Source organism: Odontesthes bonariensis, chromosome 8 (assembly GCF_027942865.1).
Source record: "Odontesthes bonariensis isolate fOdoBon6 chromosome 8, fOdoBon6.hap1, whole genome shotgun sequence".
Lineage (NCBI taxonomy): Eukaryota > Metazoa > Chordata > Actinopteri > Atheriniformes > Atherinopsidae > Odontesthes > Odontesthes bonariensis.
In genome coordinates this window covers 35623912-35687344 of record NC_134513.1, presented here as the reverse complement: position 1 = coordinate 35687344, position 63433 = coordinate 35623912, and the positions used below count along the sequence as shown (strand labels likewise).

Genomic DNA, 63433 nt, shown 5'->3' with positions numbered 1-63433 from the left:
ACAGTCTGGTGGTGTCTTTGATTAACAACAGAAATAGTAACTATTTGTAATGGGAAATCAATGCTAATATAAAGTCAAGAACTGTAAATAAATGCTAATTGCAGATACTGGTTTTCAGCTTGTATCTAGTCCCTGTCTTAATTAATGGTGAAGCAGATATCTCTCTCCATGTTCAAAGGTACTTGAAGGTAAACTGATTACCTACAAGTATGTGGCAAATGTGGCTAAAGGGAAAATCTTTATTTTATAATCTATTATAACCCTTATATGCAGTGTTGGTGATGTGAGTTGACCATAAAAAATACAAGTTGTTACATCTGACTTGTTACTTATTAATTTACCCATTTAACGGGTCATCGCTACTATTGGCCCCCCTGAGAAATTTGTCAGGAGCCGCCACTGCTTACAGGGCCCCCCCATTTTCCTCATTTCCAACTCTACATTTTTATTCTGGGAATAGAAGAAAGCAGGTAGTGACCAATTATTTATCTTAATATGGCCTTTTATACGGCCCTCGGTTCATCCTTCCTCAAACTGGAAAAAGACAGGTCAACTTTAACACAGAATTAGAGGATACAAAGTGAACTAAATGTGAAAAATGGATCAAGATTCACTGCTGCTGAAAAGTCCTATTTAAAAAGAAATTCCAGCAATTTATAATTACACCCTCATTCAGTCAAGAGCCAGTTCTTTGAGACTCTTTGAGAGGAGAACTGTTTACTGGTCTGAAGCAGTGGTTCTCAAACTTTTAATACAATGTACCAGTTCAAAAAAGGGTTTAGCTCTTCAGGTATCACCTTTATGACTGCCGTTTAAAAACAGTTTTATAGCAAAGTGCCACACGCAAACACACAGCTAGTTAGAGCATAAAGAGCAGCAACTTTGTGCCAACAGCATCCTGGAAATGTTTTGACCTACTATAAATGACATATTTTACTATTCCTCTTAAACAGTTGTCGTTAGTTGAACGTGTAAAATGGAGGATTTGGAAGTGTATTCTGTGTACCACAAAAGCAAAACAGCTGCTTATATCCAGGGCTTAACCAAGGTTATGGTGACAAACCAGATCTACTAACCTACTGACCTGTCTACTAAAACTCAGCGACCACTATTTAAAAAGAATGAAAACAAATGATACAGAACCAGTTAAGCATCTAAACCGCTTAAATCATGAAGATCACAACAAAAAGCCAAAGCAGCAACATGAGCTCCTCTGATTTCCCTCAGGTTTAAGGTTGTAATACCAGCAGATTTGTGAATGTTGCCCAGAGCAGAAGCCCCAATTACTGTTCCAAAGCATTTCCAGAGACCTTCTAACCTCTGTTTTAAACACCACCAGCTGTTTACAACTGCTGGTCACTGTTCAGAAAGCAGTTTGGAAATGACATTGATGTTGCAGAGAAAAAAGACAAAGACAAACAAGCTGGGTTTCCATCTTTCTTTAACTGCACTTCAAAATGTTTTCCAGACATTCCCAGAGACTGAAAGCAATTGTTGAAAAGCTCTCTCCATTTTCTTCTTGTGGATGTCCACCACAGTTTTTTTTGTTGTTTTCCTGCTCGAGTTTGTTCGGACAACAACTACTTCGAAACTTAAAAATCACTTGTCCACCAGAATGAATTGAATTTGAAGTTTTTTTGCATAATGGAGTTTTTGTACTTGTTTATGATCATCCCCCCCCCCCACATTTCTTTAAGTTGTTTTTAGGATGCTTTTTGTTATGGAGAGTAAAATTGTGTATTAAATAGGGTTTTCCTCTACAAAATACTTAAATAGTTTTGAAGAGTGCCATAGAAATGGTTCGTGCAAACACTGATTAATTGGCAGTGAACAAAATCCAGCTGGGGCGGATGTTTCAGGCTCCTGCAGACTCCTCAGTAATCCCGGCACAGCAGGAGGGGACTTTTAATACAAACAGAGCCAAATCCCTCTGTGTGAATATTTTGCCAGCTGAAAGTAGCCAAGGTCTCCAGAGGTGACAGGATGCTTTGTTTGCAGATTCCTTTGCCCCGACTTGTCATTGAGCTGCTTATTTCACTTAAACAATATAATCAGGATCAACTGAGAGGCGAACTAAGGTGAAGAGTTCACCAAAGGCTCAGCTCGATGTTAAAAGAGAGTCTGTCTGACGACTAATCTTCACACACAGCCATCACTGGGCTTTGTGATGCCCACAAAGTTCCCTCATCTTCCAAATCTCAGCCAGGATAAGCCAGTAATCCAACGTCATTCCCGTCCATTTGAAGAAGGCCAGTAGCTGCTGGTCATTAATCTAGGCCAGGCCGGCGTCATCACATTACCCTGAGATCACCAGGCATCGTCTGCATCTGGAATCACAGGGAGATTTTCTCGGCTCACTGTGGAGGCAGCAACGCTCCACACAGCCACCGATAACTGCAGCCACAGCACCACTCTGCTGTAGTTTTACCTGTGATCCACACACCTCACAGGTTCCTAATAAGAGTCGATACGTTTCCTCGTGTTAGTCATGGCTAAAACAAAAGTATGCTGGATTATCCTCAAAGTTTAGCAAAAAATGATGGCTACTAGAAGCTAATTCATTGGAGGCTTCACTGATCTGTTCAAGGAACTCAGCCCCCCATTAAAAATGAATTTAAATCGAAATATTTATTGGAATAATTAGCATTATTATAGCAGCTGGTCTGGTGTGTTGATCCACACCTAAAGGCAAATTGATTCCTCTTAAACAGGAATTATTGATTTAAAAAAATATTTTTTTTCATAGTATCTAGGGTTGTACCATTATTAAAAAGCACAGGGGAAGAGACAAGTGAGTGTATAGTAGACTTCAGTGACGTTAGATTCCGTGCACACATGCATCGATTTACATCCCTCACTGCCTTAATTTCTTAATCTGTCACGCAGTGAAGGCTCAACCACTGCATTTTCTCCTTTAGCATGCCAAACTAAGCCCCCCCCTCCCACCTTTGGATGTTAAATGGTGCAGACTATCACGACCTGGAGCGAAAATAGAGCTCAGAATCCCTTAAAGAAAGACAAGCTTTCTAAAAATAGCTCACACAGGAAGAGAGAAACTGGCTGAAGCATGCAGGAATTCCCGGAAGGTTGTTCCACATCTACAGCTTTGTGGTCGGATGAAATGCACAAACATGAGCTGCATTAAAGGAGGACAAATAAACTACTTGTTCTTCGTGTGCTTAAATTCATTAATATTCTGAGCATCATGATGATGATGGTAACACTTTCCCCTGTTTAGCATTAATCAGCACAACATAAACATTTAGCACACGATTTCTAATTATTTAGATATATCCTCACAATCAATCTACACTGAAAAGACGGTGACGATTTAAAGATCTTACGCTGAGATTTTGGCAGCAGTTTCGGGTCTACTTTGATAAATCTTTAAGGTTTTAATGGAGAGTTTATCTCATCCTTTCTGCAAAGCCTTTCACGCACCATCAGATTAAACAGAAGCATCTGAACTCCATCCTTTAGTCTCACAGATTTCTGAGTAGTCAGACTTTTTCTGCAGCCTCTTTAGTTTTGTGTTGGCCGTTCATTCAGCTCAGTTTGCTGTTGAAAGGTAAACCATCATGCCAGTCTCAGGTTACTGGGTTCTGGAACTGAGTTTTTTAATGACCTTTCTGTACTTAGTTGCACTCATCTTCCCCCCACTTTGTCTACCAGTCGATGCCGTCACCACTGTGCCTCATGTAAATAGTTGATTTTCAGAAGGTTATTGAATAAAAGTGACTTGAGTTTTGCTGAGAAAGTTCAGTTTCTATTTTAAAGAGAATTTTATTTCAATAAGACCTGTAAAAGCTCATTTTTCTAACTTTTCTTACATGGGGTCTGGTCAAATAATCTCTTTTGCTTTGGAACCCTGACAGAGTAAAATGACCCGGAAGTTTGTGTAGCAGTCAGAAATACTAAGGAAAAGAGCTCCAATCCTTCCTTAATTCTCTCCTTTAGCATACGATACACCGGACCATCCTTTATGAGAGAAAGGAGATAGTTCTCAGACGCTCAGTTATTTTCATCCTGTCGCACTAACTGGGATTTATGTGAATGAATAAGAGAACAGGAGGATAATCAACACAGGCTGCATTTTTTCTTTCTTTTTTTCAGTAAAAATGGACGAAGAGGTTTGAAGAATAGATGAATGGTTAGAGGATGGATTATTCCTGATAAGACCCTTGTTTCTTAGAGACCCAGTGTTACAAACTTTTTATTCTATTTAACAGTTAGAGGCCACTGTACTGATGGGAGCACTTTAGAAATGGGTTCATACTCTTCTTCTTATATATGCCTCACAGTTTTATTATATAGGTCTACAAAGACTTCTTCGACTTAATCAGCTCCTAAATGCAGTATATGTCTTTTCTAAACTCAGTTAATTTTGCCATAGATGGACTTTTACTTTACGATTTCATTTAAAAGCAAAATGCAAAGCATAACTTATTTCATAGAAAAACTAAGTGAATTAAATTCTACTACAAGTAATTATGGTGTCAGGTTTCAAGTATCACTCTCCATCTCCCCCCAGTTGTCCAAATAATGACACTTCTGGCTCCCAAACCTAAGAGATAGATGACCAAATGGTGAACTTGAAGGATGGCATCACTGCAGTAACGTTCACTTATGGTCAATGCTCAAAATGACTTTAAATCTATTAAATAACGTTTGATTTTGAATCACATAAACATTTCTAAACAATCTTTTCACTTTGCCATTTTGGAAAACAAACTGCGGATAATGTTAATGTGGAAAAATATTGTGAGGCTACTTTAGTTAAATATACAACCCATTAAACCAATAGATCAAATTGAAGGAGAACTTATGCTAATAGGCTAATAGTCCTCCTGCCCCACTTGCAGTCTTTTTGTTAAGCTAGGCTACTCTGGACCAGTAATTACAGGTTTGACTTATTTTGTGACTCAAAAATTTAAGGGCTGCTCATGCCAAGCTAATATTTTCCCGATGCTTCCAACATATTTGCTAAGCTAAAGCTAATATGCTAACCCTTTGGACATCTTGCAGGTCCAACCGATCCCGACTGCACTTGCGTGCATGAAGCAGCATGTCTACTGAGGGGAGGGGGGCTGTGAACTGAGCAGCCATGTCTTGAGGAGGAGTGCTGCTAGGGCCTCATTAAGTGCTGCTGTGCACTTGCTTCACTACACTCAAATATGACGAGCACTTTGGGAGACAGTTAAAGTAAAAAGTGGTGAGTTTGAAACATTGACAGCTTATGATGCAATGTTTTCTGATGTATTTCCTGTGGAAAAAATATCTACACTGGACTTTCAGTGGACTCCAGGTGGTTCAATAATCAAACTAATGAACGAAGTTGGAACCAAAAGCTGCAGTTCCCTCTCCGAGGGTCAGGACCCTCTTCAGGGGTTTTAGTGATAAATCTTAGTGGTCACAAGAAAATTACTAGGTCAGAAACTCAGAAAGCACCAAACTATACTTTTTACACACAAATTTCAAAAGACAAAAGAAAAATTTTTTTATAGTCAGCCTTGTAAAGCAGGCACATGGGCCACTTTTGGTTTAAAAAGCTGATTTGGGAAGATAGGGGGGTTAACTTGTAAATTGTGCAAAATAAGAATATCATTTAGATTGACCAACGATCATAATTATTATATCATATATTTAGATGGAATCCTCAACTCTAAATAGCACTCATACTTAGGTTTTTATTTACACTGAAAGTAGGCATAACTGTACCCAGGCATCACTGTGCCCAGACATAACTGTACCCAGGCATAACTGTACCCAGGGATCACTGTACCCAGGCATCACTGTGCCCAGACATAACTGTGCCCAGGCATCACTGTACCCAGGCATCACTGTGCCCAGACATAACTGTACCCATGCATAACTGTACCCAGGGATCACTGTACCCAGGCATAACTGTGACCAGGCATCACTGTGCCCAGACATAACTGTGCCCAGGCATCACTGTACCCAGGGATCACTGCGCCCAGACATAACTGCACCCAGGCATAACTGTACCCAGGGATCACTGTACCCAGGCATCACTGTGCCCAGACATAACTGTACCCAGGCATAACTGTACCCAGGCATAACTGTACCCAGGGATCACTGTACCCAGGCATCACTGTGACCAGGCATCACTGTGCCCAGACATAACTGTGCCCAGGCATCACTGTACCCAGGCATCACTGTGCCCAGACATAACTGTACCCAGGCATAACTGTACCCAGGCATAACTGTACCCAGGGATCACTGTGCCCAGGCATAACTGTACCCAGGCATCACTGTGCCCAGACATAACTGGGCCCAGGCATCACTGTACCCAGGCATCACTGTGCCCAGAAATAACTGTACCCAGGCATAACTGTACCCAGGGATCACTGTGCCCAGACATAACTGTACCCAGGCATAACTGTACCCAGGGATCACTGCGCCCAGACATAACTGTACCCAGGCATAACTGTACCCAGGGATCACTGTACCCAGGCATCACTGTGCCCAGACATAACTGTGCCCAGGCATCACTGTACCCAGGCATAACTGTGCCCAGACATAACTGTACCCAGGCATAACTGTGCCCAGACATAACTGTACCCATGCATAACTGTACCCAGGGATCACTGTACCCAGGCATCACTGTGACCAGGCATCACTGTGCCCAGACATAACTGTGCCCATGCATCACTGTACCCAGGCATCACTGTGCCCAGACATAACTGTACCCAGGCATAACTGTACCCAGGCATAACTGTACCCAGGCATCACTGTACCCAGGGATCACTGCGCCCAGACATAACTGCACCTAGGGATCACTGTACCCAGGCATCACTGTGACCAGGCATCACTGTACCCAGGCATAACTGTACCCAGGGATCACTGTGCCCAGACATAACTGTACCCAGGCATAACTGTACCCAGGCATAACTGTACCCAGGGATCACTGTACCCAGGCATCACTGTGACCAGGCATCACTGTGCCCAGACATAACTGTGCCCAGGCATCACTGTACCCAGGCATCACTGTGCCCAGACATAACTGTACCGAGGCATAACTGTACCCAGGCATAACTGTACCCAGGGATCACTGTGCCCAGGCATAACTGTACCCAGGCATCACTGTGCCCAGACATAACTGGGCCCAGGCATCACTGTACCCAGGCATCACTGTGCCCAGAAATAACTGTACCCAGGCATAACTGTACCCAGGGATCACTGTGCCCAGACATAACTGTACCCAGGCATAACTGTACCCAGGGATCACTGCGCCCAGACATAACTGTACCCAGGCATAACTGTACCCAGGGATCACTGTACCCAGGCATCACTGTGCCCAGACATAACTGTACCCAGGCATAACTGTGCCCAGACATAACTGTACCCATGCATAACTGTACCCAGGGATCACTGTACCCAGGCATCACTGTGACCAGGCATCACTGTGCCCAGACATAACTTAGCCCAGGCATCACTGTACCCAGGCATCACTGTGCCCAGACATAACTGTACCCAGGCATAACTGTACCCAGGCATAACTGTACCCAGGCATCACTGTGCCCAGACATAACTGTACCCAGGCATAACTGTACCCAGGGATCACTACGCGCAGACATAACTGTACCCAGGGATCACTGTACCCAGGCATCACTGTGCTCAGACATAACTGTGCCCAGGCATCACTGTACCCAGGCATCACTGTGCCCAGACATAACTGTACCCAGGCATAACTGTACCCAGGCATCATTGTGCCCAGACATAACTGTACCCAGGCATAACTGTACCCAGGGATCACTGTGCCCAGACATCACTGTACCCATGCATAACTGTACCCAGGGATCACTGTGCCCAGACATAAATGTACCCATGCATCACTGTGCCCAGACATAACTGTGCCCAGGCATCACTGTACCCAGGCATAACTGTACCCAGGGATCACTGCACCCAGACATAACTGCACTCAGGCATAACTGTACCCAGGGATCACTGTACCCAGGCATCACTGTACCCAGGCATCACTGTGCCCAGGCATCACTGTGCCCAGACATAACTGTACCCAGGGATCACTGCGCCCAGACATAACTGTACCCAGGCATAACTGTACCCAGGGATCACTGTACCCAGGCATCACTGTGCCCAGACATAACTGTGCCCAGGCATCACTGTACCCAGGCATCACTGTGCCCAGACATAACTGTACCCAGGCATAACTGTACCCAGGGATCACTGTGCCCAGACATCACTGTACCCATGCATAACTGTACCCAGGGATCACTGTGCTCAGACATAAATGTCCCCATGCATCACTGTGCCCAGACATAACTGTACCCAGGGATCACTGTACCCAGGCATCACTGTGCCCAGGCATCACTGTGCCCAGACATAACTGTACCCAGGGATCACTGCGCCCAGACATAACTGTACCCAGGCATAACTGTACCCAGGGATCACTGTACCCAGGCATCACTGTGCCCAGACATAACTGTGCCCAGGCATCACTGTACCCAGGCATCACTGTGCCCAGACATAACTGTACCCAGGCATCACTGTGACCAGGCATCACTGTGCCCAGACATAACTGTGCCCAGGCATCACTGTACCCAGGCATCACTGTGCCCAGGCATAACTGTACCCAGGCATAACTGTACCCAGGGATCACTGCGCCCAGACATAACTGCACCCAGGCATAACTGTACCCAGGGATCACTGTACCCAGGCATCACTGTGCCCAGGCATAACTGTACCCAGGGATCACTGCACCCAGACATAACTGCACCCAGGCATAACTGTACCCAGGGATCACTGTACCCAGGCATCACTGTGCCCAGGCATCACTGTGCCCAGACATAACTGTACCCAGGGATTACTGCGCCCAGACATAACTGTACCCAGGCATAACTGTACCCAGGGATCACTGTACCCAGGCATCACTGTGCCCAGACATAACTGTGCCCAGGCATCACTGTACCCAGGCATCACTGTGCCCAGACATCACTGTACCCAGGCATAACTGTACCCAGGGATCACTGTGCCCAGACATCACTGTACCCATGCATAACTGTACCCAGGGATCACTGTGCCCAGACATAAATGTACCCAGGCATAACTGTACCCAGGGATCACTGTACCCAGGCATCACTGTGCCCAGACATAACTGTGCCCAGGCATCACTGTACCCAGGCATCACTGTGCCCAGACATAACTGTACCCAGGCATAACTGTACCCAGGGATCACTGTGCCCAGACATAACTGTACCCATGCATAACTGTACCCAGGGATCACTGTACCCAGGCATCACTGTGACCAGGCATCACTGTGCCCAGACATAACTGTACCCAGGGATCACTGTACCCAGGCATCACTGTGCCCAGGCATCACTGTGCCCAGACATAACTGTACCCAGGGATCACTGCGCCCAGACATAACTGTACCCAGGCATAACTGTACCCAGGGATCACTGTACCCAGGCATCACTGTGCCCAGACATAACTGTGCCCAGGCATCACTGTACCCAGGCATCACTGTGCCCAGACATAACTGTACCCAGGCATCACTGTGACCAGGCATCACTGTGCCCAGACATAACTGTGCCCAGGCATCACTGTACCCAGGCATCACTGTGCCCAGGCATAACTGTACCCAGGCATAACTGTACCCAGGGATCACTGCGCCCAGACATAACTGCACCCAGGCATAACTGTACCCAGGGATCACTGTACCCAGGCATCACTGTGCCCAGGCATCACTGTGCCCAGGCATAACTGTACCCAGGGATCACTGTACCCAGGCATCACTGTGCCCAGGCATAACTGTACCCAGGGATCACTGCACCCAGACATAACTGCACCCAGGCATAACTGTACCCAGGGATCACTGTACCCAGGCATCACTGTGCCCAGGCATCACTGTGCCCAGGCATAACTGTACCCAGGGATCACTGTACCCAGGCATCACTGTGCCCAGGCATCACTGTACCCAGGCATCACTGTGCCCAGACATAACTGTACCCAGGCATAACTGTACCCAGACATCACTGTGCCCAGACATCACTGTACCCATGCATAACTGTACCCAGGGATCACTCCGCCCAGACATAACTGTACCCAGGCATAACTGTGCCCAGACATAACTGTACCCATGCATAACTGTACCCAGGGATCACTGTACCCAGGCATCACTGTGACCAGGCATCACTGTGCCCAGACATAACTGTGCCCAGGCATCACTGTACCCAGGCATCACTGTGCCCAGACATAACTGTACCCAGGCATAACTGTACCCAGGCATAACTGTACCCAGGCATCACTGTACCCAGGGATCACTGCGCCCAGACATAACTGCACCTAGGGATCACTGTACCCAGGCATCACTGTGACCAGGCATCACTGTACCCAGGCATAACTGTACCCAGGGATCACTGTGCCCAGACATAACTGTACCCAGGCATAACTGTACCCAGGCATAACTGTACCCAGGGATCACTGTACCCAGGCATCACTGTGACCAGGCATCACTGTGCCCAGACATAACTGTGCCCAGGCATCACTGTACCCAGGCATCACTGTGCCCAGACATAACTGTACCGAGGCATAACTGTACCCAGGCATAACTGTACCCAGGGATCACTGTGCCCAGGCATAACTGTACCCAGGCATCACTGTGCCCAGACATAACTGGGCCCAGGCATCACTGTACCCAGGCTTCACTGTGCCCAGAAATAACTGTACCCAGGCATAACTGTACCCAGGGATCACTGTGCCCAGACATAACTGTACCCAGGCATAACTGTACCCAGGCATCACTGTGCCCAGACATAACTGTACCCAGGCATAACTGTGCCCAGACATAACTGTACCCATGCATAACTGTACCCAGGGATCACTGTACCCAGGCATCACTGTGACCAGGCATCACTGTGCCCAGACATAACTTAGCCCAGGCATCACTGTACCCAGGCATCACTGTGCCCAGACATAACTGTACCCAGGCATAACTGTACCCAGGCATAACTGTACCCAGGCATCACTGTGCCCAGACATAACTGTACCCAGACATAACTGTACCCAGGGATCACTGTACCCAGGCATCACTGTGCTCAGACATAACTGTGCCCAGGCATCACTGTACCCAGGCATCACTGTGCCCAGACATAACTGTACCCAGGCATAACTGTACCCAGGCATCATTGTGCCCAGACATAACTGTACCCAGGCATAACTGTACCCAGGGATCACTGTGCCCAGACATCACTGTACCCATGCATAACTGTACCCAGGGATCACTGTGCCCAGACATAAATGTACCCATGCATCACTGTGCCCAGACATAACTGTGCCCAGGCATCACTGTACCCAGGCATAACTGTACCCAGGCATAACTGTACCCAGGGATCACTGCACCCAGACATAACTGCACTCAGGCATAACTGTACCCAGGGATCACTGTACCCAGGCATCACTGTACCCAGGCATCACTGTGCCCAGGCATCACTGTGCCCAGACATAACTGTACCCAGGGATCACTGCGCCCAGACATAACTGTACCCAGGCATAACTGTACCCAGGGATCACTGTACCCAGGCATCACTGTGCCCAGACATAACTGTGCCCAGGCATCACTGTACCCAGGCATCACTGTGCCCAGACATAACTGTACCCAGGCATAACTGTACCCAGGGATCACTGTGCCCAGACATCACTGTACCCATGCATAACTGTACCCAGGGATCACTGTGCTCAGACATAAATGTCCCCATGCATCACTGTGCCCAGACATAACTGTACCCAGGGATCACTGTACCCAGGCATCACTGTGCCCAGGCATCACTGTGCCCAGACATAACTGTACCCAGGGATCACTGCGCCCAGACATAACTGTACCCAGGCATAACTGTACCCAGGGATCACTGTACCCAGGCATCACTGTGCCCAGACATAACTGTGCCCAGGCATCACTGTACCCAGGCATCACTGTGCCCAGACATAACTGTACCCAGGCATCACTGTGACCAGGCATCACTGTGCCCAGACATAACTGTGCCCAGGCATCACTGTACCCAGGCATCACTGTGCCCAGGCATAACTGTACCCAGGCATAACTGTACCCAGGGATCACTGCGCCCAGACATAACTGCACCCAGGCATAACTGTACCCAGGGATCACTGTACCCAGGCATCACTGTGCCCAGGCATCACTGCACCCAGACATAACTGCACCCAGGCATAACTGTACCCAGGGATCACTGTACCCAGGCATCACTGTGCCCAGGCATCACTGTGCCCAGACATAACTGTACCCAGGGATTGCTGCGCCCAGACATAACTGTACCCAGGCATAACTGTACCCAGGGATCACTGTACCCAGGCATCACTGTGCCCAGACATAACTGTGCCCAGGCATCACTGTACCCAGGCATCACTGTGCCCAGACATCACTGTACCCAGGCATAACTGTACCCAGGGATCACTGTGCCCAGACATCACTGTACCCATGCATAACTGTACCCAGGGATCACTGTGCCCAGACATAAATGTACCCAGGCATAACTGTACCCAGGGATCACTGTACCCAGGCATCACTGTGCCCAGACATAACTGTGCCCAGGCATCACTGTACCCAGGCATCACTGTGCCCAGACATAACTGTACCCAGGCATAACTGTACCCAGGGATCACTGTGCCCAGACATAACTGTACCCATGCATAACTGTACCCAGGGATCACTGTACCCAGGCATCACTGTGACCAGGCATCACTGTGCCCAGACATAACTGTACCCAGGGATCACTGTACCCAGGCATCACTGTGCCCAGGCATCACTGTGCCCAGACATAACTGTACCCAGGGATCACTGCGCCCAGACATAACTGTACCCAGGTATAACTGTACCCAGGGATCACTGTACCCAGGCATCACTGTGCCCAGACATAACTGTGCCCAGGCATCACTGTACCCAGGCATCACTGTGCCCAGACATAACTGTACCCAGGCATCACTGTGACCAGGCATCACTGTGCCCAGACATAACTGTGGCCAGGCATCACTGTACCCAGGCATCACTGTGCCCAGGCATAACTGTACCCAGGCATAACTGTACCCAGGGATCACTGCGCCCAGACATAACTGCACCCAGGCATAACTGTACCCAGGGATCACTGTACCCAGGCATCACTGTGCCCAGGCATCACTGTGCCCAGGCATAACTGTACCCAGGGATCACTGTACCCAGGCATCACTGTGCCCAGGCATAACTGTACCCAGGGATCACTGCACCCAGACATAACTGCACCCAGGCATAACTGTACCCAGGGATCACTGTACCCAGGCATCACTGTGCCCAGGCATCACTGTGCCCAGGCATAACTGTACCCAGGGATCACTGTACCCAGGCATCACTGTGCCCAGACATAACTGTGCCCAGGCATCACTGTACCCAGGCATCACTGTGCCCAGACATAACTGTACCCAGGCATAACTGTACCCAGGGATCACTGTGCCCAGACATCACTGTACCCATGCATAACTGTACCCAGGGATCACTCCGCCCAGACATAACTGTACCCAGGCATAACTGTACCCAGGGATCACTGTACCCAGGCATCACTGTGCCCAGACATAACTGTGCCCAGGCATCACTGTACCCAGGCATCACTGTGCCCAGGCATAACTGTACCCAGGCATAACTGTACCCAGGGATCACTGCGCCCAGACATAACTGCACCAAGGCATAACTGTACCCAGGGATCACTGTACCCAGGCATCACTGTGCCCAGGCATCACTGTGCCCAGACATAACTGTACCCAGGGATCACTGCGCCCAGACATAACTGTACCCAGGCATAACTGTACCCAGGGATCACTGTACCCAGGCATCACTGTGCCCAGACATAACTGTGCCCAGGCATCACTGTACCCAGGCATCACTGTGCCCAGACATAACTGTACCCAGGCATCACTGTGCCCAGACATAACTGTGCCCAGGCATCACTCTACCCAGGCATCACTGTGCCCAGGCATAACTGTACCCAGGCATAACTGTACCCAGGGATCACTGCGCCCAGACATAACTGCACCCAGGCATAACTGTACCCAGGGATCACTGTACCCAGGCATCACTGTGCCCAGGCATCACTGTGCCCAGACATAACTGTACCCAGGCATAACTGTACCCAGGCATAACTGTACCCAGGGATCACTGTACCCAGGCATCACTGTGACCAGGCATCACTGTGCCCAGACATAACTGTGCCCAGGCATCACTGTACCCAGGCATCACTGTGCCCAGACATAACTGTACCCAGGCATAACTGTACCCAGAAATAACTGTACCCAGGGATCACTGTGCCCAGGCATAACTGTACCCAGGCATCACTGTGCCCAGACATAACTGGGCCCAGGCATCACTGTACCCAGGCATCACTGTGCCCAGACATAACTGTACCCAGGCATAACTGTACCCAGGGATCACTGTGCCCAGACATAACTGTACCCAGGCATAACTGTGCCCAGACATAACTGTACCCAGGCATAACTGTACCCAGGGATCACTGTACCCAGGCATCACTGTGCCCAGACATAACTGTGCCCAGGCATCACTGTACCCAGGCATCACTGTGCCCAGACATAACTGTACCCAGGCATAACTGTGCCCAGACATAACTGTACCCATGCATAACTGTACCCAGGGATCACTGTACCCAGGCATCACTGTGACCAGGCATCACTGTGCCCAGACATAACTGTGCCCAGGCATCACTGTACCCAGGCATCACTGTGCCCAGACATAACTGTACCCAGGCATAACTGTACCCAGGGATCACTGCGCCCAGACATAACTGCACCCAGGCATAACTGTACCCAGGGATCACTGTACCCAGGCATCACTGTGCCCAGACATAACTGTACCCAGGCATAACTGTACCCAGGGATCACTGCGCGCAGACATAACTGTACCCAGGGATCACTGTACCCAGGCATCACTGTGCTCAGACATAACTGTGCCCAGGCATCACTGTACCCAGGCATCACTGTGCCCAGACATAACTGTACCCAGGCATAACTGTACCCAGGGATCACTTTGCCCAGACATAACTGTACCCATGCATAACTGTACCCAGGGATCACTGTGACCAGGCATCACTGTGCCCAGACATAACTGTACCCAGGCATCACTGTGCCCAGACATAAATGTACCCATGCATAACTGTACCCAGGGATCACTGTACCCAGGCATCACTGTGACCAGGCATCACTGTACCCAGGCATAACTGTGCCCAGGGATCACTGTACCCAGACATAACTGTACCCAGGCATCACTGTACCCAGGCATAACTGTGCCCAAGGATCACTGTACCCAGACATAACTGTACCTAGGGATCACTGTACCCAGGCATCACTGTACCCAGGCATAACTGTACCCAGGGATCACTGTGCCCAGGCATAACTGTACCCAGGCATAACTGTACCCAGGGATCACTGTACCCAGGCATCACTGTGACCAGGCATCACTGTACCCAGGCATAACTGTACCCAGGGATCACTGTACCCAGGCATCACTGTGACCAGACATAACTGTACCCAGGCATAACTGTACCCAGGCATCACTGTGCCCAGACATAACTGTACCCAGGCATAACTGTACCCAGGCATCACTGTACCCATCTATCACTGTGACCAGGCATCACTGTGCCCAGGCATCACTGTACCCAGGGATCACTGTACCCAGGCATCACTGTGACCAGGCATCACTGTGCCCAGACATCACTGTACCCAGGCATAAATGTGCCCAGGCATAACTGTACACAGGGATCACTGTACCCAGGGATCACTGTACCCAGGCATCACTGTGCCCTGGGATCACCGTGCCCAGGCATAAATGTGCCCAGGCATAACTGTACCCAGGCATAACTGTACCCAGGCATCACTGTGACCAGGCATCACTGTGCCCAGGCATCACTGTGCCCTGGGATCACTGTGCCCAGGCATAAATGTGCCCAGGCATAACTGTACCCAGGCATCACTGTACCCAGGCATAACTGTGCCCTGGTATAACTGTGCCCTTGGATAACTGTACCCAGGCATAACTGTGCCCTGGTATAACTGTGCCCAGGCATAAATGTGCCCAGGCATAACTGTCCCCAGGCATAAATGTGCCCAGGCATAACTGTACCCAGGCATAACTGTACCCAGGCATAACTGTGCCCTTGGATAACTGTGCCCAGGGATAACTGTACCCAGGCATAACTGTTCCCTGGTATAACTGTGCCCAGGCATCACTGTGCCCAGGCATCACTGTGCCCAGGGATAACTGTGCCCAGGCATAACTGTGCCCAGATATCACTGTTGCCTGGTATAACTGTGCCCAGGCATAACTGTGCCCAGGCATCACTGTGCCCAGGGATAACTGTGCCCAGGCATCACTGTGTACAGGCATCACTGTTCCCTGGTATAACTGTGCCCTGGCATCACTGTGCCCAGGGATAACTGTGCCCAGGCATAACTGTGCCCTGGGATAACTGTACCCTGGGATAACTGTGCCCAGGCATAACTGTGCCCAGGCAGAACTGTGCCCAGGCATCACTGTGCCCAGGGATAACTGTGCCCTGGAATAACTGTGCCCTGGGATAACTGTGCCCAGGCATAACTGTGCCCAGGGATAACTGGAGAATAAAAAAGTTCTGTTTATTTCACTTAAAGGGGAACTGCGGTATTTTCAACATTAACTCTCTTTTCTGAGTCGTCTGCAATGTTTTAGAACCCCCCTCACCGCTTTTTTTGATGTTTACTGCTGTCTCCGGTATTTGCCTAATTTTGATTCTTCTCAATCTGCTTCAGAATGGCAAGTAATGCGCATGTCTAGAAAGGTCCGTAAAAGCACCATAAACGTCCGTTTTCAAAATCATCAACTCACCGGAGTGGTTACTGGTGTGCACTGGTAATCCATTTCAAATTTTGTTGCGAAAAGTTGCTTCTGACGTGTTTTATTTGACAGCTCGTTTATGCTCGCACTATTTTCTTAGCGGTGGCGGAGTAATATCAACGAACATCCAGTCTGAGACAGCAATAAACATCAAAAAAGCGGTTAGCGGGGTTCTAAAACATTGCAGACGACTCAGAAAAGAGGCTTAATGTTGAAAATACCGCAGTTCCCCTTTAAACAGAATATGGGCAACAAATGGCTGTTATTTTACATGATTAAATAAAATACAAGTTTACAATTATTTTTTGGAACCAGGTGGGTGGGGGCATACCATTTCCTGTCAAGCTGTGGAAGTCCCAAACCGCCTTGTTCCTCGACTATTCAACAGCCCTCTGAAGGATTCTTACTATTGGTTGTGTTGGGAGACTAAAGGAGCTTGGGTCTGGCCAGAGATGGGCAGCAATCCCACTGCGAGCTCTGGAGAAATGTCAGGGTGAAGTTTTTTAATTTCTCCTGTACTAGCTAGAAAAAAAGACAGGGATATTTAAAAAACAAAACTGTATGCCACCGAATTCATATGATCAGAATCATGGGGTCAGTTCTCCACTTGAATAATCTCACATCACTTTATACACGTCTGAGTGCTTCTCTGTACCTGTATTTATTTGTGTATGTGCATTTGTATAAGGGACTAGATGCCAAAAACTTCCCTCAGGATGAATAAAGTATCCATCCATAGCTAATATTGGTATTTCATGAGAATGAATCACATAGCTTTGAATTAGATGATATTATTTTGCACTGCTTTGTATAATGCTTTTTTTTTTTGTTGAGAGGGATGAATCTTCACTTTCAGTTTCAAGGTTTGCAGAGTGTTTATTTGTTAATTTCCCATAGAAATAAAACCCTGCTCCGCCCAAAAGTCCAGAGATCTGCCAAAAATGAAAAGATGAAGGAAATGTTTCCCTGAATGCAAAGCGAGCACCTGCTCCAGAGTAGCTACCGGAGTAGAAAACAGTTAGCGTATATTGTCATCAACAATTTCTATAAAACAACATTTTCATTATTACCTATACTTTTGTGTCAGAGATGCATGACATTACTCATAAAATCAAAGGTCAAATTTAATTTGTAGAATCACTGGCCCTGCATCAGATACACAATATTCTGATATTACCCAAGAGCTTCCTCTCAAGAGAACTCTGCCATGTAAACACACTATTTAACTGGAATAATGTCTTAGCAATGATCCAAATAATCTATGTGGAGCCTTATTAGCTGAATGTAAACTTATTCCAACGCTGCATTAGGCTGCAGACCTATCAAGTGTGCTTAGTATGGGCGACATTAGGCATTAGTTTTTCAGACTTATTTACGTCACAAGATCTGGCAGAACCAGCTCATCAAGGATGCAGTACAAAGATGATGATTTTAGGGGAGAAATCAGAGAGATAAAACTCTTTGGATGGGTGCAAACATGGGAACTGCATAGCTGTACGCTCTGGAACATGGAAACGAGAATATGAAGGGAATTTGTGAGCTGCAACTCATGCAAACATAAATGGAATGTTTTTAGTCTTTAGATTACTGTCAATAGTCACAATATCGCCGTCCATGTACACAGAGCCAGTGATGGAGATCAACATCCTGAATACATGAGGTTCAGCTTGGATTCTGACTAACTTCAGATGAGTGAACAACAGTAAGTAAACACATCAGCAGCCAGACATACTCCAGTGCCCAGCAGGAAGCTAATGCAGCACCATTCATTAACTTGTGCTGAACTCACTGATAAAACTGCAGAACAAAGCTCTGCACTTTGAGTTAAATGTTACATTTTTTTTCCAGGTCATTAATACTTCATGTAGAATTTTGAATAATCAAAATGTTGCTCTGGAAAAGCCTTGATCAAAGTGCTGGAGGAGGTTTTATGCCTTTCACGCCACGCTCTCTTGTTTAATTCATAGTTTTCTTTCCTTTAGTCTGTTTGAAATGTCCTCTCTGCAGCCACGATCCGACCCAGCTGTTATTCATCCTGCACTCAGGGAGACAGAGGCCGGCCATGTTAAACAGGAAGACTCTCCATCCTCCTGCTGCACGACTTCATGTACCTCCCATCTTTTATTCATGCAGCCAAACTGAGAACCTGCACACTGCACAACCTTCACAACCTTCACAAGAGACATCCCTAAATCAGTGTCAAAGAGAATGCTGAGGGACTTTAGCCTTTTCGCTAACTCAGTTACATTTAACTTATATATACTGTATGTTGATTAATATACATGGTCCCTTTATTTAAACAAATAATTTAATATTCAAGTATGCTCATTCTCCAGCCTTACATCACTCACTGGGGTTACATGGCTGTAAAGTACAGATTAATGGCTACAATCAGACTGAGTTATTAAGTGCATGTAGACACCTTTGTTTGACTAAAAATTGGATCGGATCGGGTTAAGACCCCCACATAACTGGGTTGAAAGTCAAATTAAACCTGCTCGTAGACGGTGAAGCAAGTGGTGAATTAAACTTTGCGTTCTGCGCATGCTCGAGATTTTTTCCCGTGACCCGGAAGTCAAAAGAGACGATATTCCTGTTGTTGTCGCCGTCGGAAAGAAATAAACAACGCGATGGAGAATGCTCCGTTGGGCATCGCGTTGGTGCAACAAGCAGCTCATCACAGACCAAATGTAGAGGGACGTAGCTTCATCTTGCTCTGCGTTCTCCATCTTTCTCAAATGCCTGAGTTTGTTGTTGTTGTTGTTGTTGGTCAGGGTCTATGCAGGTTTCAACAAGTCAAATTTAAAACTTTTTAGGACTTTTTTAAGACCATAATTAATACAATTCGGAATTACTTGCAAAATATATGAATTTATTCGTCATACATCAGCACGAAAGGGGCCCTTAACTTTGGAGATACGGACTCTCTTGATGAAATCGGCTAATCCAAATCGTGCGATCTACGCCATCTTGTCTTTTCCACACTTAAACGTTTTCGCTGTCTCAGAATCCGGGAACATGGTCTGTAACGGCTCATCAATGTTGTCACTGCCAGTACATGACTGGTGCTTAGCTACCGTGTGAAGAGTCCAGAGCACCTCCGCTCAGTGTGGGCGGAGACCCAACCGCTGTCTGGAGGTCAGCTGGTGCTGTAGCAGACTGGGTCGCCCTGGACTTCGATGCTCCTGATCCTGATGTGGAATAATACTGGCTGATGGAAAGCATTTGCTGCTGGTATTTTAAGACTGCTTTATGCTTCTGCGATTTGGCATGGGACTCCAATGCCTCGATGCCCAATGTGCCAAGTTTCAAACTTTTCTTGCACAAGGTGCAGTGTGCTTCATAAATATTTCCATCAACCGGCTTCAACCACGAGGTAAATTGTTCGTTCTGAAGCCACAAATTGTCAAATTTGCATTTACCCATCTTAAACAAAGCGTTAACTGAGAAGCCACTCCTCAGTTGCTGCGCTGGTAGCAACCACGAACAGCAAACTATAGCTCGATAAATCCTGACACAGGTATTTTAGTACTTTAGTTCCGTTATAGCATCCTCAAAAATCCGAACATTTAAAAGCGAGACTGAAGTCTATACAGTTGTTTCAAATAAAAGTCAATACATTTTTAAGACCTTTCAAAATTGTATTTAAGACCTTTTATGAGATTTCAAGATAATTTTAGACATTTTAAGGCCTTAAATTCCAGTTATTGGATTTTAGACTTTTTAAGACTTTTTAAGACCCTGTTGGTGGTGAAGAGGTCAACCGGAAGTGGCTGGATTAGAAATAGTTGAAATGGGTACAGCGCCACCTGTCATACCGGGGGGGTATGACATGCTTTGTGCCAATAGCCGCTTTCGAACAGAGTAGTTATAAGAACGCAGTTATCAGAACTGTCCTACTCGAATTTCGTTCTGATAACTGTCCTTCTGTTTCAGTCTGCATTCGCACATGAGTCGGGACCTGATAGGGACTGATGCGCCGTGCGCAGCCGTCTGCGTCAGTGACGTGTTACGTTAGCCGTTTAGCGCCACATTCAAAAACAAAACAAAACAAAACCCGGTAAAAGTAAGGAGAGAAGAAAAAACACCACAAAGAAGCTAACATGAGAGCAGGGAGGCCACCGTGTTCATGGTCTGCATGACGGTGATATTAATCATGGACGATCACATCAGGCGTCTAACATGGAGGCTGGAAAAGCTCACAGAGAGAGTCAGGAGACGATACTTTTTCATTTCATGAAGGAATAAAGGAGAGCAGAGTGCCGCAGACAAAGGAGACAAGTGTAAGTTTAACTTATTAAACACCCGCCGGTTCTGTCTGTGTGGTATGATGAAACATTTCAGCCGTGGCAACATGACATGGGGCGTAGCTACCGACCACCAAACACCTCCGTCAGATGCGTTCTATAGAACCATGAAAAGACCCGACCTCGGAGAAGGAGCTGAAATAGTTATAGGAACTGAGGGAGAAAGCCCCGAGTTCCTGTATGTCCGAACACGGGAGAAAACGGCCCCGCGGATTAAAAGGTTATTAGAACTGCCAAAGGTTCCTACAGTCCGAAAGCGGCTAATGATTCCATTCATTCACCGCCATATATCCAAGGAGAATTACCCTTATAGCTATAATCAAATAAATCTCATCATGTAGACCCACTGAGTGTTTGCTTTTGAAAGCTTTCACAAAAATTTCAGACACCACTGAAAGTCAGGCAGAACAAAGTAACCCAAGTGAACGTTGTTCATCTTACGGTTGAAGAAGATCAGGCCTGCAGGGGCAAAAGGTAACCAGGGAATCCAGGTGAGAATAAAACCAAAAACCAAAAAAGATTTACCATGATAGCAAATTCTCAATAGAAAGATTTAGAGAAAGCCTCAGGACACACAATCATAAATCACAAACTGACAAAGACACTGTGTTGTTTAAGGAAATTCTGAAGAGGTGGAAATCAGGAATGTTCTTCTTCTTTTGGTGGTTGGGAAAACAACCTAAAGGTGCACTACCACCACCAAGTGGACTGGAGTGTGGCACGGAGATAGCTCAGGAAAACTATAGTCTTTCAACAAATCAGTTTCATTTAAAAGCTTAATGACAGAGATGATCTTGTCTGACCTAAAAGACCAGATAATGAATGTTTTGTCATCTTAACTGGTTGAAGAAGGTGATTCCTCTCTGTATTATGTTTCCTACATTGAGAGAGAATATTGACCTCCACTGTTTCTGGCTCAAAAAAATCAAGGAATGTCAAAGGTGAAAAAGAAAAATACTGAAAGTAAAACACGCCAAGACAGGAATGTTTAAAAGTCTTTTAACATATAGCAGGAAACGTATGGGCCAATGAAATGTAACAAGTCAACATGACAAACTTTTACATTACTCAGATGCTGTTTCCTTTGGACATTTTCTGCTTCTTCCCTCATCTTCAGCCCAGTCCTTGTACCTGAGCATCTTCAGAGGAATGTGTTTTTTCTTTGTTAAGTAACTTAACTCTGACCTATGAATCATTCAGGCAGGAAAAAGGCTCCTAACTCAAGGGATGAACCAGTGTTGTGTCCAACTTAGCAAAGAAGCCATTTTAAACTGGATCTTTAGGCACTTTGTTCCCAGCAGCCTGTCACAGAGACACATCATTTGTTCCCATTTCTTTAACTGCATCTGTGAAAAACAGCAAAGATAACACAGTGTGACAGACAGAAAACAGGATTTCTGCAGCAACAAGGTGATTCCCAAAGAGCTGTTAGCTGAAAACTTGGCATATCTCAGCATGGTGTGCAGTGTGTCCTTAAAACATTTGAGGAAACTGGACAAGTGGAGGACAGAAGAAGAAGTGTCAGGCCTAAAGAACTATCTACAGCAGATGAACAGGATCTGAAAGTGATGTCCTTAAGAAAGAGGAAAAAATCCAGCAAAGACCTGACACAGGAGCTGAGAGATGCATCTGGACCTTCAGCTGATCCATCTGCTGTTGGCCCAAGCCTCATCAGAAATGGGCTCCATGGAAGGGTGGCTGTCAAGAAGCCGTTCTTAAGGAAGGGAACGACGTTTGCATGTTTCAATAAATCCCTGAACCTATTTCCTGTTTTATTGTCAATACATGAAGAAATGAGGGCCGGGCCCTTTAGCTCAATACAGAACCTTTTCTCCGTCCTTCCTCCTGTGTTTCGGGTTATTTGAAGACACAGATCAGCAGTCAAACCTTTCATGATGTCTTCCTCTTCTTTCTGCTTAAAACCCTTCAGAATCTCCTCTCACGACATTATCTCAGTGCTGCTTGACTTCCTGCCCTCCCTGCATTGATCTGCTCATTGATAATGTGCCTCATTCAGGTCAATGTTATGATGATGAAAGTGCAGTTTGGCCATTGACGCGGCCATCTTATGTTTTCTTTATTTACAACACTGACAGTTTATGTCGTGCTGACAGATCGTAAATGATTTTTAACCAGACAGCACAGCTGTAACGGCTCGCTTAGTACACCGAATCCTGATGCTGTGCTCTGATTTAGCACACGCAGGGCCTCTGCAGGTTAAAGGCTGTGCGATCTAAGACTTTTAAAGCCCTTTTTGAAACATCTACTGCATGATGGAATTTAAGACCTCAAAGGAAAATATACAAGTAGACACGAGGTGAGCGCAGAGAAAACGTGACCCAGCGTTATTGATGGAAAAAAACAGAATGATACCAAAAGGTCTTCCAGATTACAAAATAAAAAGATTATGATGACCTGGAGGTGACTGAGTGCAAGACAACATGGGTCAAGTTCAGCACATTTGATACATATTTGTATCAGATTGAGTTTTTTTCCAGTTAAATTTGGATCAAAAACACATTTCCTGACTAACATTGTGACTGTAATCCATGCTTTCTTCTGGTTAATCATGAATCTCCATCATCAGCAGCTCCGCTCTGCACCGTGTCCGTTATCTCTCCCCTCCCCCATCTGTCACTTCGCCTGTCTTTCTTGGCTGGCTCTCCCATGACGTGACTCTAATAATAGCTCCCTGAAGTCGGGCCCCGGCAGCCCCTGAAGGGCCGTGTGTTGGTCTTGAAGGGCACTGCGTGAATTGGCCACGCTCTTTTCCCTGCATGCTTATAAATAGAAACGGAGATAAAAAGGGGGATCTGCATAGGTGTTACATAAGCATCCCGTGTGTTTATGAATGAGGCAGGGGTTGGCTGCTACATTCATAAGTCGTGCTGCAGCTGCTGCTGTACTCACTCATCCATGCGTGAGCATATTCAAACTTTACATGAATAAAGGATAAGCGAAGACCATTTTTCTTTCATTTTATCACCTCTGCAGCAGCTTGATTCAAAGCAACCAAAGCTGTGTGTGTCTTCCATCTGCGACTTTAAAATGCTTCCTGCTTGGACAAAGCTTGCTGGAATTTCACAGTTATATGATGAGGAATTGTTTGGTGAATAGCAACGATAGATAAATCAGGAATAAATTTGAGATTTAGCTGCTGGTTCGCCATACATATGTAAATACATTTAATCTGAATGTGCAAATGCCTTCCTCTTCTTTGTGTTTTATGATGAATTGCAATCTTCAACTCCATCCTTGACCATGCATCTTGGGGCATTGGTTTAGTCAGTGGATTTCAAATTATAGGAAACATATTCAGGCCAAGACTTCTTGTTTTGTGTGCTGCTGATATTCAGAATACAGATGGATAACTCACAGAAAATCAGCTAAATCATTCTTACATAGTTGCCCATGGTTTCGACAATAAGCTATATTTGCCAGTGGGTTCTGTGTCTATTGTTCACCCCGCAGCGTTTATGCATGCAACCAAAGCTTGCTCAAATTACTCTGACTATAAATGGAAACAAGGTCTGCTGTGGACACAGCTTAGAAAAAAGAAAAGCAGTTTTGGGCACGTTTGGGAGTAGTAGTGGAGGCTCACGAGCCGGGTGGTTAAGAACTGAACTGACTTCCACGTCTAACAAACAAGCAAAGACATCCAAAAACACGAAGCAAGTGGAGGCAGAGAACAGAACACAGGAGTAAACATGTGCAAAGATCTGTCACTTACAATGTACAGTTCACTTTGACCTTCAGCGGGGGGTTGACCTTTCAAGCTCAGGAGGTCCCCGAGCAGAGGCCTGAAAGCACGAGGGCTCTACACAGTATCTTAGCTGTTCCCAGAACCGTGCCCATCTGGGCACAGATCCCTGCTGTTGTTTCTGGGATCCGCTGGATCCACTCTCCTAGTTCGGGGGTCACAGTTTGCCCACGGTTTCCACAAAAAGCTATAGCAGGACACACCTCCAGCAACCTCAGTTCTGAGCGAATAGAACTGAAGCCATGATGGCTCAGACATTGCCGGGATGAGTAAGGTCCATGTCAGATGTCTTTGCTTTGAAAACATCAGCAGCATGGTGGCATTAGCTTCAGGTGATGTAACGATGTAACAATGTTCAAGTACAAGCTGCAGTCTTTAACAGAAATGACATGTGCTGCACAGCAAACTCAAACCACCCGGTGTCAGGAGGAGGGTCACCAAACAAAGTGGAGATGCATTCCAGTCCATTAAGAAAGCTTTATTGAAAAGAACAAAGCTAATGACGTAATCAGTTCCAGCCTCTGTCCCACACCGAGCTGCTGCCACCTATTCTGAGGGAGTAATGCACACATCACTGAGCGTTTCCACACACATGTTCTCTGTGTAGATTTACCAGATGAGTCTCATGTGTGACTCACAGGTCCCCGGGTCTGCTCTTTTACTGGACAGGATCCTTAATCTTGGCAACGAGCTGTGATCCCCTTGAAATTTTGAACAATTTCCATCCATCTTTGAGGTGCTCAGTAAGGTTTACTGCCCTGCTGTCTCTGTTTCGGAGCTCGATTCTGCCAAACAAATGCGTGTGCGCGCTGCTTTCTGCTCTTTGATGAACCACCTCTGAGATGAACCACAGAAGCCCATCATTTGGGGTATATCATTGTCTTTAATGAAGATTTAAAACTCAGACATTGCACCGCTCTCTGTAAAACAAATTCATACCCATGAATTTTGTGAACCTGTTATGGAAGGACTGGTGATTTGTGTGCTTCCTATCTGACCAAGTCCTTTGATGTGTAAGTTCACTTTTATTTTCCCTTTGACCTCCGTGGCTGCTTTGGCAATAAACCAAGAACTATTTCTGAGGATGAGGAAAAACTCATGACTTGTCTCCTGTGGCACCTCTCATTGTGCTGTTAAGAATGGCTGCAGTGTAATAAAAACTAGAATATACACAATTTTTCTCTCTGTGGCTATTTCCTCATATTGTTCTTTCACATCAGCAAAGCGTAAAAGTCATGTACAAAATATAAAGATATGCATTTTCTTATTCATAATTTGTCCGGTGCCTGAAGCCCCTGTTATGCTCGGCACGCTGGTCCTTGTGCCAGTCATGCTTCATGCAACGGTTACTCTGGGCTCTTGAGGCACCTTTGACACGATGCTGTTTCCATCTAAAACTTTAGATGTCCCTACTGAGAAAATGACACGGCTGCACAGCAGAAGTAGCAGCAGAAGTAGCAGCAGAAGGAGCGATACTGGAAGGGATGGTCTGTTTGTAAGAAGTTTTGGATGTTTTTGTAACATTTGAACCAGCTGAGCCTTCCCTGGTGTGATGGCTGAGCCTGTAGAGACTGGCTGCTGATACTCCCCCTTGTGACGCCTTTTGTTTTCTAACGTGCCCCTCACACTGTGTACGATAGGTGGGATGTAGGGTTATAAAGATCAGGAAGCGTGTAAACGGCTGAAACAAAGCCAAAGTGCTCGGTGCTGTTTGTGAGACTGGTGAGCACAAAGTAAGCCTTAACACTGTTTTCATCTAACTTGAAAATCATCTGAAAAATAACTGTACATCACTTTGTTGTAGAATGGATCAGCCGGATGGATGCTCCGCAGTGATTGGTTGAGTTGATAGCAGGATCTGACAAAACACTGGCTGGATAAGTTACTGCTTCCTGTCTAATTAGGTCACTACATGCTGAGTTGCTTTTCCCAGTGGATTAGTTTTGCTCTTCGCCCGCTGGTTCTTACATTAGCTGAAACTCACTGATTAAGTTGGACTTAAAAAAAACCAAAACAGTAATTTTGCGAAACAAACTGTGATTACTGTTATTTAGATTAACTGCAGCTCATTTGGTGGTTTGAAATGGATAAAAACAAGGTTCCACAGAGTCAATGTTGTGTCCTTTTAGCTTACTCTGGATTTCCTAAATCACATGATGATTAATGCAGACACAATTGCCTGACAATTGTTTCCCCTCCGCCTCCTGAGCCAGTGTTGGGTCCTTGTTCTCCATCAGCATGTTTATTAGATTAATATTTCATGCTCTAACATCTGATTTTCTCCCATCTTCAGCTTCTCCTCTCCCTCAGTTGGTCTCATGAGGTTTTCCTGATGAGGTGTACTGAGCCGAGAGTCCAGAGATGACAGAAATGTAGGACGTGATGATCGCTGTGGAGAGGAGAGAGAGCGATGAAGAGCCCCGTGGAAAAGAGGAAGGCTTAATGAGTATGTTGCCCCTGATTCGAGGCGGGAGATGACATGACTGCGTGTTGCCATGGGGGACGCAGCGTCGGCCTGCATGAAGCTGAGCCCCCCCCTCCCCTCCCCTCCCTCCTCCTCCACCTCCTCTCTGCTGCTCATCCCATGAAGACCAGAGTACACAAGAGAGCAGCTCCCTTACTTCCATCAATGCACTTAACTGTAAACTTTTCCCCTTGACATTTATATAAAGTCTGCATTTTTAAATCTGTGTTATTTGGTTTGCTTACAAAGAGCATGAAACGCTAAAGTCCATCTCTGCAACAGATCTGTGCTGCTACCTCAGTTTGCTGGTTGATTAACAATGTTGCCTTAAAAACGATCCTCCCAGCGAATCCTCACCCATCTCTACCAATCACTGCCTCCCAGGAGAGGAACCTCAGGCCTACAGAAGGTCAACGACCATGAACATCAGCAGCTGATTGGCTGAACATCAGACGCAGCAGCAGTGTGAGAGCGCTTTCCACAGTTCAAGTGCACATTAAAGTTTCCACTTGCTTTGAGAGGGATTTCAGGCCTCCATCTTGTGTTTCAGCGGCGGCGAAGCTGCAGCTGTAAGCTGACACCTGGCTGGTTATAGCAGCAGCCGCCTCTCCTTTGTACCACAGCAGCCTGCAAGTATCATCTGACTGCAGCTAGAAGAGGCTGCTGGATGAAGCCCTCAGAGGTGCATCTGTGTAATGTGTGAGTACGAGAGCTCAGCACGACGTCGGCTTTTCACCTGGTTCAGCTTTCCCGGGCTCATGTTGTCAGGAAGAAAACCACAGAGGCTCAGATGTTCTCCTTGGCCACCTTGTACAGTTTTCCCGTTTTCATGCTTCCTTTCACAGCCGAGTGCTTGAGCAGGTGTCACCCAGCTGCATTTATCTCATCCAGTCATGTTTGGAAATGATCGTCATCGACTGTGACTCTGGGTCACCAGCAGTCAGCCTTCATGCAAAGCTGTTATTTTCAATTTTTCTTTCAATAGTTATTATTGGACAGGAGATCAGATAAATAATAGGAATAAGCATAAGTTTTCAGGCTCAGTTCCAGGAATTACAACTGAAGACAGAGAGTTAGTCTGAATGCAGTGTGATTTGTAAGAACACACACTAATACTTGACGGCTTGCCACCTGTTACGTGGGTTATAACTATTTATACACAGTCATAGGAAAAATAAATTGACACACATAAGAAGAAAACAAGGGACGGAAATAGAAATGAAAAGAAAAGGAGAAAAATAAGATACGCCTGTGGGACTTGATCCAGTCTGTAGTGTAGACAAATACACCATGAAAGGAGCAGCTTACTGAAAATGTGTCCTACCAACTGGAAAATTAAACACTCCTCTTGGTGGGATGAATCCTGCTTGGAGGCTCACCATCCTCTGTCAACGAGTGCTCCGCTGAGTGTTAAAGACAATAAAAAGCCCTGACCCATACCGAGCAGCAGAATATGCATAATCCTATTTTATTTCCCTGAAAAACCATCACGTTAACAAACTGTAACATTAGTTTTGCACTCTATCTCTGAATAAAACAACACCATTCAGAGTTTGATCAATACTGATATTGGATTCCTTAATGAGAGCAACGGTGTCATTAAGATGACATCAAACAGAGCCCCACAAAGGAACTGCAGTCAGGATATTTCCAGAAGTGAACAGTACACGTCCAGCATTCATTTGACATCCTACTGAAAAGAGTTGTTCAAGGTGCGAATAGAGGAGTTGGCTTAACTGACAATGCTAGAGGAGCCTATCCCAGCTGTCATCGGGCGAGAGGCGGGGTACACCCTGGGCAGGTCGCCAGTCCATCACAGGGCCACAACCATCCACACTCACTCCTTGGGACAATTTAAACCAGTTAACCTGACATGCAAGCTTTTGGATGGTGGGAGGAAGCCGGAGTACCCTCAGAGAACCTACACATTTTTTTGCACATTTTCTGTAAATTATACAAAAACTGTTATTTAAGATATCTAATCTGCTGAGGAAAGGGTGTGAAATTGTATATTTTAAAGGGATAGTTCGCCTCTTTTGACATGAAGCTGTATGACATCCCATATTAGCAACATCATTTATGAACATTGACTTACCCCCTGCTGCGTCCTGTGAGCCGAGTTCCAGCCTCGTTTTGGAGTTGACGAAGGTAGTCCGGCTAGTTGGCTGGGGTTTAAAAAATAAAGCGTTTTGCTTCTCAAAACAATATGCGTTCAAAAGAGTGATACATTTGCATCACAAAATCGTTGTCCAGGAAAAAGTCAGACCTCACATCGCTTGGCGCTATTTTTGCCTCCCTTGATATCAATGCATCCAATGTAAACTGTGCAGACCGAAGAGCAGACCATTACATTACATTACATTACGGTCATTTTGCAGACGCTTTTAACCAAAGCGACTTACAATAAGTGCGTTCAACATCGGTAGGCAAAAGAACTTCAGGTCACAAGAAATCATAAGTGCATTTCCTTCCAAAACCAAACAGCTAAGAGCAAAACTAGTGCTAGAGTAAGTGCGATAAGTCAGGTACCTCAGCCTCTCACCAACTGCACACCAGTCACAGCGGGGTGGGGATGCAAACCCTGGTTCGGGTAGGGGAAGAAATAAAAGAGGTAAGAAAAGTAGGAATGGGATTCAAACCCTGGTTCGGGTAGGGGGTAATGAAACTATAGAGGGTGCCAGTGGTGGAGGCAACAATAAGTGCGTAAGGAACTAGGACGGAGCAGGTGATGTCCTAAGAGGGCGGATCAGGGTAGTGTTTCCTGAAGAGATGGGTTTTCAGCCTGCGGCGAAAGATGGGCAGCGACTCAGCTGTCCTGACATCAGTCGGGAGATCGTTCCACCATCGGGGTGCCAGAACAGAGAAAAGCCGTGACCGTGTGAATGGTGTGCGCAGGGACCCCTGAGTGACGGGGCAGCCAGACGCCTGGTGGCCGCAGAGCGAAGTGGTCGGGCGGGGGTGTAGGGCTTGACCATAGCCTGGAGGTATGAAGGAGCTGCTCCGTCCACTGCCCTGTAGGCCAGCACCAGAGTCTTAAACTGGATGCGAGCAGCTACAGGGAGCCGGTGTAGAGAGCGGAGAAGGGGAGTGGTGTGGGAGAACTTGGGGAGGTTGAACACCAGACAAGCAGCAGCTTTCTGAACAAGCTCCAGAGGTCTGATGGCAGAAACCGGGGCGCCAGCAAGGAGCGAGTTGCAGTAGTCCAGGCGGGAGATGACAAGAGCCTGGATGAGCACCTGTGCTGCCTTGTCGGTGAGGAAGGGGCGAATCCTCCGGATGTTGTAGAGGAGGAATCGGCAGGAACGGGTCACTGATGCGATGTTTGGCGAGAACGACAGTTGGTCTTCCAGGGTCACACCCAGATTCCTCGCGGTCCGGGTTGATGTCACCACAGAGTCATCCATGGTGATGGCCAGATCTCTGAACACGCAGCCCTTCCCCGGGAGAAACGCCAGCTCAGTCTTGTCCAGGTTGAGCTTAAGGTGGTGCATCGACATCCACCCCGAGATGTCTGCCAGGCAAGCAGCAATGCGTGCTTCCACTTGGGTGTCAGAAGGGGGAAAAGACAGAATCAGCTGGGTGTCATCTGCATAGCAGTAGTAGGAAAAGTTATGGGAGTGGATGACAGAACCAAGAGATGATGTGTAGAGGGAGAAAAGAAGAGGACCCAGGACCGAACCTTGGGGAACCCCAGTGGTGAGCCTTCGTGGCTTCGAGACAGACCCTCTCAGTGTGACCTGGTAAGAGCGATCTGTCAGGTAGGATGAAAACATGGAGAGTGCAGAGCCAGAGACACTAATTCCCTCCAGGGTAGAGAGAAGGATGTCGTGGTTCACTGTGTCAAATGCTGCAGACAGGTCTAGTAGAATCAAGACAGAGGAGAGAGAGTTAGCTCGAGCAGTTTGGAGTGACTCAGTTACTGCTAGGAGGGCCGTCTCAGTTGAGGGGCCCACCTTGAACCCGGACTGGTAGGGATCCAAGAGGTTGTTCTGGTGGAGGTAAGAGGACAGTTGTTTAAAGACAGCACGTTCAAGAGTTTTGGACAGGAAGGGTAGAAGGGATACCGGTCTGTAATTCTTGATCTCTGAAGGGTCAAGAGCTGGTTTCTTTAGAAGAGGAGGGACTCTGGCAGTCCTGAAAGCAGAAGGAAAAGAGCCTGATGTCAAAGATGTGTTAATGAGGTGGGTCAGGTAAGGAAGAAGATCAGGTGCAGCAGAATGAAGGAGAGGGGAAGGGACTGGGTCAAGGGAACATGTGGTGGGGCGGCTGGATGTTACAAGGTGAAGGACCTCATTTGCAGAGAGGAGAGATAAGTGGGACAGAGAGGGAGAAGGTGGTAGAGAGGGAGGAGTGTGGGAGGTGTGGACAGCTGGGAGGTGAGGGAAGGAAGATCGGATATCGTTAACCTTCTTGTCAAAGAAGTCGACGAAATCGTCAGGGAGGAGGGAGGAGGAGGGGAGAGGGGGTGGGGGTTGGAGGAGGGATGAGAAAATTTGGAAGAGTTTTTTGGGGTTGGAAGCAGAAGTTTGAGTTTTGTTACAGAAGAAGGCGGTTTTTGCAGCAGAGAGAGAGGAGGAAAAAGTGGAAAGCAAGTACTGGAAGGCAAGAAGGTCTTCAGGAAGTTTACTTTTCCTCCATTTGCGCTCAGCCGCCCTCACGCTCCGCCTCTCAGTATGCACTGAGTCCGACAGCCAAGGGGCAGGTGGAGTTGAGCGTGCAGGCCTGGAGGTGAGGGGACAGAGTTTGTCCAGAGAGGAGGACAGGGTGGAGAGAAGAAGATCAGTAGAAGTGTCAGGGGAAAGAAGAGAAAAAGATTCAGGGGCAGGCAAAGCAGAGAGAACAGAAGAGGAGAAGTCACTGGGGGAGAGAGAGCGGAGATTGGGACGAGAAGATACAAAGTGGGTGGGGGGAGGTCGGGAGGGAGGAGAAGAGAGGGAGAGGGTGTAGGACATGAAGTAGTGGTCAGAGAGATGAAGGGGAGTTACAGAGAGGTTGGCGCTAGAACAGTGCCTGGTGAAGATAAGGTCCAGTATGTTGCCAGCCTTGTGGGTAGGAGGAGATGGGGAGAGAGCTTGGTCAGAGGAGGAGAGAAAAGAAACAAGAGGGTGAAGCTTCTCTGTCTGGATGTTGAAATCACCGAGAAGGGTGAGGCCGGAGCCATCATCAGGGAAGTGAGAGAAAAGAGTGTCTAGCTCCTCTAGAAAGTCCCCAATAGGGCCTGGTGGGCGATAAAGTACAGCGATGGTGAGCTTGACCGGGTGAGAGACAGTGACAGCATGAAATTCAAAGGAGGAGGGAGAGAATTGCAAGAGGGAACAAAGAGAGTATTTCCAGTCCTTGGAAATCAGCAGGCCAGTACCATCGCCCCGCCTCGCAGCTTTGGGAGTGTGAGAGAAAGAGTACACATCAGACAGAGCTGCGGGCGTGGCAGTGTTTTCTGGGGTGATCCAGGTCTCTGTTAGAGACAGAAAGTTAAGGGAGAGCATGGATGCATAGCCTGAGATAAACTCAGCCTTCTGCACAGCGGACTGGCAGTTCCACAGCCCCCCTGCCACCACTTGCTCAACATGAGTAGAGAGAGAAGGGTGGATGAGGTAAGTGGGGTCCTGGCCTCTGGGTCTGACCCTGTATCTGCGTGGTCGCCGAGACTGAGAGGAAAGAACGGGAATGAAGCACATGGTTTCTTGAAAAATGGTACTTTACACTTACAGGGACCGTCCAGACGAAGATCGTCCTTGAGGAAGTCGGACTTGAAAAAGTCAAGTGCCTTTGTACGACAGCCTTCGTTTGGAGACTGACGCTTCCAACAACAGGAGTTGCTTTGTACTGATTCACTAATTGCTGATTGTCTGCAGGCGTGCAGACCCCTCCCGCAGATTAAAAGACAAGTGGCCACTCAGGGCTGAAGCTAGTTTCAATGGGGCTGTTATCACACAGTGAAAACAAGCCTCCGGCAAATTTACTTTTAGCAGTCAAAAATCTAGTAAAGATCTAGCAAAGATTTAGCAAAAATCTAGCAAAAAGCAAAATGGTACACAAGATAAATGTAGCTTATGAATTCTGGATGAATCAAGAAGTCCACAGCTCCTCCAGAAGGTCAAACACACTCAAAAAGTCACAATACGATCTGAGCTGACTAAGGCTGCGGCTACACGAAAACGTTTTTCACTGTAAACGATACTTTTTCTTATCGTTTCGCTGTCGCGGCCACACGGAGCCGGCGTTCCCACTACCCCAAAACGATAGTTTTTGAAAACGGGTTCCAGAGTGGGAAAGTTTGAAAACGGCCTCGTTTCGTTTCCATTGTTACAGCTAAAACGTTTTTGCGTCAGTCACACGTTGACGCTGTGAGCCAATTTTAACACTTCTCTATTGTCTCACAGCGTGGCGTGACACAGTGGCGTGTGTACTGCATCGTTTCATCGTTTTCATCCGTTTTCGTCTGGACAGCAGCGCGTTTCCGTGTGGTCGCAAGAATTTTCGTACCCGTTTTAAAAAAAAACCTTGTTTCGTTTTCGTGTAGCCGTAGCCTAAATAGGGGCTAGGGTCATGCAAACCCCTCCCACAGATTAAAAGACAAGTGGCCACTCAGGGCTGAAGCTAGTTTCAATGGGGCTGTTATCACACAGTGAAAACAAGCCTCCTGCAAATTTACTTTTAGCAGTCAAAAATCTAGTAAAGATCTAGCAAAGATTTAGCAAAAATCTAGCAAAAAGCAAAATGGTACACAAGATAAATGTAGCTTACGAATTCTGGATGAATCAAGAAGTCCACAGCTCCTCCAGAAGGTCAAACACACTCAAAGACCGAGCAGTCCCCTGCTTCCGAGCAGTAAACACCGTAACATGTGCGGCTATCGCTAGGTGGCTGGACGCATTGATATCAAGGGAGGCAAAAATAGCGCCAAGCGATGTGAGGTCTGACTTTTTCCTGGACAACGATTTTGTGATGCAAATGTATCACTCTTTTGAACGCATATTGTTTTGAGAAGCAAAACGCTTTATTTTTTAAACCCCAGCCAACTAGCCGGACTACCTTCGTCAACTCCAAAACGAGGCTGGAACTCGGCTCACAGGACGCAGCAGGGGGTAAGTCAATGTTCATAAATGATGTTGCTAATGTGGGATGTCATTCAGCTTCATGTCAAAAGAGGCGAACTATCCCTTTAAGGCCGCAAAACAGAAGATGGACATCAAACTTAACAGATCAGTGAAGTCTAACGGGGTCATGTTTGCGTCCATAAGAACACTGAGGTCAAAGGTGACAACAGCATATGGACTGAGGCTCATCTGAAGTGTGCAGATTGGCTGCGAATGCTTGACTGAGCAAATAAACCTTTCTCTCTATGTTTCTGATTTACATGCTGCTCAGAGTGAAGCCGGGGACCACGAGCCCATATGCTGAAAAAAAAGTATTTGATACGTGTACTGTACGTTACGCTGTCATCCAGAGAGGCTCTCCTACCACTGGCATGAAGTAAATTTAGTTTTCAGGAATCTGGTTGGAGCAGCCGTGCAGCAGAAGCTCGGCCAGCTGTCAGACAGTTCCACTGACTAACGCTGGAACTACAAATATAGTTCAGTCACCCACACAGTATACACCCTTCATCTGCAAACAAGGACATACTGTACATTCCCTCCTTCCCTTGCACAGCTCATTCAAAATATATTTTATAGCTTTGTATTTCTTATATCAAGTTAAATGTAGTTATCTTCTGTTAATGCTGACATTTAAAATTTAAAACCAGAAGTTTAATCTCTTTCTTTACTTCCTTTCTTCGTCTCTGTTGTGAATGTTTCTCCTTTATGGGACTGGTTCCACTTCTCCAGCCAGCTGACCCCCCAGCATCCTGCCCACTGCTGCGTCCATCTGCTGGGCGTTCACTCCTGCCACCTCCAACTGACTCCAACCTGCTGCAGAAAACAAGCAACAGTGGAACTAATTTCCTAACAAATAACGAAGCCTGATAATGACCGCCAAAAAGAAGTCGAGAATATCTGAAGACCTTAGGAGGTAGCTGAGCTGTCCGTGGTGCTGAATTCAGGGACCAATGAACACTTTGTTAGATAAAAACTACACCGACCAGTTGCTTTAGTTCTTTTTCATTAAAACATTTAACTCAAATGTTTTTCTTTGCTTTTATGTGTTACAGCAGTGTAGAACAAAAGGAGGTCACGAGTGAATGATTGCTGTCCACCAAGGCCGACTCGAGGGGCCGAATTGCTAAACTTGTAGCTGAAAGTTAAGCGTTACCATCAATGTACTAAAGCAAATAAATGTGAAGCTGCTAGCCTTATTACCTAATGAAGCCTCAGTAACGGTGTGAAATGATGTGTGAAATGCCTTTAAAATGGAATGCTGTGATGGAAACTTCCCACTTTTTGTTGGTTACTGAAACAGAAACCAATGAACTGAAAGTGCAGCTCTTCATCTTCATGAGGAAGATGGCTCTTGTTGCACCTGATGTTTTGGATTTATTTTGGTGTTAATACTTCTATGTTCAGTATTTCATTCTACGTTATTTCTGTTTTACTTTCCTTCTTCAGAAATTAAGTTGTTATCCATCTGCCTCCCACCTGTGAGTCTTGCATTCGAGTCCTTCACCACCATCTATAAACTATGAAAAAGAGTTTAAAAAACCATTTCATCTTAAGGAGAGAGCTGCCAGGAAATGAATTATTCAGCATAAAAGTTTGGCTTCCTTTTGTGTCTTTTTTCAATGTGCAGGCATAACCTGTAAAGATAAAAATATCAGAGGAACGTCAACTAATTTTTCACTCATATTCTGATATTTTGTCTTTAATAACGTATCAATACAGAACGTGCAGGATTATCACAGATGAGTGGGGTATTCTAGACTCAACAATGGGTTTCTCCTAAACCAAACCAAACACTGACTGAACTGAAAATGAACAAGAACTGCGGAAATGGAAGGAAATGAAACAATAGCTGTCTCAATGTGTTTCACACTCTTATGTGTGTTGATCCTGAGCCTTTCTTACAAGGCCCACAAGGTAAAGAGACATTAGTGCTTGTTCATAGATAAACCCTCCAGAATGATGTTTACAGCGTTTGTTGCTGGCTTTTAATATTTCTACAGATGGTGTGCCAGGAAGTGACTCCAAATCAAACCAAAGTGTTCATCTCAGGAGGCCAGGAGCTTTGAGAAAACTACAGCACAGAGAGGAAGTCTTTTAACATCTGAAATTGACAGCATGAGATTGCAACTAATTGCTCTCTGTAGATGATATCAGCAGTGTGACATGTCCCTGTGGTAATCCAGAAAATAGAGAAGAACATGTGGTTAATGTTAAAAAAAAAAAAAAAACGTTGTTTTTCTAAATCTAACATTTATTAGATTTGGTGCCTAAACCTTGCAAACGGGATAAAAATCAATTAATAAAAATACAGGGAATTACATAACAATTCAGACATTTGTTCCCACAAAAAGGCCAGTAGGGTGTTGTTCGTCTGCATATTTAGAGATTTTCAAACTAGTGAAGCTTCCCCTCGCTCCAGTGGTCTGATCAGGCAGCGCCCACCATTTCACATCAGCTCTCCTGAAATATAAAACTCAGGAGAGAATCGGTATAAACCCTTCAGTGCACGATGAGTTATCAACTTTTTAAATTTTTTCAGGACATATACAAACTCTAAAATACAATTAAGCTGAATATGCAAGTTCAGCTAACACATTTTTATTTGAAATCAAATTAGTTTCTGCTCATAGCTCAGAAGTAACTGAAAATAGGAATCTGTTGCTTTGAGCCCATCCCTGCACAAGTATGTATATCAACAAGAACATTTAAAAAAAAATGGTGTTTTGTTAATGTTGTATAGGTTACATAAGCCCTGTAAAAACACATCAACATCAAATGTAATGTTTAAATTAAAGCTCTGTCACAGAACCTGAACTTATTCCCCCATCGTCCCTCCAACTGTGGACTCAGTTGCTCATTAACCCCCCCTCCCATAGCTGTTGATCAGTTCTCTGTCCTTCAAAGATACTGTTAAGGTTGTACCCAGCATGTGCAAAGGGCTTCTGAACAAATGTCTGGTTCTTCATCATTTTCTAACAATCTTTAAGGAGTTTCCAAATATGCGCAGAGCTTATTGGCTGCTTTTTATTCATGCTTGTCTCCAACCACTTCAGCGGGTGTCTGCTCTTGGAGGCCAGGTCATGTGATGCAGCGCTTGTTCTTCTTGGTCAGATAGCTTCACAGAGCCCGGGGGTGGTTTGGGTCACTGTTCTGCTGAAGCTGTAATGATGGTCCCATGGATGGTGTGTTGCTGCAGGATGCTGGGTAAATTTGAATGAATGTCAGTCACTGTCAGCAGACTTTAAAAACAGCCAAACAAAGCACCTCTGATTAAAACCTGCAGATTTGAACTGCACAACTCATTAATCACAATCATGTTTCTATATCTCTCATTTGACTGAATTATTGAGGTGGCAGATAAATCAATAACAGAAACAAAGATTTTTCTTTAACGCTGTTTTTTTTCTCATCTTTCTTAGAGTCTAAATTTAAAGTCAGCTGGCTGAGAGTCGACCCGCTCGGCTGACCTCAATAACAGCAGAGGTGAGATAACGCCGCGGCACTGGTGAATCACGCTGAGTCTCAGAAGCCCTGATAAAGTCAAATTAAGCCTCATCGCAGCTCCAGGCTGCAGGTTTGAGTTTTAGAACTTTTGCTAAATCCTTTATTATCAGCGCACGTGGGTTTGAGATTACTGAAATTCAATTTAGAACACATTTCTTATAGATTCGGTCCTTTCAAGAATATGATAAGAAGTCTTTTTAAAGCGTGACTATTGAAGAGTTGTGAAGATTTTCAGTAAGGAAACTCTGCTATCAAAGATGACTGAAGTGATGATAAAGTCAATTCAGGATGGAAGAAGTCTGAAAATTAAATTAGTTATAAATTAAAGCACACAAGAAAATTCGTATTGTTAAAATAAAATAATAATATCTACATTTAGCGTATGGAGAGTTACAATAGAACATAGAAAACAGATCAAATGGTGATAATGACACATTTCACTGTTTCGTAGAAAAATACGAGTTCATCTTGAAAGCAGCAACATGTTGGAACACGGGCAACAAAAGCCTTGAAAAGTATGCGGCACTAAAGAAAATTAGCTGGGGGAACTTGTTGTAATTAATTAGGTTAATCAGGTATAAAAAAGAGTACCCTAGAGAGACAGAGTCTCTCAAAAGTAAAGATGGGCAGAGGTTCAGCAATACTGCAAAAAAAATTGTTTTAATTGATTTAAGAATAATGTTGGTCAACTTAAAATCGTGAAGACTGATTATTCCATCATCTACAGAACACAACATCATCTAAAGTTTCAAAGAATCTGGAGACATCTGTGTAAGTAAGGGACACAGCTGAACGTCAGTCCTGGATCTCTGTGACCTTCAGGCCCTCAGGCAGCTCTGCATTAAAAACAGACCAGATTCTGTCCTGGAAATCACTGCGTGGGCTCAGGAACACTTCCAGAAAGTCCCTGGGGTTCCAGGGGTCCCTGCTACTCTCGCTGGCGGGCGTATCTGGGTTCCCAGGGCAAATTTGCCTTGGACGCCTGGGCTGGTGCTGGCTCGCAGGTTTGTCCTGGTCCTCTGGGACGAGAGGGCCTCTGCCGGATGGAGGTGTGGTCCTTGGGCATGCGGGACTCTTGGTCCCGCGTTTGGATCATGGCGGGTGGACAGAGCCCCGTGGGGCCCTGGCCCTGGCCCCTGGTTCCCCAGCTCCTTCCCTCCATGGCTGTTGGGGCCATACCTGGGGCCTTCCTCTGCTGTACGCTGGGCTAGAGCATGGCTAGAGCATGGCTAGAGCATGGCTAGAGCATGGCTTTCCTGTGGTGGGCTTCCTGGCTTCTCTCTTCCTTGCCCCATGGGGGATTACTGGTGTACGGGGTCCGGGGGCCTTTCCTGTCTACTCCTGATCTCTGGAGTGGGGTGTGGTCGCGGCCCCCTTCCCTCGTTCCACAATTCATGTAAAACCTTTTGATACAAACCCACATGCACAAGCATTCATTCACTCACATACTCACTCTACTATTGAAATGTGACTTTGAGTCACATTTCAGCAACTACAATGACTTTCCTCCTCATACACTTGCTGCTGGTTATGTTGCTGCTGTTTGGTAGTTTGTGGTGTTTTTCTGCATTTATGTTTCTGTAGGTGCTCCCTACGATCCTGTGTGTGGCTGCACTTTGCTTTCTTTTCTCTCCACAGATGCAGCAGTTGGTTACCTGGTGTTTGGCTGTTGGTGTCTATCTTTTTAAGCCCTCTCCTTCCCTCTTTCCTCACTCCCACTCTTTCTTTAATTTGTCCTTTCAAGTATATATATATATATATCTCTAAAAATATATATATAAAGGAAAATAATTACTATGGTGCTGCAAACTGTGATGAGAACCCTGGCACTGTGGGCTTTGCCCATACCTGTCCCCAGCACTGCTGAACAGCAGGAAACTTTTTCAGACATGTTGCTGCCATCAAAATCAAGATAAAAAATATAGATTTTTCATAAAGTGGTAAATGTCTCCCTTTCAACATTTGATAGTCTTTCTATCTAAGTTCTGTTGTGAATAAAATTTTTGGTTTGAGATTTGCAAATTATTGCATTCTATCATAGTATTCACACACACACACACACACACACACACACACACACATATATATGTATTACTATAAATATTATATTAAATAACTATAAATACTAAAATCAATGTATTTCTATATATATATAAATACACGGAACGTGAGCTGGGATTAGACCGTTGTGAGACGGGTTATTTTCTAACCTACTGATGATGTGTCATTGCAATAGTAACAATGTAATTATACATATAAATACATTGACTTTAACTGAGAAATGCTCAAATTAAAATTTCACACATTGTATTCTATACTAGAATCTTCACTGGCCCTCACAATATTTACTGACCCATTACATTTTATAAAATGACTGCTTTTGGCTTTGCTGATTTAATTTATCTTTTATTTTTGGCAGTAATGAGCTTCCATATATTTGTTTTGTCATGCTGATTTGATAGAGTGTGTTATTGTTATTCAGAGTCAGACTGAGAGGACAGAGGAAATCTGCTGGTTTCTGCCTGTAACCACAGAAACTCGTGCGCACCTGCATGCATGCGGGCCTGGCTGCTGTAAACTGCCCAGCAGCAGCCAGTAAAAGACGGACACTTTGATTCTCTCCACCGCTGCAGATTCTCCAAGTCAGATCGGGAGTGTTTGACACCTGCAGCAGAAACACTGTGAGCTGCTTACATAACATGATGCAGTGTGCGCCACTTGGTGTTTCCAGCACTGGGGGCACGCACGCACGCACGCCGGGTCCCTCGGCTTTACTTCCAGCAGAGGAACTTTCACTGGCATGAATCGTGCGGCTCCGGATCGACCTGCCGCGGTGCTGCAGCTGTTTTTGTGACATACAGTAGCTACTGTAGCACCCACTGTGCTGTACAGTGTGTCTGCATTGCGTCGAATCCCCCCTCCTCTCCCCGTCCTCATACCCCTCACTCACTCTCTCCTAACCCCTCCCTCCCTCCTTCACTCACTTCTTTTTTCTCTCCTCATGAAATCCTGCAATATGCTTCCAAATTAGCGGACACAGATCCGGTCTCCGGTGCAGGATCCTCAGCCGGTTTTCCTTTCAAAGCATCTTCGCTTTCCCCCCTCCTCTCTTCTTCTTCTTTTTTTTTTTTTTTTTACTGCAGTTGGAAAACATTGTGCCGCTTTCTGCTGATGCTGCAGTGTCCAGTCCTCCCTGTCAGAATGAAAGCTTGATCCAGCTTGTTATTCTTTCTCTCCATCCTCCTCCGCCTCCTCCTTGATTTCCAGGATGATTTTGATAAATTGTCAGTCGGGATTTTTGTTACTGAGCCGCCGTTCAAAGCCGTCTGAAGCCGCCTCCTTCCCCTCCTGCGGGCTGCCGCGGTCGACGCAGATAACCAACACCAAGAGGATACGGATGTTGACCAAGACAACATAGTCTATTAATATTTCAGAGATACTGTAAAGCGATATCAGTATTAAACCCCAAGGTGAGGTGGGTGGCCGGGGGAAAGGTGCGCACACAGAGGACGAACATTTCCATCTGCTGCACTCCAACTCAGCGCAGGTACGTGTTAGCTGTCATTTCCATCACTCTCAGGGCATTTTAGATTCAGAGTATTTGTTTCTATGAGTGTGTAAAAGCTTATGACTGAAAGCTGTTGGATGAATATAAACTGGGGGTGGCAGCAGCAATCTTGAATACTGATGTATGCGGTAAAAATACAGCAGATGCAGCACAGGGTACAGTAAGTGCTGCGTGATTTATTTATTTTTTAAAACATTTTTTTTCTCAGTGTGAACAACAGGAAGATCCTCAGATGATGACAAGCCTGTAAAATGAAATCTGTGCCTTTTGGAGACTGGATGTAGTTTGTTTCACCCTCTTCCAGGTGGCGGTTACAGCATTGCTGAGATAAAGATGTCCAACTCAGAGATGATGGCGATGAAGACGATGATGATGGAGAGGGAGGCTCTGCACATCTCCTGGCATCAGTAGGAGCTTCCTCACCCAAACCAGCCCCTACCACCTAAACTCTTCCTCTTCCTGCTCAACAACTGGCAGGAAAGATGACTGTGGTGTCCACAGAAAACATGGACGAGACCTCCACCCTGCCAGGTCACCTGCAGGACCCCTACCCGCTGGATGATGACCACGATGATCACGACTGCTGTGAGCGGGTGGTCATCAACATCTCTGGGCTGCGCTTTGAGACCCAGCTGAAGACCCTCGCCCAGTTCCCGGAGACTCTCCTCGGGAACCCTAAGAAGAGGATGCGCTACTTTGACCCCTTACGAAACGAGTACTTCTTTGACCGGAATCGACCAAGTTTTGATGCTATCTTATATTATTACCAGTCTGGGGGACGACTGAGGAGGCCAGTGAACGTTCCGCTGGACATGTTCTCAGAGGAGATCAAGTTTTACGAGCTTGGTGCAGAGGCTATGGAGAAATTTCGGGAAGATGAGGGGTTTATTCGGGAAGAGGAGCGACCTTTGCCAGAGAAAGAGTTCCAGCGGCAGATCTGGCTCCTCTTTGAGCATCCTGAAAGCTCTGGGCCCGCCCGAGGGATTGCCATTGTTTCTGTGATGGTTATTCTTATCTCAATAGTCATATTTTGTTTAGAGACTCTACCAGAGCTGAAGGAGGATCCCAATGAACGGATGCACAGGGTGGGCAACACCACCATGTATTACAAGGCAAATGTCTTCACAGACCCTTTCTTTGTGGTGGAGACTCTATGTATCATCTGGTTTTCCTTTGAGCTGATAGTGCGTTTCTTTGCTTGCCCCAGCAAGGCGGCGTTCTTTAAAAACATGATGAACTCTATTGATATTGTGGCTATTATCCCGTACTTTATCACTCTTGGCACAGAGCTGGCTGATGACCAAGAAAACAAAGAGGGGAAGGCAGGAGGGGAGGCCACCTCTCTGGCCATTCTCAGGGTAATCCGTCTGGTGAGGGTGTTCAGGATTTTCAAACTATCCCGACACTCCAAGGGGCTCCAGATTCTGGGGCAGACTCTAAAGGCCAGCATGAGGGAGTTGGGCTTACTTATCTTTTTTCTCTTCATCGGCGTGATTTTGTTTTCCAGCGCCGTTTACTTTGCTGAAGCTGAGGAGAAAGAGTCATTCTTCACCAGCATCCCAGATGCTTTCTGGTGGGCTGTGGTGTCCATGACAACCGTCGGCTACGGCGACATGTACCCTGTGACCATTGGAGGGAAGATCGTGGGCTCGCTTTGTGCCATTGCTGGTGTGTTAACCATTGCGCTACCGGTACCGGTCATCGTGTCTAACTTCAACTACTTCTACCACCGGGAGACGGAGGGCGAGGAGCAGGCACAGCTGCTCAACGTCAGCAACCAGAACCTGGCGTCAGAAACCAACTCGAGCCGCCGCAGCTCCTCAGTGGTCAGCAAGTCGGAGTACATGGAGATAGACGAGGACTTGAACAACAGTATTGATAACTTTAGGGAAGCTAACCTTAGGACTGCCAATTGCACGGCTCCCAGCCAGAATTGTGTGAACAAGGGGAAGCTGCTCACGGACGTGTGAGCCAGCACCAAACGCACAACTGTAAATATTGTAAAAACATCTGGATGCTTTATCTCCACTGGTGCATTTTATTCTCTTCTTTGGATTAATTCATTCAAACGTGTGTGAAGACTTTTATGAACACATGGTCACATTATTGTTATAATGAAAAACAAAACATATATTTGGCAATATTCTAAAGATGAGCAGGTGTTGAGGAAAAGTTTTGGATACATTATTAGATAAATGTAATTGTTTAAACCCTTGACTTATCAGATGTAGTTCACAAAGTTGAAGGGAAACTCCACCAATTGTACACATCAAAGCAATCCTTTAAGTGTAGAGGTACTTCAGGTGCAAGAGGTTCTAGGTTAGTATCCCGGACGAGCCCCAAATAATGTCATGACCTGACTAATGGAGTTTAGAAAAATAAAGGTTTTTATTTAAACAAAAATATGCAGTTCAAATGTCGGAAATAAACTGTAAAAGAAAGCAACAGCAAGGGTGGTGAACCTCACCAGGCATGCCTTAGAGGCGCACCTTCACAGGTGCAGCCAGTTGAGACAGTGACAGTGAAGTCCATGCACAACCAGACTTGCACTGCTTTGTTCGAAGGGTTGAGAGTTGAATTTTTACAGCAGAGATAGCATGTTAAAAACAACTGATAGTGTGGGGTTTTATGTACACGGGGTACCAGAAAGAGATGGAGAAGTTGTATTCTGAGAAATTTAGGGGATGAATAATAATGAGCAATTAAAAAGTTGATGCATTTCAGTCTGTGTTGCATCGATTTTTTGCAAAAGGAAAAGTCTCTAATTAGTCTCCAAACTCCTTTGTAGTGCATTACTAAATTGGTGGAGTCCCCCTTTAGCAGTGCTAGAACATCATTTAACACTATACTTCAAGTTTAGGCTGTTAAGACAACATATTTAATTGACATTGATGTTTTTTATAATTACTCTTATGTGATTACAGTTGAATTTAGAATATTTTAGATGATCCAACTCATAACAACTAAGTCAGGCAATGGCAAGATTGAGTTCATTTGAGGGAAGGAATTATGGTTTCTATCTACGATTCATAGCACCTTATATTAAATGAAATACTGGCTTTAAAACCAACTAGAAAAGAAAAACATGCAATTTGTGAAAGGAAAAATATTCAAGCCAACATTGCATAATATAAATGAAATAGAATAACTAAAAGAGCAGTTCGAGATCGATTTGGGGAACCAACAATAGAGCTGGAAGAGACGTTTTTGTAAGGGTGCAATTTACTAATTTCACATGATTTGATTTAAAGAATCCAGCAGACACCTGCCAGGCTTTCTGCAACAGAATCAACTTTCAGGATAACAAAAAAGAACAAAGGCCCATCTGAGATTCACGTTGGAGGACGACTTTCTCTCCGAGGAAACACATCTTGAGTGGATTACAGTTGAGGTCTGTTTTTTTCTGCGGCACATCCAGGGAAAGTTTGGAAACACGTTGGTCCAAGTTTTCAGGCACCTTATCAGAGACGAACAGGAAGCGCGTGGAGCCTTGGAGGATTAGCCGCACTGCCGCCGCTGCTACAGGTCGGCTGGAGGTTCCCTGTATGATGCCATGCAACACTCCTTTATATAAAAGCATGTGGAGACTCTCTTCTCTCTTATATCAGCATGCACACGTTACCTCATTTTATTTTTTACATTTTGTCTTCTCTGACCCTCATCTTCTCCTGGATTATTTCTCTCATTTGTTTTCACCAAAAGTGCACTGGCAATTTATTATCATTTGAGTTATATCAGAGCATTTACGTGTTGAATGTTTAAGGGAACAGGAACACTTCTTTTTTGAAGATCATGGCATGTCAAAATACTACAGCATTATGGCCTAATTAGCTATGATATAGCTACGTATACTCAATGCATGACGTCAGTATTAAATTGCTTGCAGTTGTGGAGGGACCTCGGGAGCTGGAGGACGATGATGATTCTCATTGTTGTCAAGCTATCCACAGGAATCGGTGCATGACGGAGCAAACTGTCGGAGGGGACAAATATGCTAAAAAAAAAACAAGAAAAGAAAAAAACAAACAAAGGAGATTAATCTCTTTAAAAAAAGACATTGCAGACGTTCCATCCTCCTTTTTTTTCTGTTTCTTTTACGCTTTGATCTTTGATGATGGAGTGCATGGGATCATCTGATGTGATTTGTGACCCTGTTTTTCTTTTGCATTTGACTTCTAAAGAGTTTCAAGAACAAAAGCAGCATAATATTTAACAGAGTTCATAGATATATATCTAAAATTAGTTTCTAGTGCCTTGAACCCCGTCTCATTCTAGAATTGACTAAGTGCCTCCCTTTACAACAAACAACAAAGAGCTTACAGTGTGCAGCTTAACTTCTCCTGCCATATAGATGCACTACTCCCTGCACATCTGGAGCTGAAGAGGGTGTTCAGACAGATATGAATTTACTCCACACTCTTGGGTCTAAAAACTTACAGTAGTCCTGGTTGATGACACATGGCTACAGTGCATGATTGGTGAGATTGTTGACATGGAGAATCCAGTCGTTTTTCTTTTTGTCACGTGTGCAGGTGCTTGCATCAGACTTCTAGTAATTCTTAGAAAGTAAGGGTCTCATTCTCACTCCTCCAAACTATCACTTCAAGCTGCCTTGTAAAGCTTTCCACACGATTTAGATGAGGACAGTAGTCCCGATTAGTCAACACAAAAGTAGTCTCTTACATCAGCTGTTGGGGATCTATAACCAAATTCCCGAAGCCAATTCATTCACTGTCACTTTTTTTTGAGTGTTCACAAAAGCAACCCACAGAATATCCCCCTGGATAAGCCGTTTGAGCTCCATGGGGATCTGCTTATTTATGGGCTAATGAGGCAAGTGACCCATTTTCTGACAGGCCAGAATGCAATCAGGGCTCATTGTTTTCAGTTTTACACAGAAAATTAATTGAAGCACAAAATGTAATCTGCATACTGTGGATTTTAAGGAGTTTTCAGGGATAAGATGAGGGTTCTTGAGCAAGGTTTTTAGCAAAAAACTCACTAATTTCTAGACCAATTGTCATATTGTCGACAGAGCTTAGCTTCAGGACTGGTGCTGGTTCAGCTGCACCAGCAGAGTCTGAACTGAGCAGAACAGCTCAAACACTGCCACCTATTTCAGGATCAAACTGGAAATTTGATTCTTCTCTTACTGTAAAAAACTGAGAAAAATGAGCCTCTGAGGTCAGACCACCAGCCTCGCTGTTGTTTCTTTTCCATCCTTCAGCGTGCACCTACATTTGCTTACTCTAATGTTTTCAGTGGATGAAGGCTCATCCAACATGTCCTGGCTTAAGAAAGCAAAGAGAGAATCCTGCTTGGTGTGCCTGAGAGCTGTTTCTGTTGAGCGAGGGTGATGGATCTGTGGAGGCACTCAGAGTTTCCTCTGCAGCAGAGCAGCAGTCTGAAGGTTACCACAGGCATTAGTCACTCTGCATGCCAGCAAAATGGCTGCTGCTGTTATGAAGAGGAAGCACATGGTTGTGTGAGGGACGTTTTCCTGCAAGATGATAAAAAGTCCTTTTAAAAATCAAAACAACGGAAACATTTGCGTGACTCAAACTGCAGCTGCTGCAGGTGATGGATCATCAGATGAAGTGTTGACGGTTATGTTTATCTGAACTGAGAAAGACAGTAAAGTGTGAACAGAGTTGAAGAAAAAGACGAGTGTCTCTTTAAGGTCTCGCTGCAGCGCCCCCTGGTGTGTGAACAGTCGTGTTTATAGTTAGTTTACATGTGAAACAAGTTGATTATTAACTTTATCTCCTAATAAATAAGTATTTTTACACCAAAAGAACAGAAAAAATTTATGTAAAAATCGTTTCTGTGCGTGATTCAAAATCAATAAAACATACTGGCCTGCGTACCCAAAGGTTAAAAAAGCATCACCTTCTCCCATCAGAATCATGCTGATGTTAAAGGTCATTTGAAGGTTTTTAATCATTTTCATCATGATATTTAGTATCTGCCGTGTCCGTGTACATGGTCTTGAGTTTCAGATAATAAATGTTTCTGTCTTGTCATTAAGCATTACATGAAGGTTTCTAAAGTTAGGTGGAAATGGTCGTGACAGAGCTGCTGCAGAAAGACGTTAAAAGAGATAAATCCCTCAGACTGTAATGCTAACATACCGGAGCTGGTAAAGATGATCATTCCTGACCCAGCGGTCACAGTCTGTAAAAAAATGGATGCAGTTTCAAAATGTGGACTTTTGGGGATATTTCCTCTTTGGTTTTGGTCCCAGATTGTACAGTAAATGAACGTTGTTTGGCCATGATTCAGCAGCAAATCCACCAAACAGAGGTCTTTATTAAATTTAGTGTTAAATCATTTAATCCAGCTCCCTCACACACCCACAGCATCCATGCTGTGAGCTGTGCACGTGTTCTGACAGTGAAAAGGCCGGAGGTGAATGTGACAAACGTGTGAGTGAGGCTTTGGCTGAACATCTTCATGGCTCCACATTTTGTACAAGCATCAACAGTGTTTTTATGGTTTGAAAATCAGAGATCGAACAGTTTTTGTTTATGCTTGAAACTTGTTAGATTCGGTGTCCCGGCTGCATTTCCAGGGAAATGTTTTCAGTCCTTCTGACTCTGCTCTGGACCGCGTGGGCATCTGCGCGGTGTTCGCATGTTCAACTCTTCACATCTTTGTAGGACTGACAACCACAGAAATGTTGGCGGGTCGAAGCAGGGAGAGCACAGGTGTAATCAGTGTCATTAATCAGGGTCCAGTTCAGTTCGTTTAAGGTTAGAATGTCAGATAACTGACAAAAGCAATGGAAAGCCTCTGATTTGAACTGTCAGAAAGTACATCAGAGGTTTCAAACATCACGTTCAAATGGATACAATTCCAAATGTTAACCGTCAGTTTGTGCACATGTGAGTAAAAACATGTTTGGAACTTCATGAAGGATGAAAAATGATCAGAGAATTGTCAGCATGGCTGGAACTGCAGTGTGTCAGGGATCATTTATGAGCGTAACAGCTGTTGTTCACACAAATGATCTTTGTCACAGAAAAGTCACACGGAAGACAGAATTCGTTTTGATCTCACACCTTATATCTTAAAGAATTCACACACACAGTAAATCATGCAACGCAATCTCACAAGAAAACACAGAACAAGTACCACATGTCCAAAGTATGAAAGTGTCACAACCAAGACAGAAAATAGATGCTAAAATCTTTCATTTCCTGTTTAGTATCACAAAGCTTTCAGGTGACATTATGTAACCTGTTTTTGTTGATATTCAAACCTAAGCAGGAGTCTTTTGCCCCTAACCCAAACCTTGTCTTCAATAATATCCACATAAGTATGAACTTTTCCTGCCTAACCCTAAATGTGGTCAGATAAGAATGATTTTGGGCTAAACTTGGTTCCGTTGCGTAAAACCACCGCCCACACCCAGCAGAGAAGTTTTTAACAGGTTGTGCAACATCACATTTGTGATATTTAAATGCGATCCAAAGCATAAAATGTTATAGTTTTCAAAGGAAAATCTTGTTATGTGACTTTCCTCGAGCCTGAAAATGGAATAATTGAACCATTTTTGAGTATTTTACAATAGATTTTAAGAAGGCAGATGTGAATCATATAAGAAGTAGCTGTTCAGAAAGTCTTTATTGTGACTCTGCAACATCTTGTACTGTGGACCAACGTAGCTTTTACACAGGTGTGACACTGCGTTTACTTATGCAGGTGCACTACATGACATTCAAGACACAGATTATAATCTGGATCGCTTTAGACACAGATTATAATCTAGATCGCTTTAGATCCAAATCAATATGCAAAAGATGCTTTTTGGTGCAAAAATAAGTTCTTCTGTTCTCAGAAGTTGATTAAACATGTTTCTCCTGAACAAAGTTAACATCTGATGGGCGCAGCATTATGAAATGTGCACTCAGGAGTTTTCTGATCACTGTCACATCATTTAAAAGCAGTCCTTTTCCTGATAAAGTTGACTTTTATCACGCACGTCAGACCAAGCTTACCATCAAAAGGTCATTTCTCAGCTTTGAACTTGTGTGTGCATGACCCCGAGTGAAAGACAAGCCATGAAAAGACATTTCTGTTTTCTCCATCACATTGTGAGCTCATGGCGCTGCAGATAAGCCGTCAGACCTTCAGCTCCACCATGAAACTTCCTGCTGAGCTTCTGGCTCACAAACTCTCTAAGCTGTGTGTCATCAACCTGTTAGTTTGAGGCCGCTTTCGTAAACAGCTGCTGAACGTGTGACGATGGAAGAGATCCCTTTAATTTGTCTGGAACAAACTAATTAGTGCTACGAAGGTGCTACGTGTTAGACCTGCACTCGGTCAGAGGGAGCAAAATTACAAATTCCACCTGTTTTTTTGAGGGTATAATATAAAAAGTACATTTTCATGTGATCTAAAATAAGTGATTAAAAACAGCATCAGCTTAGTCGGTAGTCTTCTTGTGCTTTTAGATTCTATCTGTTCATATCTGTAAGCCAAAGTTTGAGACATATCTACAGCAGACACCACTGAGGGGACCAAACAATGTTTTAGAGTAGTTTCATTTCATCAGAGCAGCTCAGCAGATGACTGTGGAAAGATTTTACACCATGTGGTATAGAATCCCTGATGTGCAGTTAAAAGACGGGACGAACCTTTTTCCTTTCCAGTAAAAGTTCAGTTTTTATGTCTTCAGTGAATAGAGTTCAGTTACAAGCTTCCAACTGCCAAAATGATCAATGGATTTATTTACAGATGATTTATCTCCAATGAGCTGTTCATAAGTGGTTTGAATAAGAACTATCTAAAGGTATGGATGTAAGCCTCTAACTGCTGATTTCTGGCTGCTTTGGTGCATCAGAACAGCCGTAACCATGGAGATTTCAACTAAAAATCTGTTTGAATCCATCAGTGACTTCATTTTGAACTCAACCAGGTATTACAAGTGTTTCCCGCTGCTCTGTAAAGCAGTCTTCATCACACGCAGTGTATAAACTGATGATTCTCTCCTGGCTTGGTCATGTCTCTGTCCAAATGAAGCAGTTTAGCGTCATCAAATCACGCTGCCGAACCAATTGTGGGCATTATTGTTATAAATGTGTGAACTCAAATAAGAATTTATTCAGCACACTTCATTCACACTGAACTTAAATGAATCAAAAGCTAATAAATGATAAATGAAGGGCAGAGAGATGATTCATTCAAGTGTATTGTTTGTATCAGCCCAATTTCACGCCAGAACGTGTGATAGTACTTTTGTTCACCAGCTCAGTGCCACCTCCCCTTGGCTTTGCCTTTCATTTTTCAGGGTTAAGGTGCCTTTATCAAAGTGTCTTTTATTTTGGGGAGTAAGTAACAGTGGCCAAGCAGCCATGCAGATGGTCCCCAAAGCCCCAGTTAAAGGGCGAGAGCCGCAGAAAGAAAAGGGCCACTTTATCTCTGAAAAACTGAGGGGTGGGGCCTCAGAGGTCATGTCTCTTTTCTATGTTAAGACATAGAAAGTGTGAACGTGTCACCACATGATGACCCCTACTCTCAGCATCTCACGGCATTCGGTGATATAACCACATCTTGCTTCATGACAAGTAAACGCTTAATCTGACTGAAATCGGTTGGACGAACAAAGCGTTCGGGGATGGAATCACATGTATATACTCAGCTATACTCAAATGGGCCAAGGTGCACTCCAATGTTCCATCTTTTAGTCAAAACAGTGAGTGTAAACAGTGTCAGTGTACATCAATCCAGCTGAAGTCCTGATGAAGCTGCTGTCATTCACATACTTTTCTGTTTCTTTGGTCAGAAACTGGGACTGAAAATCAGACTGTCGCTCTGCTCTAATAAAATCCTGATTCTAGAACCACAGAATCACCGTTAAAGCAGCTTAAAGACAGCGTCTGTGCAGTGAACTCAGCTGAACTTCCAGGTACCAGGGTCTCCCACAGAGGAGGTTAGAGGCAGCAGGATGTCTTGTTAGCAGATGCAGAATGTGTCACACAGTCCACAGCCTTAGATTCGCCTCCCGTTATGGTTAGTACAAACTTCCCCGGCCTACACAAAACAACAACCTCCTGATACATCGCTGTTCTGTGATTTCTAACCGTGAATTATGACTGCGTTTTGGCAACATGATCTCATGGCTGTGTGTCTGAATAGCATGTTGCTTTGGGCACTTTTGGTGTAAAATGACATGTCTACTGGTCAGGGTATCGTAGCGTGAAATGACCAAGAAAACTACAAAAAGCAGCATTAATAACATGCGACTTGACTTGGATTGCACATACTATGCCTTTTTGTGAGACAGGGCTGGTATTGAAGTGGGGACAAATGTACCTGTTGCATGTTTATTGTGAAACTGGGCTTTTTTATCTGATAATGTAAAAAGAGTTCAAAGTTCACTGATCAGACTTCCTTCAGGATAGAGTCGTGTGGTTAAATCCTCTCAATACGACAAATCAGAGCACCGTGACTGAAAAGAGGACCAGAAGTGACAAATAATCACAGATTTTAATCATGATTTTAATTTAAGTGACATTTTCATCACGTTATTCACCAAGATGCCCAGTGTTGTTGACGTGAAATCCAGCTTGAGAAACTCTGCTTTTTTTTCATAGAGTGTTTGAGGTTTAAAAAGCCATGACTAAAGTGATGATGATAATGATGATTCACTGAGAAGTTCAAAGTTTGAGATTGTTTCTTCGTCATGTGGCGAGGTTTTTGTAAAGGCTGCAGGGCAACCGTAAGGGATACGGATGACCTGAGATTGAACTGCATGATCCATATATTTAAAAGAATTACTGCTCATAACTCGCTTATGAAAACATTATTACACTCACTTTAAAAGGGTCTGTTTCCTGCTGGTTATGTTGGGATGCATTAGCTTTAGTCTTTCTGTTTCCTCTCAGTCAGAAGCCAAAGTCCTGTCCTGACCAAGATGATTGGAGGTCCCAGTGTTGACGTATGATTTAAAAAATAGGTCAATAAATGTACTTGTTTTCCATTCTCTAGGCTGTTGAGATCCTCCCTGAACCCACAGAATTGTTAACATTGCAGTATGTCAGTTTTTTTGGTTTATTTCTAATGTTTTTCGTTTTGGTTGCTGCTGCAGCACGCAGATCTTATCATTCATTGGTGAGGCATAGTCTGTAACCTATGCAAGGTTAGTCAACAGTTTCTGTCCATTCTGATTTCATCATATAACAGCAGTTTCAATAAACTCTGAAAGAAGAAAAATGACTGTAATGCTTGTTTTTTACTGCTGCACTGACATGAGCTAATTCACAAACTTCTGAGGAATATAATGTATAAATTCATCATGTTTCATCCCCTGCACGTGAATGCTGTATCAATCAAGAAAACCGAGGAAAAAGGGTCAAATGTTGAAAATGACCAAAGAGGACTCGCCGGGTCAGCAGTTTGTGAACTACATGCTGATTTCATGTCCTGTTGTTGTTTTAATGTTTTAATAATCACGAGTTAACAGATCAACACGCGCAAAGTCAAAGTCCAGGAACAAAGAAATGTAGCGTACAACAACAGGAGCTGCAGGTGTTGATGTGACTGTGCTAAAAGAGACCGGCATGTCAAGCAGCTCTGAGTCGTCAGAGTCCGAACACGGCGACCCTGCTGAGTGACATGACATCACTCTGATGGGACAGAGGGCAGCGTTAAAGAGAGAGCTCAGCTTAACAAAAAACTTTGCCAACAACTGAACAATATTACTGCCAGAAGGGGAAACAAGAGGAGGAGCAAAAGCAACTCAATGAGAAAAACAAAAGGAACGAGATGGTTCAGGAAGTAAGAAAAAAGAGAAGGAAAGGAGAGACACAAACAGGAAGAGGAAGAGAAAAAACAATAATTCTGTTAAAAACAAGAAGATGTGACAGAAAAAACAAAAAGAAGGTAAGGAAGATGAGATTTAAGGGAGGGAGCAGAGAGAGAAAAATATAGAGAACCTTGATAGAAAAGAGAGACCAATGAAAAGGAAAAAGAAAACATGAGGAACTGAATAAATGAAGGAGCAAAAGGAGCAAAGAGGGTGGGAAAGATCTAAAAGAGAGAAGGAAACAAAATAAAGGGAAAACCATTGGAATGTTGAAGACAGAAGAAGAGATTACAGTAAAAGAAAAGGGAGAAGGAAAAACATGTAGATTAAGGGAGGGAAACTCTCAAAATGAACAAAGGTAAGGTGTTACGTTAGAGAAGATGAAAGGAAAAGAGAAGAGAGACTGAAGCAAGGGAGGAGAGGGAATAAGGAGAGATGAGAGGAAAAGAGAAGAGAGAGTAAGGGAAGAGAGGGAATAAGGAGAGATGAGAGAAAAAGAGAAGAGAGAGCAAGGGAAGAGAGGGAATAAGGAGAGATGAGAGAAAAAGAGAAGAGAGAGCAAGGGAGGAGAGGGAATAAGGAGAGATGAGAGGAAAAGAGAAGAGAGGGCAAGGGAAGAGAGGGAATAAGGAGAGATGAGAGAAAAAGAGAAGAGAGCGAAGCAAGGGAGGAGAGGGAATAAGGAGAGATGAGAGGAAAAGAGAAGAGAGAGTAAGGGAAGAGAGGGAATAAGGAGAGATGAGAGAAAAAGAGAAGAGAGCGAAGCAAGGGAGGAGAGGGAATAAGGAGAGATGAGAGAAAAAGAGAAGAGAGAGCAAGGGAAGAGAGGGAATAAGGAGAGATGAGAGGAAAAGAGAAGAGAGAGCAAGGGAAGAGAGGGAATAAGGAGAGATGAGAGAAAAAGAGAAGAGAGCGAAGCAAGGGAGGAGAGGGAATAAGGAGAGATGAGAGGAAAAGAGAAGAGAGAGCAAGGGAAGAGAGGGAATAAGGAGAGATGAGAGGAAAAGAGAAGAGAGAGCAAGGGAAGAGAGAGAATAAGGAGAGATGAGAGAAAAAGAGAAGAGAGAGCAAGGGAGGAGAGGGAATAAGGAGAGATGAGAGGAAAAGAGAAGAGAGAGCAAGGGAAGAGAGGGAATAAGGAGAGATGAGAGGAAAAGAGAAGAGAGAGCAAGGGAAGAGAGAGAATAAGGAGAGATGAGAGAAAAAGAGAAGAGAGAGCAAGGGAGGAGAGGGAATAAGGAGAGATGAGAGGAAAAGAGAAGAGAGAGCAAGGGAAGAGAGGGAATAAGGAGAGATGAGAGAAAAAGAGAAGAGAGCGAAGCAAGGGAGGAGAGGGAATAAGGAGAGATGAGAGGAAAAGAGAAGAGAGAGCAAGGGAAGAGAGGGAATAAGGAGAGATGAGAGGAAAAGAGAAGAGAGAGCAAGGGAGGAGAGGGAATAAGGAGAGATGAGAGGAAAAGAGAAGAGAGAGCAAGGGAAGAGAGGGAATAAGGAGAGATGAGAGAAAAAACAAAGGGAAGATCTTGGAATTTAGAAGAGGGACCAGAGAGAACCTTGAAAGGTAGAAAAAAAACAGGAAACAAAAGTAACATGATCCCAGAGAATGAAGAAGGTTTGAAAGGAAGGAAATGTTTAAAGGGAATAAACAGAGACAGAACAACAGGAAAGGTGCCACCAGAATGTCAAAGACAGAAGAGGAGAGATAAAGCAAAGAATAAAGAAAGGGACAAAAGAAAGAGGGAAAGGAAAATAAAGGGTAAGGAAGAAAATATTAAAGGATGGAAGAGTGAAAGAAAAAGAGAGTAAAGATGAAGGAAGGATGGGAAAGAATCATTCCTTATCAGGTCCTAAACTGTGGAACGACCTCCATAAGACAACCCATTTTTATTCCCAGGCTTTAAACCTAGCATGAGACTCTGTTGCTGTTATTGTTTTATTGTTTATATTGTTTTAATATTGTTATTGTTTATTATTGTTTTTACATTGTTCTTATGTTTTATGCCTTATATTTTGTGTGTGCAGCTCAGCCACAGTGTTTCTGTTTAATGTGGCCGCCATAGTATCAGTGTTGGGTTGTGCAGCTCAGCCACAGTGTTTCTGTTTAATGTGGCCGCCATAGTATCAGTGTTGGGTTGTACAGCTCAGCCACAGAGTGTTTCTGTTTAATGTGGCCACCATAGTATCAGTGTTGGGTTGTACAGCTCAGCCACAGTGTTTCTGTTTAATGTGGCCACCATAGTATCAGTGTTGGGTTGTGCAGCTCAGCCACAGTGTTTCTGTTTAATGTGGCCACCATAGTATCAGTGTTGGGTTGTGCAGCTCAGCCACAGTGTTTCTGTTTAATGTGGCCGCCATAGTATCAGTGTTGGGTTGTGCAGCTCAGCCACAGTGTTTCTGTTTAATGTGGCCACCATAGTATCAGTGTTGGGTTGTGCAGCTCAGCCACAGTGTTTCTGTTTAATGTGGCCACCATAGTATCAGTGTTGGGTTGTGCAGCTCAGCCACAGTGTTTCTGTTTAATGTGGCCACCATAGTATCAGTGTTGGGTTGTGCAGCTCAGCCACAGTGTTTCTGTTTAATGTGGCCACCATAGTATCAGTGTTGGGTTGTGCAGCTCAGCCACAGTGTTTCTGTTTAATGTGGCCACCATAGTATCAGTGTTGGGTTGTGCAGCTCAATCACAGTGTTTCTGTTTAATGTGGCCACCATAGTATCAGTGTTGGGTTGTGCAGCTCAGCCACAGTGTTTCTGTTTAATGTGGCCACCATAGTATCAGTGTTGGGTTGTGCAGCTCAATCACAGTGTTTCTGTTTAATGTGGCCACCATAGTATCAGTGTTGGGTTGTGCAGCTCAGCCACAGTGTGTCTGTTTAATGTGGCCACCATAGTATCAGTGTTGGGTTGTGCAGCTCAGCCACAGTGTTTCTGTTTAATGTGGCCACCATAGTATCAGTGTTGGGTTGTGCAGCTCAATCACAGTGTTTCTGTTTAATGTGGCCACCATAGTATCAGTGTTGGGTTGTGCAGCTCAGCCACAGTGTTTCTGTTTAATGTGGCCACCATAGTATCAGTGTTGGGTTGTGCAGCTTAGCCACAGTGTTTCTGTTTAATGTGGCCGCCATAGTATCAGTGTTGGGTTGTGCAGCTCAGCCACAGTGTTTCTGTTTAATGTGGCCACCATAGTATCAGTGTTGGGTTGTACAGCTCAGCCACAGAGTGTTTCTGTTTAATGTGGCCACCATAGTATCAGTGTTGGGTTGTGCACATCAGCCACAGTGTTTCTGTTTAATGTGGCCACCATAGTATCAGTGTTGGGTTGTGCACATCAGCCACAGTGTTTCTGTTTAATGTGGCCGCCATAGTATCAGTGTTGGGTTGTGCAGCTCAGCCACAGTGTGTTTCTGTTTAATGTGGCCACCATAGTATCAGTGTTTGGTTGTGCAGCTCTGCCACAGAGTGTTTCTGTTTAATGTGGCCACCATAGTATCAGTGTTGGGTTGTGCAGCTCAGCCACAGTGTGTTTCTGTTTAATGTGGCCACCATAGTATCAGTGTTGGGTTGTGCAGCTCAGCCACAGTGTGTTTCTGTTTAATGTGGCCACCATAGTATCAGTGTTGGGTTGTGCAGCTCAGCCACAGAGTGTTTCTGTTTAATGTGGCCACCATAGTATCAGTGTTGGGTTGTGCAGCTCAGCCACAGTGTGTTTGTGGATTTGTGTGAGAGTGGTATTCTTAGCTGAGTAAGAATAGCTCCTCTGTGACTCGGGTTATCAGAGCAGAGACGCATGAGGATAGTATGGAGTCTGTGCAGCTGCCTGCATGTAACTCCTGCATTAAGGTCACCAGTGCTGCACTCGTGTGACTCACTCTGTGTCCTCCAGTCAAATAAAAGCTCTGTCCTGCCCTTCAATTCCTTGTCTTAGTTTTTTTCTTCCTCTTTTCAAGGTTTCGTTAACTTCCCATTGTTTTCCTTTCACTTTGTTATTTTCATTATTCTGTTCCCCATCACTTTCACTCCCTGTCTCCATTTCATTTTAACTTCAAGTATATTTTCCTTTTTTCTCCTGTTGTTCTTTTTTTTCCATTTCTTTCCTTGGCCCCTTAATGTGCCCTGACTATTTCCTTACCATCTTTTCTTTTCCATTCAATTCCTTTCCTGTCCTTACATCTCTGTTTCTTACCCTTATCTCTTATCATTTCTTCCCATTGTGGTCTTTTTAACTTATCTTTGAATTAACTTCCCTTTTTCCTGGTCATCTCATATTCTTTGTTTCTTCTGTCCTTCAACTTAATCTTTTCATTAGTGTTCCTGTTCTTTTCCATTTCTATTCCTTACCCTATCTTCATCTAATTTCTTATCTCTTTTCCATCAACTTCATTTTCTTATCATTTATCATTCAATACTTCCTCTTCCTTTTGTCTTTTTCATCATCTACCAATCTTTAGTTTTAGTCTGACTTTGTTTTCCTTAATTTATCCGTACATTTAATCCTCATTTTTTCTTTTCTCTTCACCACCAATTATTTAAGTTGATTTACTTCCTTTTCTTAATTTGACCTAAAATTTCTTCTTCTTCTCAGTATTTAGTTTTCTGTTCCTTCTCCTCCTTTACTTCCTCCCATTTTCTTCTCTCTCCTCATCTTTCTACTCTCTTCTCCATTCCAGCTGTCTTTCTCTGCTCTCTACATTTCAAAGTGTGATTTGAATCTGCAAGGCCTTCCCTGAAGAAGACGTCACCTGGATGGGAGCAGATGCTGCTCTAACACCTGTTTATACCTTTCAGCATTGATGGAGCCTTTCCAGATGTGCAGTGTTTCTGAGCCCATGCTCTTCACAGTTTTAAGTAGACAACATTATTTTAATATTTATCCACAATTTGTGGATGCTGTTTTTTTTCAGATTTTTTAACCTCTGCCTATCTTTACTTCTCAAAGACTCTGCCTCTCTAAGGTGCTCTTTTTATACCCAGTCATGTTACTGACCTGTTGCCGATTCACCTAATTAGCTGCCACATGTTCCTGCAACCTTTTCTTTTTAGTAGCACTCACTAATCTGGTATCGGCTGCATTTTCCCACTTCCCATAAGTGACACTTTTAATTTACATTCTTTAAACTTACATCTTCTCCTCCAGTTGTCATTGTTGTCAATGTCTTCATATCAATTGTATTTGTTGCTCCTCTCTTTTTCTTTTAATTCCGTTACCTTTTCCTCTTCCCAGGGTGCTTATCGAAACTGCTCCTGACTAAATTGGAGACAGCAGTTCAAACGGATGACGCCCAGCTACATTCCCTGTGTACCTTCAGGCTTCGTGCCAAGCTAAGCTGGTACATTCTGGACCAACTATCTATCTTCTCTCGGTTGGAGTGCTCCTTGAACAGATGGCAGCACATGTCATCTCTGCAGAGGGACAACACTTTGTTGCACAAATGAACTAGATGTAAATCCTGCAGATTTTTCCGACTCTAATTCCTCCGCCATTTTTAAAAGTGAAAGATATTTTTTCTTTGCATGAATCATACTGAGGTTGGAGACCACTGCGGCATACAGTAAATGTTAGAGTGTGTTGAACACAGAGCTGTGAAGAGCTGTTTCGGTATATATGGAGACAGAGAGACAGCCTAGGGCAGAGTGCATGTTAGGTTAGTGTGGGCGGATGCAGAGGGAGATCCAGAGGAGAAAAAACACAACAGAAGGAAACAGGCCAGAGGAGGAGGTAGACAACCAAACACAGAGGTTTTCTATTTGAGGAAAGAGTCAGAGACTCGGGGATTGGTGTTGAGTCGGGTTTCGTCCTGTTTTCATGTTCTCTGTACTCAGGCTATGATTGGGAGACCGGGGTCATATATTATCACAGTGTCTGTTCTAACCTGTTCAGCCCCAGGAGTCTTCCTGAGGTTCCTGCTGCAAAGTTACATGTATTTCTATGCAATTCCAAACTCTGTGTTAACCATTCTGGTATAAAATAGGTTGCTGATGTAGTGACTTCTAAAGGCCAATTTATACTTTTTGATGCTGACGGTTGCAGAGGCTCTGCAACCGTCAGATCTGCTCTGTGCGCGACCACGCCCCCCCGCGCAGAGGCTCTGCAACCGTCGTCGCGCACCTCAAAAAAATCCTGACAACGCGTCAGACGGTTGCAGAGACCAACGGAAGTGCGCAGACAAAAGCGGCTGTGATTGGTCCTCGGTGTGCTTTTCCGGTTGTCTGTGTGGCTTCCTTCTTTGCATTTTCGCCAACTCCAATAAAAGAAGCTGTTCTTCTTCAATGTCGAGCAACTCCAGATCCATATCTTGCATACACTTGCCCACCGAAATTCTCGCGAGTTGCACTGCTGTGCGTCCCCAGACCGAGGTTGCAGAACCATAACATGAAAAGTGGTTTGCGACCAGAGCAAAGCAACACGTCAAGACGATAGACGCAGAAGTATAATCCGCCCTTTAATCCTGCTTTTCTTTTGTTTCAGACATTCTCGTTCCTCTTATTTCGTCAAAGCTACCACACAAATAACCAGAGGATTGAAAGTATTTTCAAATCCAAAAATGTAGCTTTGATAAATGAAAGCTTAAGGCTTTAGTGTAAGGACAGCAACTTACTTTCTTTACTGGTGCAACATGTGCAGGTGCATTGAAATATAAGGCTGTGAGCAGGTTAGTGGTAATGCTCCACCCAAACATGTCCCCCTCAGGTGTTTGTTCATGCAGTGATGTTACTACTATAATTATGTCTGAGGAGAATGCAACCCCTACAGGTCATAAGAGCGACTACTTATGAATTCCTAAAATTACATCCATGAAAGTACGGTTTTGTATTTGTATGTAAATTTGAATCCTGACAAAAGCAAACAGAGGGAAGTTATCGGCCAAACCCAATCGGGCAGCGAAAAGAGTTAACTGAAGGTCAATACCAGGGGTCAGCAGGAAAACCTGCTGACCCCTGGTATAAAATTTCAGAACTAAAACTGTTTTCATTTACCTTTTCGACAAAACTTAGCCGTCTTAACAGCAGAAGCTGATAAAGGTTTAGTAAATTATAACAATGTTTGTGACCTTGTTTGTGTTGTGGCTAGGGATAGGAATCGAAAACTGGTTCTTGTTGAGAACCGGTTCCAAGTGTTTCAATTCCTTGGAATCGTTTTGCAATTTTGCAAACGATTCCCTTATCGTTTCCAGCAGTCAACAGTAAACATGGCGCTCGAAAGTTTGATTACACATCCCTAAAAAAGACGACAACAGGGCAACTTGCAAAGTGAATATTTCACCAAAGGGAGGAAATACTACCAACATGCAATAACTATGAATGAATGTCGCGTTTTCGATCTGCTCCGGACTAACGTTGGTGAATCTCAACCCAGCAACTTTAGCAACGTTAGCATGTCCTCGGCTAACACTGCAGGTAACTAACTAACTAACAAACAAACACTGCCTATCATGTTAGCGCCATTTGCCTCATTGTAAAACCTGCTGTTAGTAACGGTTAAGGTTAAATGAATGCCTTCTCATGCATTACATTTAGATGAAATCATGAGAGACAGAGCCTGACTGGCTCAGAGCCAGAGGCTGGTGGTACTACCCCCAGTTCACCTCTACCTCCAGCTTCTCCTTTCACCAGAGCAGGGAAGAGTTAAATTACCCAGGCCAGGATAGACGTTTGTAAGGGTTTGTAATGTCATGACTCGTGTTACTTCTAAACTAAACAAAGTTGATTCTAATCGACCAGTTTGTTGTCCTTTTTCTCCAAATGAGAATCAATAAGGGAACCTATAAAGAACCGAATTGTTAAGCAGAATCGAAAATGGAATTGGAATCGTAAAAATCTTATCAATTCCCATCCCTAGTTGTGGCATCTGCTCAGATAGCAGAAGTGGGCTTATTATCAGTGTTTTGGGGTGTTGAGATGAACGCTTTGATGAAAGGATGAATGAATAAATGGATGGACAGATGAATAATTTGGATGGCCAGGTTGGTAGATGGATGGATGAGTAAGTTGATGACGGGTTGGTATGCAGGAAGGTTCTGAACTCACTGGTCTGTGAGGACCTTTCTGTGCGGAGTTTTTGTGTTCTCCTGGTGTCTGGATGCTTTCCTCCAGCAGTCCCAAGACATGCGTTTTATTAATTAATTTGTTCTTCAAAAAACAAGCTTTTTTAATAGCTTCAACTGCTGTGAAGTAGGCTTCTCTTATTTCCACCAGATGTAGTTGTGACACATTCCATCTCCAACATGGTGCTGGAGTTGAATTAGTCAATGATCACGTTCCCTGCAGAGATGATGCTGCACATTTCAGAAGCGTTTCTGAAGTGGCACGGCGCTCTGCTTCACTCAGAATACGCAGCTGGTCTGTTTTTGACATCAACCGGCACAAGCTTGTGGAGCCTGGCAGGCATTCCAACACAGGAACACAATAAAACCCCCAATCCAGACCATGTATGACAAAACTGGGGCATGAGGCCAGAATTCAGAGAATTCTAACTATGGATAATGAGTAGTTCAACAGCTGGGAAACGCATGGTGTAACATGACACCACTGATACTGTTTTAACAAAGGACAACACCAGAGAGGATAAGGTATGTAGGGAGTAGGTGAAAGTATCAAATCAAACAGAAATACATGGTTATGCTTGTGACTTGTGACTTGTTCACTCACCAAATCCCGTTAAATGGGTGTATAAATATTTTAGCTGTTAAAATGTTCTCTAAATTTCTATTGTTCTGATAGAAATCACCACAGATTCGAGCTTTTGAATGCTTTGCTTTTTCCACATATCCCTAGAACAGTCCTGGATGAGTCTTTTGACCACTTCTTACCTCCCTCTGTGTTGTTTGTCAAGGCCCAGGGTAGCCTTCGCATCACTTATTTATTTTAAGGTAATTTCCCAGCCAGTGTTGTTGGTGCAATGTAACCACTGATAATAGAGTAGCAGTCAACAGTCAAAAAATAATGAACCATGTTTTCTTAACCCGAGCTCGGTAGTTTTGTTCTCTAAACCTAACTACCGTAAGTATTGGTAATGCCTAAAGCTAAATGTGTCATAGTTAAAAGATTGTCCCAAGATTGGTCTTGAACAATAGTCCCATTTCTGGGGGCTCTGTAACTCTCCTTGATGCCCCTCTGACCGCCTTATGAGGACCTTGTCACTTTTAATAAGCGGGCAGTGCAGAGAGGCGTTTGCTGTTGGTGTTTACTGTTGGCACCGGCTGTGCAGTTATAGACATGAAGAGAAACTTGGAAAGATGCAGCCATAGAACAGTTCACTGCACTCTAAAGGGGCAAAAACCGATGCCAAAGGACTCCTGACCAAGTGTCACTATGTAACGAGCTGGGTGTGAGAATATGTTGAGTTCTTATGAGGCCCTTGAGTGTTAAGAGAGACCAAACTTAATTCCTGGAAGTCATCCACAAACTGGAGGAGAAGGGGGGAAATGAAACACTGCCAACAAAAATGGGTACCTGCTGCTTTTAGTTAGGTTCTGGTTGAAAATTGATTATGACATAAACAATATAATCAAAGATGAGACTAATTATACATGCACAGTCTTTACAAACAATATTTCCTCAAACTAAATATTCTTGCTGAGTTCTGTCTTGGCCCACAAACCACCACTTGGACCTACAGTAACCCAGAGTGTTTATCCTTCTTTACGTCACCATTACAGCATCTTTCCGAGTGGTTGTGTTCCCGAGTGCTTTAGCCGCTGACACACAGAGAGTCTCAGGTGAATAAATCAGCTGTTGGGTTTTTCACTTCACACTTTGTAACTTAAGAGTTTGGGCGACCGCTACTCTCTGTGTTGACTGTCATCCATCATTTAGAGGGATGCTTTAGAGCGCTTTGTCTGGTATCAATCATTTAGTCGGGCCTTCCTCACGCAGGCGAGGAGGGCATGCTGACAGAGTGGATCCCTTTTAGACTGTAACACCTGGACCTGCTTTGAACAAACCTATGAGAACAACTTTAAAGTGTTAATTTTAGGGCAAAACAACAGTTGGGTGGTTGGGTGGCCAGACAAAAAAAAGAATGAAA

General features: G+C 44.6%; 1 protein-coding gene across 1 annotated transcript; it reads left to right on the top strand.

Moving 5' to 3' along the window:
* The first annotated feature begins 41040 nt into the window (after positions 1 to 41040).
* kcna1b (potassium voltage-gated channel, shaker-related subfamily, member 1b) lies at positions 41041 to 52786 on the top strand. Its single transcript, XM_075472319.1, has 2 exons — positions 41041 to 41582; positions 41908 to 52786. The coding sequence occupies exon 2, from the start codon at positions 42086 to 42088 to the stop codon at positions 43571 to 43573; it is 1488 nt and encodes a 495-aa protein (XP_075328434.1). The 5' UTR covers positions 41041 to 41582; positions 41908 to 42085; the 3' UTR covers positions 43574 to 52786.
* The last annotated feature ends 10647 nt before the right edge of the window (positions 52787 to 63433 follow it).

Coding starts and splice junctions, on each gene's coding strand:
- kcna1b (XM_075472319.1), top strand. CDS start 42,086: ATGACTGTGGTGTCCACAGAAAACATGGACGAGACCTCCACCCTGCCA.